The sequence below is a fragment of the Phocoena phocoena genome, chromosome 19 (assembly GCF_963924675.1).
Source record: "Phocoena phocoena chromosome 19, mPhoPho1.1, whole genome shotgun sequence".
Taxonomy (NCBI): Eukaryota; Metazoa; Chordata; class Mammalia; order Artiodactyla; family Phocoenidae; genus Phocoena; species Phocoena phocoena.
The window spans coordinates 38,534,017-38,604,503 of NC_089237.1; the positions used below are offsets into that span (position 1 = coordinate 38,534,017).

The window sequence follows — 70,487 nt, forward strand, 5'->3', positions numbered from 1 at the left end:
CTTTACTCCCCTCAACACTGGGCTCCTGGGCCCCTCTGCCACGTGGGCTGAGTGTGTCTCTTCAGCATCGTGCACCCTCATCCCAGGGCTGCTGCCCCCACCAGAAGTGAGGGGCCAGGTACACCCCCTTAACCCTCACCCTCTGACCCAGTACAGGAGAGCGAGAGCACAGACTGGTCTTGCTTTCCTCCTCTACCCTCACCCTCCTATTTTTGTTTTGTTTAAATAAGCCTCCTTCTGCCAGGCAGAAGGGCCACCTCCCGAGCTCCCTGATCCTGTGGCCAGTCTTGTCAAACCTGGTCTCCCACTGCCTCTTTCGAGAGAAGAGGCCTTCTCTGAACAGCTTGCCCAGCTCTGCGTCCCCCAGCCTGAAATGTGTCCCTCTGCTGGAGTTGGAGCTGTTCTGAGTGTTCGTGGAAAAGTGGAGGAGCTGCCTAAACTCTCTACCTCCAGGCCTTTGTGAACGCTATTTTGTCTTCGGGAAAACTACCACCCACCCTGCCCCCAAATCTTTCTTGTGCTTTAATGCACAGTACAAATGAGGATGGTTTCACCCGTCTGTGAAGCCACCCACAATCACCCCGAAGTTCATTTCCCCCCACTCAGTGCCCTCTGCAACGCACCTCCTTTTACCATCTCCATCAACCTGGCACGTAACCATGGACCCAGGAACCTGAGTTCCTTGGCAGCAGGGCAGGGTCTTACTGGCACGCACAGTGCCAGCACCTAGTAGGAGCTCAGTAAAGGTTGGGTGGCAGAGCAGTTTGCCCTTTCCCTGGGGTGGGAGCCCTCAGGAAGTGTGGTCCTCAAGCCTTTGTAGATCTAGCACAGCAACAGGGACAAGGGCAGAATCCTCCTGGAGCCAGGCAGTGCGTAGGCACTCAGAGCATCACATTCATAGACTATGAGTAAAGACAGCATTTAACTGGGCACTTACAAGGGTGCTGGGTGCTGCGCTAAGCACTTTACACCCATTATCCTATTTACTCCTCACAATAACTATGTCACATGGATACCGTTAGGCCCATTTTCAGATGGGGAAATGGAAGATCAGAGGGGTTAATTAAGCTGGCCAGGGAGACACAGCTGCTCAGTGACAGAGTTGATACTCAAATCAGGTCTGACTCTGGAGTCACCTGCTCCCCACCCCCACTGGACAGTGTTCCCCTTGTTGTTTGGGTTTGAGGCTCCATGTGAGTCCATGACTAAAAGGACCAGAGGCTTGGCTGGGAGCAACAGTGCCACCCCTGCCCCCTGAGCCGGGACTCAGACTGCCAGGGGACACCATCAAAGGTAAAACATCCTGGTCAATTGTAGAGTCAATTCTCCAGCTCTGGGAGATAAGCCTCACCTGTCAGATGAAAATCTTACCCCGGGCACCCAGCCACCTGCAAATGATAATTCAAGGGAAGCCCAGGCCTCAGAGGCAGCTGAAATCCCTAACCGGGCCCCACAGGTGCACCTCGCCCTGCCTTCCCTCAGCTCCAGCCACCCAAACCCCGGTCCCAATCCTGAACCAGGAGCCTTGAACCTGCCTGCCTGTTGCACCAAACCCACAGGCATTGATGGCCCTGGGCAACCCAGAGGAAGAGAAGCCATCCTCACTGTCCCAGGACTTGAGGCCGCGTGGCCGGGGGTCCCAGGCTGCAGGTGAGCTGGAGGGTACTCAGGGCCACATACACACTAAAAAGAGCTTAAGAGTCACTTCTAAAAGAAGGGGATGGTGTGGGATCATGAGAAAGTCACTTCATCTTCTGAGCCTCTGTGTGCTCACCTATAAAATGGGTGGGACTCCCGGCAGGCCTGTCTCAGAAGCTGCTGTGGGGAATTCAAGCAGCACATTTGGGGGAAAGTTTTGCAAGAACCTGAGGGTCATGCAGATGTATGGGAATGTAACAGTTAATAGTGAAAATGGTACACACCCTTAGAGAGGGCTGACTTGGGGCAGGCCCTATTCTAAGTGCCTTTAGGCATATTAACTCATTTTATCCTCAGAGCAACCCTCTGAAGTGGGAACGATTATCCCATTTTACAGATGAGAAAAGTGAGACCCAGGGAAGTTAAATAAGTTACCCGAGGACCCCTAGCTAGTGTGTGCCTGTGCGGGTTTGTGAAGCAGGACAGTCGGGCACTAGACTCTGCTCTAACCATGAGGCCACACTGCCTCTCTAGAGCTGTGGTTTGAGGGGTAGAAAAAAGGAGGTCAGGGAGTCGGCCTCTCTGAACAAGATGGCCAGAGGGAGCTGCCCCTGGGTGAGCACCTGCTATGTGTCAAGCACTTTACTCACCTCTCACTTAATTCAGCAGCCCGGGCGGCAGGGGATAGGAGTGGGGGCCGGCATCCTCGGTCCCATAGGCGCACCAGGAGACTGAGGGCCAGAAAGCCCAAGGTCTCTTGGTTGGTAGGGACTTGAACAGTGTCTTGAACAGTGTCTTTTCATTTCCCTTCCCTGTTACTTCCAGCCCATACCAGCCTTGTCTTCCTGAGCCCAAAGTCTCTGCCACCCCCTGCATTTCTGGGTTCCAGGGACTGAACACCCTGGGGGATGGGCAGTGAGGTGACCAGAGGCTGGACACAGGCCACGCCCTGCCTTACACGCCCTGCCACAGGGCCCCCATCTCTCCCTGCCCATGACCAGCTTGCCCGACTCCCACCTCCTCTCCCCATCGCCATATCCAAACTGCCTATCCAGGGCACCCGTTAGGGTCCTGCAGAGCGGGGTCTAGCATGGCCACAGCCTGGCCCTGGAGAGCTTTGGAATGTAGGTGAGGACCTGCCCCCTGAACCAGCCTGGCCCCCAGGATCCCCAGGTGCCCCACCCACATATCCAGCTGTACCCTGGCTACTCTCAGGCCATGATTTTCCCTCCTCTCCCGTCCACAGGAACAGGAAGAAGGAACCCAGCTCTTCTGCCTCTTCCTCCAGGAGCCCTCACCTCACCCTTAGAGCAGCCAGGCTCCACAGGGCTCTGCAGAGGGTGCGTGGGGTAAGGCTGCCCCCCACAGGCAGTCAGGGAAGGAGGTTGCTTTGCTCAGAAAACCTGAAATCTCTTTGTAAGCAAGTGGGTAGGGCGGGGAGGTGTCAGAGTCTCTCGGTGGGATTGTCTCTGGGATCTTGAAACTCACCCCCAAACCCTGAAGCTGGGAGGAATCCATTTAAAGGATATTAGGAGCAGGTTCAGAGCGGGGATGTGGGCAGGGGGTTCCAAGTCCAGCATACAACCCCTGAGTCAGAGCCCAACCCCCAGCACAGGGTCAGAGGTCATGGGTCACCGCTTACCCCCATCCCTTTCACTGTCCGTACTGCTGACTCTAGGTCTTAAAAGCTCCCATCCTACATGCACCATCCCACAACCCCTAATTGTCTGAGTGCTTCCTGGGATCTAACCAGAATCCCTCCTGCTGCAACTGAAGCCCAGGTCCAAATGCTCTGGTCCTGGTTGGTCAGGGTAGGGGAGAGGAGTGAGTGGGCACAGCATCACACCCTCAGGGCTGCCTGGAGTGGAGAAGGGGGCATAGCAAGTTTTGGAAGGGAGCCAGTGGTGTGGGGGGAGCCCCAGGGGAAATCTTCAGACCAAGGGCAGCAAAGCAGAAAGCAGAGCATCTCCTTAAGACAAACGTCTCCACTGCCTTCAGCTCAAAGCTCTATTTGCATAAAGAAATTATCCTTACTGCTCTTTTGCCTAATTGGCAGGGAGCACCTGCCCATGCCAACAGGAACCACTGCTAAGCAGCCCATAAAAGCTGGTGTGAGCAGTCGCTAGCCTGTGCCCACCCCGCTGGCCAGGACAGGGCCTTAACGCAGCTGCTTCTTCCTGGCATGGCCTGGTCCCAATCCCAGATCTGCCACTTCCTCTGAGTCACAGTTTCTTCATCTGTTAAGGAGGAGGAATAATTCTTGCCTTATTTGGTATCTGAAAGGATTTCAATGTGGTATCGCTTCGGAAGGTTTCAATGCAAAGCCAGAGACATGCTCAGTGCTCCACACACATTCAAGAGCAAGTTCTTCTAGGGATGGCCCAACTGGGTTCCAAACCATCTCTGCCAGCTAATCCAATGATTCTTGGGTAAATTACTTAACCCTCTCTGTGCCTCACACTCCTCATCTGTAAGAGCAGGGATTAACAATACCCACCACAAGGCTGCAATTACACTTAAATAAGGCAGCATGTGTAAGAGCCCCTGGCACATAGTAGGCCTGTGCTGAGTCAGGATTATTGGTTACCAGATGCCATCAACCAATCTTTCACCAGAGCAGGGAACCCTGCCTGACACTTCAGAGGGAATTCTGAAGCCAGATGAGGGGTTTCCTGATGGTCCCTCCAATTTTGAGTTTCCCTCATCCAAACAGTCACATTCATCATGTTTCAGGGCCCTGGATTCCAAGGTCAGAACCCCTGACGCCTCATCAGGGAAGAAGCAATCTATGCCTGTGGACTGGTGATGGTTACCATTGGATCCCCCAGTGTCATGTGGACAAGTCAGCTCCCTGGCTGCATCTCAGACCTCTCGCACAGTGCTGGGCTCATCCCAAGCTCCAGCTCTGAGACCCCTTGCATCAACTGTACTCTACATCTGTCTGTTTCAGCCCAGGAACCACCAGGAGGACAGGAAGGGCGAGCTTCTGTCTGGCTCTGTTCAGGGGTCTATCCTAGGAATCCCACAGAGCTGGCCTGCTCTTGGGCTAAGGGGATCCTTCAGAGCCCCCAGACCTACAGGAGTCGGGTCATGGCTGGGGACCTGACCACTTCCAAGGAGAGAACCATGGGCACCAACTCGACAGGGCTACTCACAGGTTAGGACAATGAGTCATCAGTGACAAACTTGAGAGAAGACCTCAGGCCTGCTGAGTCCTGGGCCAGGGTACTGCCCCTGCACCGGCCTTTCTCCTGAGACTAGGAATGGCTTTACTGAGCTGGGGAGCCCTGTCGCTATGGAATGTCACTCAGTGCTGGAGTGCACAGGGAGATCTGAATTCAAACCCTGGCTCTTCTACTTTCTGGTGGGAACAAACCCACTTAAGATCTCTGAGCCTCTGTTTTTTATCTATAAAATGAGGTCATAATTGCTTACTTCCCAGGATGGCTATGAGGATTCAGGGTGATGAGTTCGGTACAGGGATGTAGCAGGTGCCTAGTACATGATGAGAATACAATATGGGGAAGCAGTTGCCACAGCCACCCCTCTGTAAACTGCCTTCTTATTGTCACACATACACATGTGCATGTACACCCCAGATGCACAAATATGCCCACTCAAACATATATACACACAGCATATACTACAAATATTAATACTGGATAAAAGGGAAGAAAAGAAAAACCTCAAGCCAACTAACAGGGACTTTGTCCCATCCCTGCACACATTTGCTTTTAATGGCACGAGATAGGGAGAGACAGGGGAGAAAGAGAAGAGGAGGCAGGAGGACAGGACCTGAGAGGCGGCAGGCATTCACCCAGAAGCTAACAGTAAAAGGGACAGGGGAGAGGCAGTCCTCCTTGCCTCTCCCCCAGCCCCTGCTGGTCACCTAGCAACAAGCATCTCTTCAGAATCCTTCCTAAATCGCTGAGAGTCTTCTGCTCAGCAATGCCCTCCACAACTTCCCCTCACCCTTCCTCCAGGTATGAACTGCCCTCACCTGTAAATCCACACCTCACATGTCCTCCAGGTCCACCTCCCAGGGCCAGGAGAACTGTAGGAAGGGACATCGATGGCAAGGTGCTACGGGTGGGGCACAAATATCTAGGTGTTGCGGGGAGGGGCAACCAGTCTGAGATGGTCAGGAGGACATCCTTCTGTCAGGGCCCAGGAGGGGGCCCACAGCCCTACCCTGAGACAGGAAAAAGGACAGGACCCGGAGCCACCTGATATCTCATTTCAGAAGGCACAGCTGTGAAAACCCAGAGCTATTTAATATCTGGGATCAATGTTTGGGGAAAGCCAGAGTGGAACAGGGAAAATAAGTGAGAGGAAGCATTTGAGCTTGTACTGTGTGCCGAGCATTTTACACACACACACACACAAACACACACACACACAAACACACACACACGTGTGCGCAAAGTCTCACTCCAAAAACCCTGCAAGATTAGGACCTCGAACCTCACTTTACCAATAAAGCAGCCGAGGCCTCAAGGAGAGAGGTCCCTTGCCCTTGGTCAGAGAGCAGCAGATGTGCGGCAGCCCTGGGGTCAGAACTCACATCTGTCTGACCTCAAGGCACTGGAATTTCAGGGCTAGTGCCAGGAGTCTGTGAGATAGAACCTGATCAAAGACAGGGCTTCACAGAGTGCCCAGTATGCACAGGGCCACTGCCACATGAAAACACCTGCCTGAACCAGGACATAAGTCAGTCAGTGAGCCCTTTCCCTCCTCCCCTCTCCAGGGGCCATGCCCTCAACTTTCCAGTTGCCCTGGGCTCTGGGCTGCCATGGTGGGTCATCGGCCCCCTCCAAGGGTTTCTCCAAGTTCCAGGGTCTCTAACAGGCAATGGCCATCCACCCCGAGACCTCCAAGCCCTCCCAGCAGTCCTGAGCTGCCCCTAAGAGTCCAGGGCTCTTTATTACTGATCCAGCACCGTTCCGAGAGGTAGGCTCTGCGCACAGCTGGCAGGATGGCTGGTGGCTTCATGGAGAGGTGGTGATAAAAACAGAAGTATTAGCTGAATGTCTGCCCCTCACCAAGGCAGCCAGCACCCTCAGGACGGGTACTGGGCATGGGGTGGGCTTGCAGCAGGGAGACTCCTGCCCAGGACCTGGGGTGTGGGGTGTGTGCCCAATCTCCCCCATCTGCAGCCCTTACAGCTCTCCCTGCATTCATCCTTCTGTCCACTGCTTTGCAGCCCCCTGAACACGCCACCCTCTCTCCCACCTTCATGCCATCCCTATCTCACCCTGTTATCCCCTTCCCCAACAGCTCCTCCTTTCTTCCTGGAATTCAGCGGCCCTCACTGTTGGCTGCACATTAGAATCACCTGGGGAGATTCTGACTCAGTAGGTCTGGATAGGGTCTGGGCATCAGCATTTTTTAAAAGCTTGCCAGGGGATTCTACTGTGCCAACCTGAGGAACTGCTACTTTTTATCAGATCTCAGCTCAGCAGTCAACTCTTCTGGGAAGCTTTCCCTAACCATCCCTCCACCCCCAGCCTGGGCTGGATGCCCCTCCTCTTGAGCTCCCAGGTCCCCTGATACCTCCAACTATCAACAGCCTTATCACATAACATTATAATTGACTTTATTACAAGCCTGTCTTGCAAAGACTGCAATCAGCTCCAGGGCCAGGACTAGGTCTTGTTCATTGTTATATCCCCAGCACAGGGCCTGCTATGAAGAAGAGGCTTCAGAAATGTTTGATGGATGGATGGATGGATGGATGGATGGATGGATGGATGGATGGATGGATGGAATGGATAGATGGATGGATGGATGGATGAACAAACACAGGTGCTAATGCTCTGCTCACCAATGTCTATTCCCCTTCTTGTTCAGACAAGCCTCCTGGATTGCTAAGCTGCCTGAAGTCCCCTTTGCTTAATCATCGCATTCCAGATGCCCATCCGTTGCCTACACAGGGTCACATGTCTGGGGTGCCCACCACACCAACCTAAGTAAACCTCTCAGATCATTCTGACTGCTCCACAAATCTCTCCTGCTCCAGGAAGCCCCCATGGTTAACCAGGTGGACCCCCAACAATTCTCCTTTATTTAGAATACCCTGGTTACTTTCCCACCACTTTACACCACACCTGGTCTTGGAGGGTCCATGCTGGACTGACCTCACAGGTGACAGTCAGCAACAAGTCCAGGACTAGAGTCAAGAGACCCGAGTTCGTGCCACCAACTTCCTGTGTGACCCTGGGCCATTTAACCTCTCTGGGTCTCAGGTTTCCCATCTACACAATGAAGGAAATAATAGTACTCTCCTCATAGAGTTGCTGTGAGGATTAATGAGTTAACATATCTAAGGCCTTAGAGTAGGACCAGGCACAAAGTGCTATTATCAAGGTGTTTGTAACTATTCTTATCTACCAGTTGAGAGAACATTAACCACTAGACTTGAGGCCTTTCCAGCCTGATGCATTATTTTACTATATCATCTGCCCAAGCCCCCACCTGTAGACAAGACCACCAACGAGGGAGGGCGACAGGCCTGGATTTATGCCAGTTAGCCCCTGGCTGAGGTCTGGTGATGCTTCTGTAAACGCAGTGGAGGTGTGCCCAGGCTGCCACCCAGCCACTACCAGACTAGAGGATGGCCCTAGATCTCAGCCCCAGAGTCCAGACCCACCTCGCCAGGATCAGGGAAGAGCCTTTTCCAAAACATCATGGCCACCACAGCCCCTCGGTTGTTCTTCCTGCTCACTTTTCAGCCTCCATTTCCCACTCACTGAGGCCCAGTTAGATTCCCTCCGCACCTTCTGCCCTCCCCTTAAATAGACGGAGCATCAAAGCGTGAAAAACATTGAAATTACCAAACGCAATTTCTCTCCAGAGATGACAAATCTGCTGCAGTTTGTATTTCCAAACAGGAGCTGCAGCTCTTGAGCAGCTCCAAGGCAGGTTCCCTGCCCCCACTGACCAACTCCTCATAGGCACAGCGCCCCCTCTCCCTCCACCCCTGCAGAGGAGGAGCACCCTGCATCTTCACTCTGGGGATAAGGATGCTGCAGCGGGGAAGGGTCAGAGCAAGGGCAGAAGGCAGAGGAGGGAAGCAGGTGACAGATCCCTCGAGGTTCACTCAGCCACACCTGTCCCGCCAAGGCCAGACAGAACACCCAACAATGATCCTGAGATGAGTCTGCTTGTTAAAGCTCTGCCTCCAATAAACAATGACAGCAATAACAGAGCCCACCATGCACTGAGAGCTGGACCACCCACTTCACTTACAAAATCTCATTTACTCCTCCCCACCCCGAGAGCTGAGTGGTCTCCTTCCTTCCCATTTTACAGGCAAGGACTTTGTGGGCTGGCCCAAAGCCATGCAGTTAGTAGGATATGATGTTGGACCTCTCACCTCCCTGACTCCAAAGCTGGCATTCTTCCCAACCACCATCCCGTGACCTTGGACACCTCTTTCAACTTAGTTTTTCCCTTCTGCAAATTAGTTTGAACCAATGTTTCTTAAAATACTTTTTAAAATTATGTCCTTGTTTAAGCAACATCAAAATCTCATACCCTTTCTGTGATCTCTATTATGAAAAACATAGAGGGTTTTTTGGTTTGTTTGTTTTCCAAAACAAAATTCTGTTTTCCAAAGAAAAGATTCATTTTCGGGCTTCCCTGGTGGCGCAGTGGTTGAGAGTCCGCCTGCCGATGCAGGGGACACGGGTTCGTGCCCCGGTCCGGGAAGATCCCACATGCCGCGGAGCGGCTGGGCCCGTGAGCCATGGCCACTGAGCCTGCGCGTCCGGAGCCTGTGCTCCGCAGCGGGAGAGGCCACAGCAGTGAGAGGCCCGTGTACCGCAAAAAAAAAAAGATTCATTTTCAAAGATCATAACCCTGAATTTGCTTTTTCATGTGTTAACTCCTCCCTGCTCCCAGGAGATTCCGATGTGCACCTGTGGGAAGACCGGGGTCTCCATGGCTCACCTACTGCACTGGGTTGGGGAGCTCTGGGCTCAGTCTCTTGGGTGCTACCATTGCTCACACCCGAAGAGAGGCAGTGGAGCCTTAGGGGTGCCCCTCTTCAGGGGGACTCCAGGCAAGTCACTTCACTCCAAACCTGTCTGTAACATGGGAAGAACAATACTAGTTCCTAGTGGTGTTGTGAGGATTAAATGAGTAAATTCCTGTAACACACCCAGAAGAGGGCCTGGCCCTCAGCACTCAGTTAAGTGTTAACTATGTTACATTCTAGGGATGTTTAATCAGAGTCATCACTTGCCTGCCCCCAGGAAAATTCTTGTAGCAAGTGCCTGTGCCTTCACTAGGTCCTGGGAGGTCATTTTGCGGACATGTTACATTACTGCAGACTCTCAATTGTCAGAATGACCCAGGATTATTGTGGATCCTATGATCTGTGAGAATCCAAACAAATCACAGCCTCTGATTTGTTTGGGTTTGATTTCAAATATGAAGGACCTCTGTCTTTTTGTATTTGAGGAACTAGCCATCTGGGAAATTTTTTAAGTTAGAGGGGTCACACACCAAAATAAATTCCAGATGGATCTCAGATCCCAGATTTAAACATAAACAATGAAACCATAAATGTACTAAAAAAAAAGAAAAAAGAATCTTAAAGTGGGCAAAACACCTTTATAAGTAGGACACAAAACCCAGAAACCATAAAAGAAAAGATGAATAAATTCAACTACATAAAATTGCTTATTTTACGTGAAAAAAATTATAAACAAAATTAAAAGACAAATGATAAGGTCAAGGAAAATACACTTTAAAACATATTTCAGAAAAAGGATTAATTTCTTAAAGAACTGGAAATGAATGAGAAAATACCAAAGACCTAGTTTAAAAAATGGGTAAAGAGGGCTTCCCTGGTGGCGCAGTGGTTGAGAGTCCGCCTGCCGATGCAGGCGACAGGGGTTCGTGCCCCGGTCCAGGAGGATCCCACATGCCGCGGAGCGGCTGGGCCCGTGAGCCATGGCCGCTGAGCCTGTGCGTCCGGAGCCTGTGCTCCGCGACGGGAGAGGCCACAACAGTGAGAGGCCCGCGTACCACAAAAAAAAAAAAAAAAAAAAAAAAAAAAATGGGTAAAGAACATGATAAGACAATTCACAGAAAAAAACAAAAATAGCTCTCAGACATATGATAAGATCCTCAACTTCATTAACAAGAAAACACACAAAACCTGGAGCAGGATATCTATGGCTTTTCATCTGTCATTTTTTTTAAACTGTCAATTATACTTCAATAAAGCTGGAATTTTTTTTTAATTTTAAAGTTTGATAATAGTCTTTTGGAGAAACAGGAAGTCTCACTTTGCTGGTGTGAATTGACAAAATGTATATGGAAGGCAATTTGGCAAAATTTGACCCAGCACTTCCATTTTGAGGAATTCACCCTAAAGATTTCTTTCCACGTATGCAAAATGACTTATGTATAAGGGTATCATTGTATAATAAATCCACACCAGTGGGGATAACTAACCAAATGTGGGACCTTGGGCAAAGTTACTTAACCTCTCTGGGCCTTAGTTTCCTCATCGTAAAATGGGGATAATAACGGAAGGTGCCTCAGAGATTGTTGTCAAATATGTACATAAAGTCCCTCGAAGAATTGCCTGGGGTGTAGTAAGTGCTCAGCAAATATTACCGTTCATATCATTATTATAATGTCACCAGTGGAACCCAACGTACAGACTGGCTCTGATGGTAGGAGTGAGGAGTTTGGAAGCCACCCATCATCTTCCTTTAAGGAGGAATCTCAGGGAGGCAAAGTGAGATTGCAACTGTGGCTGAGTAAGTAGAAACCCAGTTTTTGTATTATGGCCTTTGTATTACAGCAGCCTGGTCAGCAACATAAACAGGAAAAATGGTTTTCCTAGAAGCAAACCTTGACAATGCCCATCCCTGCTATTGTCCTGGAAGAAAGCATTTTGGCTAAGCAGACTGAACCATTCCTCCTTTCTTGGAAAACCTACCCCAGTGATGGGTGAAAGACTTGCTTACTTAAGGCCAACTAATAATAACAGTAACAGCTAACATTTTGTGGTGTGTTTTCTAAATGCCACACAGAGCTAAGCATTTAACATACAATAATTCATTATTCCTCATACCACTCTATCTGGTAGGTTTTTATTATTCTTCCCATTTTATAGAAAAGGAAACTGAGGCTGCAACTTGGAGAGATTCACACAGCAGGTAAGTGGCAGAGTCCACATTTGGGCCTGGATCTCTGTTGCATCAGCCTTGCCCAGGAGGGCATTTCATTGTATTTCTCTGTATAAACCACAGGGTAGCATCTTGGCTTGTGTGCATCTGCTTCTTCTATGTATCTGTCAGTATGTATCAGCCCCAAAGGCAGGACCTCTCTGAACCCAAGAACAAAATTGGGTTTTAGAGCGTAGAAGGCATGGGCCAGGTCATGGGACCCATCCAGCCCATGTGAGACATGCATTTCTGTCCTGATCCCTATTTTCAGACAGAGAAACGGTCTCAAGGTGGCACACCCAGCAATGTCAGAACCAGGTCGCCCTCGCTCCTACTTACTGCAGCTCTCCGTGGCACCTCAATGCCTAAGAAGCCCAGGCAAGGGCTGTGCTGGCAGGCAGGGTGAAATGCAGTCCCCCACATGGTCCTACAATGACAAGTGGTCCCTGAGCAGAACCAGAATTCCATTCAAGGCCATGGAGCCCCATTCGATCACACATGTGTGGCCACCAGCTGTTCCCGCTAATTATACCTTCCCAATAAAGGAGGGGTCAACACTGGGGGAAGGTGTGCAGTAAGAACACAGCTTCCCGGAGTCCTCACAATCCCTTTAGCACAAGATAAACTGTTGCCTCTGATTCAATTTCTTCCTCCCTCACCCCCTAAAACAATAAGAAAACATATTTCTCATCACTGCATTTAATCCTTCAGGCAGGGAAAAGGAGCTATGCATCTACGCAGGTAATGAGGAGGGAGGGAGAAGGCTGGGGAGGGGCAGTGTCAGGGCAGGCGAGTCCAGGAAAAGACTCAGAGGGAAAGACGGCTCAAAATGAAATTCTTAGGGGGATAGGATGCAGCTTGCTCTACTACGCCCTTAGTGAGTTAATCATTCTTTCACTCAACTAGTATCCATTGACACAGGCCCTGTTGTATGTTGGACAGACAGAGAAGAGAAAGACACAGTCCAGGATTCACTGTGTAATGGGAGACACTGACCTATAAGCCACTAACTAGATTACAGTATTCCATGAACTTTGATAGGCTTTGAGGGAGCAAGGACAAGGGAAGGCTTCACTCTGGCTACAGGAGGTTTTGCAGTGGATGGGGTATTTGTGCTGCCTCTCAGAAATTCACCAGGCAGGTGACCTGGAGAAGGAAAATGTCATTTTAATAATGGCATTTAGTACTGCAGTGGTCCTTACAGTGAACATGTGTACAGGGCTTTACAGTTTGCAAAGTGCTATTGCACCCATCATCTCATTTAATCTCATGCCATGCCTATGAAGCAGGGATTATCCTATCACACTCATTCTGCAGAGGAGAAAACAGGAGAAATGGCTTGCCTGGGTCTCCACTGTCAGTCAGTAACAGAGCTGGAATTCAAGCTCAGGTTATCTGACTCTAAAACCTGTACTCTTTCAGGACTTCCCTGGTGGTCCAGTGGTTAAGAATCCACCTTCCAATGCAGGGGACGCAGGTTCAATCCCTGGTCGGGGAACTAAGATCCCATGTGCCACGGGACAACTAAGCCTACACGCTCTTGAGTCTGTGTGCCGCAACTACTGAGCCCGCACCTCACAACTAGAGAGACAAGTCTGTGCGCCACAACAAAGAGCCCCACACACTGCAATGAAAGTTCCCGCATGTTGCAACAAAGATCCCACATGCCGCAACTAAGACCTGACACAGCCAAATAAATATTTTTAATATTTTTAAAAAATAATAATAATAAAACCTGTGCTCTTTCTACAACCCTACTGATGCCAGTTTGCTCCCCAGGAGAAGGATGCTGCAGGGGAGGCAGCAAAAGTAGAGTGGGGTCAAGGTAGGGTTAAGGAGGGCTGTGGACAAATAGCCATGGGCTCCCTGAAACTGGTCAGCTACATCCCCAGGCCAATCCACACACACTGCTAGGTCTGAGCTGAGAGAGCCCCTGCCCTCCGAGTGACATTCTCACTCAGCCAGGCAGCCACTGTGACAGTGGGTATGGTTAGTGTTTTGTAGAAAAGGATGTCTGGTCTGTTGGCTTAGATTTGCTCTTGCCTTGTAATTATGGCTCTCTCTATATAAATACATGGAATCAGCTGCTATTTCGAAAATGGACTGAAGGGCAAGGAACAAGGACACAACTTTTTGTAGCACTTACAATGTACCAGGTGCTATGTATGCTAAACTGTCCATCTCATTGGCTCCCCTGAAAACCCCATGAAGGGAAACACTACAATCCCCATTATACAGATGAGGAAACTAAGTCTCAGAGAAGTGAAGTTACTTGTCCAAGGCCTCTGACCCAACCCCTGAGCCACTCATTCCTTTGTACCATAAATGTCCAGAAAAGGAGCAACCAGGGGTCATCAGGACCCAAGTAGCCTGAGCATCACTCTGCAGCATCCTCCTGAATGTTCCAGGGGTCTGCAGAAAGTCCCTTGTCTTCGTTTTAAGACAATCAGTGTCAATAATAATAATTTAGTGCAAACATTGATTCATCAGAGCATGACCCTGGCAGTGTGACCACAAAGTTAAACCAAACCATGGGAGAGAACCAAAATTCCAAAGGATGCCATTTTAACATCAAGGAAAGTGTGACCCTAAAAAATAGAAATAATAAAAACAGAACTACAGAATCTCCTCAAGGTCAAAGGTTTCTGGAGCCTGGAGACAGGAGATTTCAATATCTCAAGAGGCCAACAAATGCAAAGTCCGATCACATGTGGAGGTAGCCCAGGAGGGGGTTGCCCGCTTCTGCAGTGGACTGAAGAACTGAGTAATGAAGAGACTCGAAGCCTGCCTGGGTCGTGGAGTGCATGACCACCTTTAATTCATGGAGTCTCTGACACAGCATCTAGACTGGAGCTTAGTGGGTTCCATCAGTGCCACTGATAAGAATCCAGTCAGCATTGTGGCCAGTAACTATTATACAGCCTGTCGTCTGAGAAGATGACCCCCAAAACTACTTGGGAATGCATAATTATCTCCTTAGTGCGTAAAGATCTTTCAGTCTCAAAGACAGAAGTGTTTGAGAAACTCAAACCCACAGGATGAATATTTTTAGATGTTAAAGGGTCTGTACATATTGGTACCATTAAGTATTTGTAATGTTGGAGAATTTGGCCTATTTGAGTAGCAAGTCAGTCTTTAATTCCAATCTAAAATGTAATTTAATAATTGAGTTAGATATGTGATTTTTAAGTTGAAAAAAATCATTAAATTCATATACAGTGATGGAACATTTAAAATAATTTAATATTCTCTTAGATTTATAAGAATTACTTAAAATTACCTGGGAAGGTTTATCAGTCAGGTAATAAAACATAGTACTTTAAATTTATCAAATAACATTTTACATATTTGAAGGAGTTTGATTAAGTTGGTAAATGAAACAAACATCATCCAAAAGCCCCTTAAACAGACTGCTAAATTTTGATAGACTTATAAACAGAAAAAGAAAAATTATAAGCTAAATCTTAAAACTTAACTAGATTTTTATGAAATTTATAACTTTAATAGATTAAATATTCCTTTCAAAACCCAAAGTATCTTCTGGATATTTTTCCTGTGCATACATACAAACTGTCTTTGAGGACTGAAAGAAATCTCACATTGATATCAAGTACTTCCTACATGCTCAGAGCTAACGCTTTAAATGAATGATCTCATTTAGTCCTTACAACAGCTCTATAAAGTAGCTACTATTGTTATCTCCATCTCTGGGCACTGACGGTGGCAGCCAGGATTCTGAACTGGGGTAGTTGGAATTTCAGAGCCATCTATCTTAATCCCTGTGTCACAAGTTCCTGTGTAAAGAAAGAACCCCCTCTTGGGGCTGGCTTGGAAACACCACTGAACAGCCTGATGGCTGGCCTCTTCTCTCTGCGTCCATTAGTGTTTGAGCCACAGCTCCCATCCTCATCTCTGGACTGAAGCCCGCGTGCCTAGAGCCCGTGCTCCGCAACAAGAGAAGCCATTGCAACGGGAAGCCCGTGCACCGCAACGAAGAGTAGCCCCCACTCAGCACAACTAGAGAAAGCCCGCGTGCAGCTTTCCTTCTCACTGTGTATTCTAAGAACTAGCAGCCTGGGCATCACCTGGGAGCTTGTTAGAAATTCAGTGTCTCAGGCCCCACCCCAACCTTTCTGAATAACCTGCATTCACAGGATGTCCCGGTGATGTGGTTGCCCATTAGAGTTTGAGAAGCCTAGATCTACAGTATTACTTTGGATCAGCCTCGCTCTACCTGGCAAAAGAAGTTGCTGCTCCACTCTCCCTTTCCCCAGAAAACCCGTCTCCTGAGGGCAAGCACAGTGTTAATAGGAGGGATGCAAAGCCACCTGGCCCAGCCCTTAGCGACTGTGAGGGTCTTCCACCACTCAAAGAAGTTCTGCCACCATCTGCAGAGAAAGGTAAATTTTGTTGAACTGCCCAAGGCCACGCTAATCTTTAATTATGCCGTTAATGTGTGTCTCCCCCCAGGTAGCTGTTATGCCAGCAGTAACTGCAGTGCCCAGGCTTTAAACAGCTTGCAGATTTCCTGACAGTATTAATGGAAGTTTTGCAAATTGATTTGGGGAGATTAGGTGGAGAGAGGCTGGCGTGACTTGATGTGAAGCCCATTCTAAGCAGCTCATATCCTCCTGTCCTTGATCCCTGCCCAGGACAAGGGGAAAGAGTAGGCATCAGGAAACCTGGGTTCCAGGCCTGGCTCTCCCACAGTGGAACTGTGGCCTAGGTCCTGTCACTTCCTGTCTGAACCTCTTCTTTAAAATGAGCAGGTTAGTCTAGTCTAGGTTCACCGATGATTCTCCTGGCTTGAATGGCTCTCATTTCTGAGTCGCAGAAGCTTAGAGCGGATGAGCTTCCTTCCCTCCTTCTTTCCCTCGACCATCATTCATACACTCACCTCTTCACTCAGTACAAATGACTGAGGACCATATGAGGCTCTGCTGTAGACACTGGGGACACAGGTATGAACTGGCTGCTTCGGGCTCACATAGTCACCCTCAGGAAAGCCAAAAGGCAAGTGGTGCTCATCATGGACTGGGTTGGCCTCAGGTTCAGAGTACATTGGCCCTGTCACCATCATCCCCTGTGCTCCAAGGTTCAGAGGAGGGAAGTGACCAGAAGAGGCAGTAAGATGGGGTGGAAAGAGAATTGGCCTTGGTGCCAGGGACCTGGGTTCTGGAACCAGCTCTGGCTCTAAATGCTGTGTGACCTTGGGCAAGTCACTTCCTATTTCTAAAGTTCCCTTCTCAGGACTTCCCTGGTGGCACAGTGGTTAAGAATCCGCCTGCCAGTTCGGGGGACATGGGTTCGATCCCTGGTCCAGGAAGATCCCACATGCCACGGAGCAACTGAGCCTGTGCGCTACAACTACTGAGCCTGAGTTCTAGAGCCCGCGAGCCACAACTACTGAGCCCGCGTGCCACAACTACTGAAGCCCGCGCACCTAGAGCCCATGCTCCGCAACAAGAGAGCCCACTGCAATGGGAAGCCCGCGCACGGCAACAAAGAGTAGGCCCTGCTCGCTGCAACTAGAGAAAGCCTGCGCGCAGCAATGAAGACCCAATGCAGCCAATAAATAAATAATAAAATATTTAAAAATAAAGTTTCCTTCTCTGGAACATGTGGAAACACAGATGATAATTCCTGTTCTGTCTTGCTAGGGGGTGGTTGAAAAGAATGTCATTAGTGAACCCAAGTGCCTTTTGTGTGTGGATGGAGGAGAAGGATTATTCAGTTGCCAGGGAGCTGCCCCGCCCATTTCCAAGAAATCCAGCCGTGGGGCAGAGTATCCAGGGGGCCAGGCCTTGGCTGAAATCTCTACCACCCCCTGTCCCCATCTCATGAGTGACTGTGACTGCAAAGCTTTTAAAATATTCCCAGGGAGACATGCAGGGCAGGGACAATGGGTAAATGGAGCGGGGGTAGAGGGAAGCAGAGTCAGAACAAGGATGAAGACCAGGGATCTGCCCTAGTCCCCATGGGTGGTCCCTAGTGGTGGAACTGGATCCTCAAGTGTATCCCCATCTCTAAACCACCCCACTGCAGAAAGCAAGGACCCATCCCAACTCCAGTATCCCAGCGAGGGGAAGTAACTGACTTGGGGAAGTGGCCCTGGCCCACACTCAGTCGGGGCAGTTAGGAGACAACTTGGGCCTCCTGGCTCTCCCCATGCCCAAGTGGTATTCCTCTAAGCCTGGCCTCCCCTGTATCTCTGCCCTTGTCCCTCTAGCTTCCAGCTTCCTTCTTTGCCCCTCACTCCCCCTATGTACCACAGCCTCAGTGTCTTCACCCTCTCTGACAAGCTGGCTAACGCCAAGTGTCCTAAATTCTGCCCAACACCAGCGCCCCTGACTCCAGAGCCTCTGGCACCTAAGGGCTCTCCATGTCCCTAGCCCCTCCATCATCACTGCCATCAGCAGCAAGAAGGGTTTATACGCCTGGGTTTATTCTAAAAATAAGTTTCCAATTAAAGTTGACAGGTATGAGAGAATGCTGCCTTGGGCAAGCAGCCCCTCTCTGAGGCTTCCTCTCCAACAAATGGTTTGTAGCATTTCTAATTAATGAGAGATGTGCAGATGGGGACACTTAATAGCCTACAGCAAAACGTAGAGGCTGGGGAGGGGTGGAGCAGAGCTGGCCCTGAGTAGCCTCTGAGCCAGGGGATGCTGTCCAGGCTGCAGAAGGGAGACCTGCCCTTAGTCCTGCCTCTCCATGGCCAGCCCTGCACGCAGCACCCAGGCCAGTCCTGGCCAGCCCTGAGGATCAGAAAGCCTTGCACTGTGGGTTCTATGCTCCGCACCAGCAGGTGGGAAAGGAAGGCATGTGGAAGGGCAAGCTGCTCTGTACAAATCAGATGGGCCTGAAGGGCCTCTGCACACCTTGCTTTAGGATATTTTATGCCTCTCTCATCTGAATGCCCCCTCTCCCCAGATCTACACCTGAGCAAGGCTTTTAATGGCTCTGAACCTTAATATTCTCATGGGGAAGAAAAGGATTGGAGAATCATAAACCTGCAGGCTTGAAAGGATCATAAAGTCCACCACCAGGGCCTGAATACCTACAATATCTCTCCCATCAAGAGGCGGCCTGGTCTCCAAGGCTGAGGCCTCACTTCCTCCAAGAGCCACACAGAAGCCACTTTTCTCTGCAGTCAGCTCTGATAGAAAAGTCTACCTTAGAGTACGGTGGACCTGCCTCCCTGAGTTAAGTATGAGCGTTGTGGAAAATTAAGAAGGAGACAAGGCACATGAAGTTGCTGGGTAAAATGATTGTAACTGTCTTTAATTATGGGAACAGATGATCTAGGGCCAGAAGAGAAGAAAGTAGGGGTCAGCCAAGACAAGGTCCCAGAACAGCATCCCAAGCCTTGCTACAGAAGCCCACCAGGTGATAACTAGCCCCCCACCCTATCCCACCCCAGAGACCCCTGCCTCTTGGGCTCAACAAGGGAAAAACGGTCAGAGAAAGTGTGCTTAGGTCAGCATTAACTAGCCATCACTAGATCAACAAAAGCTCCTGGAGCCCCTACTATGTGCCAAGGACTGTTCTAGGCACTGAGGATTCAGCTGAGGACAGAAAGCATCTTCCATTCTGGTGCAGGGGAAGTAAAAAATTAACCAATAAGCATTTTATTTAAATCTCAGGTGGTGAGTAGTAGTCTGAAGAAAAATAAAGCAGACAATACAGAACATGGCAGGAGGCAGGGTACTTTTTAAAAAAGGAAGTGTAATAATTAAGTGAGGGAGTAAGCCAGGCAAGGGTATGGGGGAGGCATGTTCTAGGCTGAGAAAAAGCAAAGTCCCCAAGACAGAAACGAGCTTGAGAGGAGGAGCAGCAAGGAGGCCAGTGTGGCTGGAAAGAAGTGAAGGGAGCGGGGAGGGTGAGAGATGAGGCAGGAGAGGGAGGTGGGGTGGTGTGATGTAAGGCCCCTTAGGCCACGGTGATGACTGGTGGGGGCTGGGCACTCAGGTAACCCTCCCAGACAGGAGCCTTCCTCCCATTCCCAACACAGCAGTCCCCCCCGCCACCCCCCACCAGTTCCCAAGTTCACACTCTGCTGCTGCTTAGGGTTCTGAGAGGACAAGGAGGTGGCAAACTCTTTGTCATCCACTGGGGCATCGCCAGAGAGAAGCGGGATGGTGAGGGAGGGCTGATTGGACCGCTACAAGGACTGAGGAAGAGGTGCTTCATCATTCACGAGAGACAGAGGATGTGAATTTCAGCGGGGAAGGAAAATAAACATAAAATGTAGACAAAGTAGGTAGAGAGAAAGAGAATGCCAGATAATAACAGTAGCTAACGTCATGTGCCAGGAGTATGATGTAAGGTGCCAAGTGCCACTGTGTTCTTAAAACTTCAAAAAGTCTTTTCACATTCCAAACAACCCTATTAGGTACTATTTTATGATTCCCATTTTAGAGATGAGGAAACTGAGGCACAGAGCAGTTAAGTAACTTACTGAGAGTCAACCAGTCAAGTGACAGAGCTCAGACTTAACCCAGGCATGCTGGCTTCAGAGTCCACGCTCATAGCTACGTAGGATGCTCCAGACAGGAACTGGACAAAGGTGGCTTGAAGAGAAGCAGGCTGAGCAAGGGGGAGGGAACCTCAAGGGACAAATTTTGCCTCCCATACTACTTTTTCCCCATAAAATTCAATGCTATCCATTCAGTACTTGGGAAGTTTACAAAGTGCTTTCCTATTTGATCCAAAATGACTGTGAAGTAGGTTCTATCATCATCCCCAATTTCTAGATAAGGACACTAAGACTCAAGAGGTCAAGTAACCTTACTAGGAAGTGGTAAAGACAAAATTCAAATACAAGGTTTGCCTGACTCCAAATCCCATGCTCTTTCATTCATCCAAAAAGCACTTACGAGCATTATAAGGCACTGAACCAAGTATTCAGACGTGGGAAAGACGCCGCCCTTGGTAGGATCCCTTGGTTAGTGACCCTGTCTCCTATGCTCTATACTCAGCCCCATAAAGAACAATTAACCTTATTCCTGGCTAAAGCACTCGAGAGCCAGGGGGAGGGAGGGGAAGAACACTCATGAGCTCCTGCTCTGTGCCTGGTATTTTCAGGGATTACATCACTGAGCCCCTCCATCAGCTCAGCAGGGTAAGATGTGGCTGGGACCGCTTTGCCTGTCCAGTGTCATGCTTACCTACCTCTGCAACATGAGAACCCTGGTCTTATCTAGAGTGACGATGTGCCTAACTAAATACTACATTTTAAAGCCTCTATTGCAACTAGGTGTAGCCAAAAGACTAAGCCGTGGCTAACAAAATATAGAGGAAATCACTGTATGGGACTTCTGAAAAGTCTCCTTAAAACAAAGACAGACTCCTGAGATGGGCCCTTTGTACTCTTTCTCCTTTTCTCCTGTTTCCTGCCCGGAACTCGGTTATGATGGGTGAAGTTCCAACAGACATCGTGGATCATAAAGGCAACTTTAAGAATGGAAATCATGCACACACAATAATGGAACAAAAAAGATTAGGGTCCTGGATCCCAGATGATACTGAGGAACAAGCCCTGATCTCCCTGCTTCTGAGAAATAAACTTCTATATTGCTTAAGTTACTTAGTTGCTGGAAGTCAAGAGCATGTCTTTGTAACAGATACAGTAGTTACTACCATCATCCCATCTGGAAACCGAGGTTGGCAGTTTGCCCCAAATCCCACAGCTAGGCAAGGGAAAGAAGCAAGTTTCAAACTTGAATTTGCCTGGTTCCAAAAGCCATACTCCCATCCCTTTGGTGAGAGCCTCATTCACTCTGAGTAATTCATGAGAAGGCACGGGCATGGCAGTAGAGTATTAAACAGCCAACAACCTCTACGTCCCCGGCTCTGGCCTTAAGGATGCACGTCAGAGCACACTGTGTTCCTCCCTACCTATGCACTCTAGTAGATCAATTAACTATATACCAGACAGCAGGCACATCTTTTATTTCCCATCTAACATCTCCTCTGCCTCCAAGATCCAAGTTGCCAGGCCTTTTCAGGACTCCTGGAAGAAAGTCCCCTAAACTCACCCTCGTGCAAACTTGACAATGTGCTCTGCTCTAAGTACAACTTGTGTATATTAATTCCTTAGAATTTCCTAGATACCAGATAATGTTGTCTGTGAATAAACATAGTTCTACTTCTTCCTTTCCAATCTGGATGACTTTTATTTCCTTTTTTTGTCTACATGCACTAGCTAAACCTCTAGTACTATGTTGTATCAAAGAGGTGAAACTGGACATCCTTGCTTTGCTTTGTTCCTGATCTCAGGTGGAAAGCATTCAGGCTTTCAGCATTAAGTATGTCGTTTCCTGTGGGTTTTTTTATAGATGTCCTTTATCAGGTTAAGGAGGTTTCCTTCACTCTAGGTTTACTGAATTGTATTGTGAATTTTGGAAATGATTTTTTGTGTATACTGAGATGACTGTGTGGGTTTTGTCCTTACATTAACTGATTTGGGGATATTAAAACAACCTTTCATTCCTGGGATAAATCCCACTTGGTCATGGTGTATAATCTTTTTTATATGATGTTGGATTTGGCTTGCTAATATTTTATTGAGGATTTTTGCTCAGATATGGCTCTGTGGTTTTCTTGGATATCAGGAATATTGTTGTGTTGGAGGTCACCAAGAGCATCCCCAGGTTTGATGATTCACTAGGAAAACTCAAAGGACTCAGCATAGTTATACTCATGGCTATAATTTACTACAGAAAGAGGATACAAAGCAAAATCAGCAAAGTAAAAGGTGCATAGGATTATGTCCAGAAAAAGCCAAGGGCAAGTTTTCAAGGACCCTCTCAGTGGAGTCAGACCGGAAGCTCTTAATTCCCCCAGCAAGAAATTGTGACAACATGTGTGAAATGTTGCCAACCAGGGAAGCTCATTAGGGACTCAGTATCCAGGGTTTTTCTTAGAGACTGGTCACACGGGCACCCTGTGCCTGACATGTACCCAAATTCCAGACTCCCAAAGGAAAGCAAATGTTCAGAATAAGCCGTATTGTTGACAGTTTAGGCACAGTGAGCCACTCTTTGATGTTAGGGCAGTGGGAATACTCCTGAAATCCGAGTTACCAGATGCCAACCAAGGACCAACTGCAGAAGCAGGCCTTTCAAAGGACAGGAGACAGACCTGCCATGTTAACCCTTTTTTGCACACTTGCATTTAAAACAAAAACCCTGGGGCTTCCCTGGTGGCGCAGTGGTTGAGAATCTGCCTGTTAATGCAGGGGACACGGGTTCAAGCCCTAGTCTGGGAGGATCCCACATGCCGCGGAGCAACTAGGCCCGTGAGCCACAACTACTGAGCCTGCGCGTCTGGAGCCTGTGCTCCGCAACAAGAGAGGCCACGATAGTGAGAGGCCCACGCACCGCGATGAAGAGTGGCCCCCGCTTGCCACAACTAGAGAAAGCCCTTGCACAGAAACGAAGACCTAACACAGCAAAAATAAATAAATTACTAAACTCCTACCCCCAACATCTATAAACAAATAATTTTTAAAAACCCAGAAAGCAGGTATTGCTTAATACAAAGGAATTCAACGCTAATGCTGGCATTTCAGCCACAGGAGGTAGGGAGGATTGAGTGTCAGGAGGTTCTTGGTGCCTTGAAACCACCCTCTTTCAGCTTACCCACATGGATGTGGAAGGTCAAGCCTGTGTCTCTAGAAAGCTCCATCTGGACTGACAGAAAAGGCCTCTCAGTTCACGCTGTGCACTGCTCGGGCCCAGCACTGTAGGGAAAATGGCTTTACAGGCCTTCTGGCCTTTCAGCAACGTGAGCCCCCCACCCCGGCCCAAAATGCCCAAGTTTCTTTAGTCACAGTCTAGGGTAGAGACTGAGGTGAGCCAAAGGGGAAACAGGAGAGCAAACACTCGTTTGGCATCCCCCTGGCACACTCTCAAGACCCAACCTGCCTCCAGGCAGCAAAATCCTGGTCTTACAGACAAAGCAATCTTGACACTGAGTTCCACTGGCTACAGTCAGACACTTACAGGGTTATTCTGCACTAGCTGATTTTACTCTGTGTATGTCACAAACTGTACCCCTAACCCTTCTCTGATGCATACCACTGATGGTAATAAAAAAAAAATAGCTAAGCAGTTGTTAAGCACAAAGTATGAATCAAGCACTGTGTGAAGGAATTTGCACAAACTTATCCCCACAACAACCCTGTAAGATAGGTAAAATATTATCCTCCTTTTAAAAATGAGAAAACTGAGGTTAGGTAACTGGCCTCAGGTCACACAGCTGATAGATGGCAGAGATGGAATATGATCCCACGCACTCTGGCTCCCAAGCCAGCATTCTTAGCTGCCAGCACAACCCTGCTTCACCAAGACAACACCATGACCCACGGGGTTTCCAACACTGTCCTCCCCCCCAGGACAGCCCATCAGATTCTCTGACCTGGATTGGGGGTGAGGTAGAAAGAGTACTAACTGAGGCTGAAGTTTAGTGAAGACAAAGAATACAATGATACGCAAGTGGGTGGATCATGAACAGTTAAAGTTTCCTTCAGTGGTACCACCTTCCAGAGGACACCTGGAAATGCAGGGGCATTCTTGGCTGTCACAAGGAATGGGGGTGTACCAGCCATTAGTGGCCAGGTGCTAGGAATGTGAAACATTCTACAGTGGATAGAACAGTCAACACAATAATTGGTACCTCCCAGATGTCAACAGCACTCCCACTAACAAACATGGTGCAACCAACTGGCCCTCGTATACAGCTCCAGGGCGAGAGAAGAAACAGGCAATGGGGAAGATCCTTTGAAGCTCATTGCTTTTGAAGCCTTACCTTATGCATCTTGAGCTTTTGTGAAGCACCTGCCAGGCAAGCATATGGCCCAAACCTGTTCCTCAAGCTCCACATCAAGATTTATCTCCAAGGTATGGACAGGAGCCAGATTCAGGCCCACAGGCTATTTGTCCAACAAGACATTTGGCTCCATCCTGGCCCAGGCGATGAGCAGACACAGGGCTATGCCAGCTGATTCTTGGACTAAGCAATTGAGAATGTTGAGAAAGTCTCAGAAGGAAGGAGACTGCAGTCATTGCTCATTGTGACTATCATCAGCTCTGTTCTGTACTGTCAAGGACTCTGCTGGGTATGGAGAAGGTGGCAAGTCAGGTCATGGGAAAACAATTCTTACCATCTGTGGGCTCTGGGGAAATACCAGCACCCTGCTTCTTCCCTTCTCTCTCTGTCCTCAAACATAATGCCCCTCAGTAAAGTAAATGCCCCTCCAACTCAGGTCCCAAAGTCTCCTTTACAAAGAAAGGCTAATATTCATGAAATAACTAAAGAACAGCATAGTCAAGAATCCACAATCAAGTCTGTGTTGCAAGGCAACCTGTAAAGATAGCTTAGCAGCATATGTTTGTTTTTCACTAAAAGCACTAAATCAGTGATCTTCTAAATACTAAAACACTGATCTTCTAGTTTCTCATCTCTGTCCCTCTCCTATATAGCCTAAACATTTGGCCAGGCAAAGTATGACTGAAGATTAAATCTAATTCATGAGACACTTGATTTCCTAGTTGATAAGCTTAAAGACCTCAATTTAGCATAGGATAAGGAAAGCAAGGCTATTTACAGAGTCGCTGGGGATATCCTTAATGATCATACCCTTGTTCCCCTAGATCTCGTTGACAATTATATGGGCAGCTGTAAAGGAAGAGTGAATGGATTGTTACAAGGCCTTAATACTTAGTGATATTAAACTGAATTATGTTCAAGAGCAAGAACCCTGGAATGACAGTGGTATTGTGGGAGGCTGGGAAGGCAGTAACGTATGACTATCAGACAGGATCAAAACATAAGCAATACTGATGGCACCAGTAAAGTGATCTCAAAGAAACAGTTATTGTCATGGAAAGGACTGTAAAAAAATATATGGGTAGGAAACAAACTGTTAGGAGGAGAAAGGCAGATGGGGGATAACAGTGCTTGGCTCATGATTCTTTAAGTGAAACAGAGATTTATAAAACAAACTTACGATAAAGTCTTTTTTATTTTTAATGGAAGTGTCATGAATTTTTTATGTACTCAAAAGTTGGCTACTCTCCAAAAGAGAAAATTAGTTAAACAACTTGCATTAAAAATACATAGGTCTTGGGCTTCCCTGGTGGCGCAGTGGTTGAGAGTTCGCCTGCCGATGCAGGGGACACGGGTTTGTGCTCCGGTCCGGGAAGATCCCACATGCCACGGAGCGGCTGGGCCGGTGAGCCATGGCCGCTGAGTCTGCGCGTCCGGAGCCTGTGCTCCGCAACGGGAGAGGCCACAACAGTGAGAGGCCTGCGTACCGCAAAAAAACAAAAACAACAACAAAAAATGTAGGTCTGGCAGTTGTAGCAAATAGCAGATTTAGCCAATGTGAACGACCCTCCACCTCACCCTCAATTCACAAACACAGAAAATTGCCAGATAAAATGAAGCATATTTAAAACTACATACTCAATATGAGAGACCACTTCACACTCATTAGGATGGCTATTATTTAAAAAACACAAACAGAAAATGATAAGTGTTGGTGAAGATGTAGAAAAATTGAAACCATTGTACACTGCTGGTAGGTATGTAAAATTTATGGAGGTTCCTCAAAAAGTTAAACACAGATTACAATAATATCCAAAAATTTCACTTCTAGGTATACATCAAAAAAAAATGAAAGGAGGGGCACAAAGAGATACTTACATACACATGTTTATAGAAGCATAATTCACAATAATCAAAAGGTAGAAGCAACACAAGTGTCCATCAACAGATGACTAGATAAATGAAATGTGGTATACACATACAATGGAATATTATTTGGCCTTAAAAAATAAGGAAATTGTAACACTTGCCACAAAATAAAGAAACTATAACATGATGAACCTTGAAGTCATTGTGCTAAGAGAAATAAGGCAGACACAAAAGGATAAATATTATATGGTTCTACTCATATGAGGTACTTAGAGTAGTCAAACTCACAGAAATAGAAAGTAGGATGGTGGCTGCCAGAGGCTGGGGGGAGAGAAGAATGGGAAATTATTGTTTAATAGGTTAAAAGTTTCAGTTTTGAAAGAATAAAGTTCTGGAGATGAGTGGTGGTGATGGTTGCAAAACAATGTGAATGTACTTAATTCCACAGAACTGTACACTTTAAATGGTTAAAAATGATACATTTTATGTCATGAATATTTTACACAATTAAAATAAATAGAAAAAAAAAACTGTATGGCTGAACTTAAAAGAGAGAAAGGGAGATTTTCCTCAAGAGGAAACCAAAACAGAGTGATAAATTCTGAAGGTGAACTGTAGAAGCCTGGGAAAAACACAAGATCTGGTCTAGGTGTCAAGCTTTTAATGCCCACACAGAAACAGGGCCACTCCTCCTTGAAGGAGGAGTTGACACTAGGGCCCTAAATGAAACAGGAGCCTTGATGCTAGACAAACTCTACCCACCTGCCAAGTGAAGCAGTAAAGAAGCTTGCTCTGTTCAGGGCTCCTATAAGATATTAAAGCCCAAAGTCTGTACCATGCTCAGGAGCAAATGAAGAATTTATATTACCTAAGTGAAAAAAAAAAGGTAAAAACAGGTCCCGTGCTCTATAAATTGCTGACAGTAGTGCAAATTAGTATAACCCCTAGGTGGGGAATTTGCCAATACTGTTGAAATTATAAAGCATATAATGCACATACAAAGTAGAAAACAATAGCATAATATTTTCAAAATGCTGAGAGAAATAGTGGTTAACTTAGATAAACGAAATGTGGTATATACACACAATGGAATATTATTAAGTATTAAAAAATAGGAAAATTCTAACACTTCCCACAATAAGATGAATCTTGAAGTCATTATGCTAAGTGAAATAAGCCAGACACCAAAGGCTTATACTATATGTAAATTACCACTCAATAGCAGAGGGCAATGAAGACCTTTAGAGGGAAGCAAAATGGAGAGTATTACTACCAGACTTGCACTAGGACTAGGATATACAACAGAAAGAAAGAAAGTGAAGCCAGTTGGAAGAGTACAGTTGCAAGGAAGAATGGTAAACAAAGCAATGAGTTAAAAATGAATGGAGGGCTTCCCTGGTGGCGCAGTGGTTGAGAATCTGCCTGCTAATGCAGGGGACACGGGTTCGAGCCCTGGTCTGGGAGGATCTCACATGCTGCAGAGCGGCTAGGCCCGTGAGCCACAACTACTGAGCCTGTGCGTCTAGAGCCTGTGCTCCGCAACAAGAGAGGCCGTGATAGTGAGAGGTCCGCGCACCGTGATGAAGAGTGGCCCCCACTTGCCACAACTAGAGAAAACCCTCACACAGAAACGAAGACCCAACACAGCAAAAATAAATAAATTAATAAACTCCTACCCCCAACATCTAAAAACATAAAAATAAATTTAAAAAAGAGAGGAAAATAATTACATTTATTAAAAAAAAATTAATGGAGTGGGACTTCGCTGGTGGCACAGTGGTTCAGACTCCGCGCTCCTAATGCAGGGGGTTCAGGTTCAAGCCCTGGTCAGGGAACTAGATCCTACATGCATGCTGCAACTAAGAGTTCACGTGGCACGACTAAGGAGCCGGCGAGCAGCAACTAAGACCCAGTGCAACCAAAGACCCGGTGCAACCAAATAAATAAATAAATAAAAATTACATTTTTTAAAAAAAATGAATGGAGGGACTTCTCTGGTGGTCCATTGGTTAAGACTCTGCACTCCCAATGCAGGGGCCCCAGGTGCGATCCCTGGTCAGGGAACTAGATCCGGCACGCCACAACTAAGAACCTGCATGCCACAACGAAGATCCTGCATGCTGCAACTAAGACCTGGCACAGCCAAATATATAACTAAATAAATAGTTTTTAAAACAAAGGATGAAAAACATAAACAGGAACTGTTTTACTGTTGTATAAAACAATAATAATAATTATTATTATGACTAATTTAGGGGATTTAAAAAAGACAAAATGGAATTAAAATATTGAATAAGAACACATATAAAACAAGAGGCAGACTTCCCTGGTGGCACAGTGGTTAAGAATCCGCCTGCCAATGCAGGAGACATGGGTTTGAGCCCCGGTCCAGGAAGATCCCACATGCCATGGAACAACTAAGCCCATGCGCCACAACTACTGAGCCTGCACTCTAGAGCCCGCGAGCCACAACTACTGAGCCCCTGTGCCACAACTACTGAAACCTGCATGCCTAGAGCCCGTGCTCCCAACAAGAGAAGCCACCACAATGAGAAGCCTGCACACCACAATGAAGAGTAGCCCCCGCTCGCTGCAACCAGAGAAAACCCCGTGTGCAGCAACGAAGACCCAACGCAGCCAAAAATTAAAAATAAGTAAAATAAAATAAATTAAAGAAAAAAACAAGAGGGGATGACTATATTTAAAATGTTTTAAGGACTCTGTATTGTTGTGGGGGAGCAGAGTTATTAACTATATTAAGTAAGCAAGTTAAAATTTTTAAAGTAATAAATAAGATGTATCATTTCCAAACTAGCAGAGGGAAAAGAGGGGTGATAAACTAAATTTAAAAATTGCGTCAATCCAATAGAAGGTAGTAAAGGAAAAAAAGCATAAAAAAGGATAAACAGGAAGTATCAAAATTATATGGTAGAAGTAAATCTAATGTATCAGTAATCATAAAATATTAACTTGCCAGTTAAAAGAAATGTCAGACTGAATTTTTAAAAATAATAAAAATCTAGCTATAGGCTATTTTTAGAGACATACTTCTAAAAACAAAGAAAGTACTTCAATTAAAATAAATAATTTTTTTTAAAGTCAACTATACGTCAATTAATAAATATATTCTTAATAAATATATTTTTAAATAAATAAAAGCAAAGAAAATAAATGGATACTAGAAAAATATCCTCTCTCAACCCCCACCCACCCAGCCCCACCATACCAAAAAGAGACAGCATCTCTAGAATAATACACAACAAAATAAAGCTCTAAGGGTAAAAGCACCATTTTATACAAGGTTTCCATAAAAATATAAATTATGAAAACAATCTCAAAAGGAAATAGAAAACTCAAGACCTAAATCAATGAAGAAAACTTTATCAGTAATCGAAAATCCATCCCTCCCTTTTAAAAAACTACTAGGCCAAGACCAAGCTGTCAAGAAAGAGATAAGCCTCGGGCTTCCCTGGTGGCGCAGTGGTTGAGAGTCCGCCTGCCGATGCAGGGGATACGGGTTCGTGCCCTGGTCCGGGAAGATCCCACATGCTGCAGAGCGGCTGCGCCCGTAAGCCATGGCCGCTGAGGCTGCGCGTCCAGAGCCTGTGCTCCGCAATGGGAGAGGCCACAACAGTGAGGCCCGTGTACGCAAAAAAAAAAAAAAAAAAAAGAAAGAGATAACCCTCCATCTTACTGACTCAAATTGTTCCAAAGAAAAGAAAAAGAAGAATAATTCCCCAACTCATTTTATGAGCCTACTATATCATTGATACCAAAATTGGATAGTGAACAAGTAAAATTATGGACCAATCCTGCTTATGAATACTTACAAAAACCTAAATAAATATTAGCCTCAAGTCCAGCAAAGAGTTAATACAATATTTCATCAAATCAAAAATGTCACTGATTGTAAGACACACCATTACTTTTATACTAAGAAACAAAAATCCTGTCATTTCAGCCATAGCATAATGCTTTCTTATCACTCACACATTTTATTTTATATCCACTGAAGGAGTTTTCAGACTTAGTTACACTTATTTTTATCATTTATCATTCTTAGACGTTCAAAATGAGGAAAATATAAGCAAAATAAATAACGTTAAGATCTTCATATTGGAGTCCAACTCTTCTAAATCACCTTACAATTCAGAGTCTTTGATATTTATTCTTGCCATCAAGAGGTGGTAGTATGTAACATTTCAAAAAATAGTTTCTACTATTCTCTCTGGCATTTTCTTCTAAGCCACTGACACATAATCAGAAAGTTTTGCTGCTGAAATGTTCTTACTTTACCAGAAGTTAACAACAGAAAGTTTTCAGCAACAATCAAGACTCCTATTTCTTCCTCAAAGGGTCCTTAAATGGCTGTTAACTAAAACGCTAAGGAATCACAGGTAACCAAGATCAAGCAAGAGCAATTAGAAGATGCCATTGACTGTAAAACATATTCTACTTACAGAAATGTGAAAATGTAAAAAATCTGCACCTCAGAATCAACAAACATGGTATTTCACAATCAAAGAAGATTTATTTCAGGAATACGAGAATAGTTTAACATTAGAAAACGTATTAAAGTAGGTAACCACATTAACACATTAAAGAAAAAAACTCAAAGCATGCAGAAAAGCATTTGATAAAATTCAACAATCATCAATTTTTTTAAAAACCTCTTAGCAAAACAGAAATACAAAGGAACAGACTTAACCGTATACAGCTGACTACCTGCCAAGATTCCACAGTAAAAACAAACAAAAAAATGGTAAAATGCTAAAAACATCCTCTTTAAAGGCAAGAACAGGAATAAACGTGACTGCTATCATTGCTTCTATCCAATATTCTACAAAAGGTCTTAGGCAGGGGCTTCCCTGGTGGCGCAGTGGTCTGGGAAGATCCCACATGCCGCAGAGCAACTGGGCCCATGCAACACAACTACTGAGCCTGCGCTCTAGAGCCTGTGAGCCACAGTTACTGAAGCCCGCGCGCCTAGAGCCCATGCTCCACCAGCAAGAGAAGCCACCGCAATGAGAGGCTCGAGCACCGCAACGAAGAGTAGCCCCCGCTCGCCACAACTACAGAAAGCCCACGCGCAGCAACAGAGATCCAACACAGCCATAAATAAATTAATTAATTAATTAACTTAAAAGGTCTTAGGCAGCTCAATAAAACAGGAAAATACTAGAGATAGTACAAGGAGTGGAAAAGAAGAAAGAACTAACCTGTTATTATCAACCCAGATAATCCAAAATAAACTACAAACTATTGCACTAATAAGAGAGTTCAGCAAGGTTATGAAATATAAAAGCCAATATATTAAAGCCCATAGAGGGTCTATAGTACAGCAATGAACAATTAAAAATATAATTTTTATAAAAGATGGTATTTATAATAGCTTCTAAAAAAATAGGAATAAATGTAATAAATGTAAACATGTAATGCATTTTTATAGAAAACACTTAAAACTTCATTGAAAACATTTAGTAAAAAAAAAACTGAAGCACTAAGATATCAATAAAGTGATATATAAAATATTTATGAGTGGAAGGAATATATATATCTATTTCTACCAGAAATAATCTATAAAGTCATTGAAATTCTAATCAAAACATATAACTCAACAAGCTGATCCTAAAAGAGGGAAGAGAGATCTCGGAATAGCCAAAACAATTTTGAAGAAAATAAAGAAGGGGTTGGGGAACTCAACCTACCATGCATCAAGACTTTATATAAAGTTCTAAGAATTAAAACAATGTGTACTGATATAGTAACAATTATCAGTGCAACAGAACAAAATATTTAAACTAGAAACAAATCCAAGTAAAGAAAAATTCAGGGACTTCCCTGGTGGCACAGTGATTAAGAATCCACCTGCCAGTGCAGGGGACACGGGTTCAATCCCTGGTCCGGGAAGATCCCATGTGCCGCGGAGCCAACTGAGGCTGTGCACCACAACTACCGAGCCTGTGCTCTAGAGCCCGTGAGCCACAACTACTGAGCCCACATGCCACAACTACTGAAGCCCGCACACCTAGAGCCCATGCTCTCCAATAAGAGAAGCTGTTGCAATGGGAAGCCCACGCACCGCAATGAAGAGTAGCCCCCGCTCTCTGCAACTAGAGAAAGCCCACGCGCAGCAACGAAGACCCAACGCAGCCAAAAATAAATACATAAATACGTAAATAAATAAATTTATTTAAAAAAAAAATCAAAGAATATCTCTAGGTAGTCCTTTTTCTAAGGAGAAAGGGTGGGAAAAGCATCTGATAAGGAGGAGGTAAGGGACAGTGGCAATTTAACAACATCCATACTTTCTTATTTCTTTACAGAAAATCTGAAGCAAACATGACAAAACTTTACTATTTTTTAAAGCTAGGTGGAGGGTACAAAGGTGTTTATTATATTTTTTCTGTCCTTTCAGTATATTTTAAGTATTTCACAATTTAAACATTTTACATAGAAAAGGTCTGGGAATATGCATGATATACCCATTTTTAAAGCCCTATCCTATAAAATAAGCATAGAGTCTAAAAAAGATGTTTGTTTATAATGGGGAAAAACTGAAAACAGAATTAGCTAAACAAATTGCAGAACAGCCACACAATGAAATGTCACATAACCACGAAAAAATTATAGTTCAGAAGTGTAGTTATTAACTTGGAAAGATGGTGACAACACATTAAATGTGAAAAAAAAAAAAAAAACTATAAAACTATAGGCTTTTGGGCTTCCCTGGTGGCGCAGTGGTTGAGAGTTCGCCTGCCAATGCGGGGGATGCGGGTTCGTGCCCCAGTCCGGGAGGATCCCACATGCCCCGGAGCGGCTGGGCCCGTGGGCCATGGCTGCTGAGCCTGCGCGTCCGGAGCCTGTGCTCTGCGGCGGGAGAGGCCACAACAGTGAGAGGCCCGCATACCGTAAAAAAAAACAAAAAAACTATAGGCTTTCAACTAAGGCATTAAATGGCTAAATGAACTTTGCCCCACATGCACCAGCAGGCCAAGGTTCTATTAATGCACTTGCCATGTTTTAATCTCATCAACTTGCTTCCATGGACAGAAGTTAACTACAAGGAGCTTAATAATAATAAAAAGTACAATAGATTAACTCTAGTGTTTTGAATAAGAAAGATATTGCTATAATACTGATATAGAATAGCAGCATTCAAAGCCAAAAAAAATTATTTCTCAGTGTTGGTGCCAACAATCCCAGCCTTTCCAGATGAGACCTGTTCTATCTAATCATCCAGTCAGAGAACTACCAGAGTTAGCACAGTAGTGTAAATTGCTAATCATGTATAAGAAAGAGCCAGGTAAAATAAAATAAACTATATTCAAAATAAACTGTCAGGTATCAGTGAAACAAAGCTATACTAACAAAGTGATGCCATATTTATTAGAGAAAAGAGTGGCAGCAAGAAGTTACTAAAGGCATTTTGAGAGAATAAAACATTTTGCCCTGTTACATTTATACCCACTGATAAATTGGAAATTGACTTGGGTACTCTAAAACCTGTGCTCCGTATTTTGTTCATTAAAAGTTGCCCAAGGGACTTCCCGGGCGGCACAGTGGTTAAGACTCTGAGCCCAATGCAGGGGGCCTGGGTTCAATCCCTAGTCAGGGAACTAGATCCCACATGCAAGTTGCAACTAAGAGTCCGCATGCCACAACTAAGGAGACCGCAAGCCACAGCTAAGACCTGGGGCAACCAAATAAATAAGTAAATTTTTTTTTTAAAGTTGCCCCAAAACATCTAAGAATCACAACAGATTCTATTTTATGAAAACTGCAATAGCATACTAAAGGAAAATTGTTTCCTCTACTCACAATCTTTTGATATCAAATGTGTGGGGATTTTCCCACACCAACCAATTCTCCAACTCTCCAGACACAACTGGGTGTCCTACAATTCAATTCTGACACTAACTACTGGGAGTTAGCATAGACCCCACAGAACTGAGCCCCACAGGCTCAGTTCCACAAGACTGTCCTCCACTTCAGACACCAATGAGCAAGTGGTGGGTCCCCATGTTACCCACACTTCTGTCCAACTTCTGTTCCCATGACCCCCCTCCTCATGTTTGATAATTTGCTATACCAGCTCACAGAACTCAGGGAAACACTTACTTACATTTACCAGTTTATTATAAAGGATATAAAGAATATAAATAAACAGCCAGATGCAGAGGTATATAGGGCGATAAGAGTCCTGAGTATAGGAGTTTCGGTCTCCATGGAGTTGGAGTCCACCACCCTCCTGGCACATGGATATATGTTCACCAACCTGGAGGCTCTCCAAACCCCATAGTTTAGGGATTTTTTTATGGAGGCTTCATCATGTAGGTATAACTGATTAGTAACTCAGTCTCCATACCCTTTTCCTTCCCTCCCAGGGCGGGGAGGCTTAAAGTTCTAACCCTCTAATCACATGGTTGGTTCCTCTGGAGACTAGCCCCCAACCTGAAGCTATCTAGTGGCCCATCAAGAGTTACCTCATTAGCTTACAAAAAGATACTCATTAATTCCAGAGATTTCAAGGGTCTTAAAAGATCTTATGTCAGGAACCAGGACCAAGACTAAATATTATAATAAAAAATGTTCCTGTCACCCCTATTGCTCAGGAAATTACAAAGGTTTTAGCAGATCTTGTGCCAGGAACTGGGGATAAAGACCAAATATAGGACTTCCCTAGTAGCACAGAGGTTAAGAGTCCACCTGCCAGTGCAGGGGACACAGATTCGATCCCTGGTCCAGGAATATCCCCCATGCCATGGAGCAACTGAGCCCATGTGCCACAACTACTGAGCCCACGCACCATAACTACTGAAGCCCGTGCATCCTAGAGCCCATGCTCCGCAACAAGAGAAGCCACCGCAATGAGAAGCCTGTGCACCGCAATGAAGAGTAGTCCCCACTTGCCGCAACTAGAGAAAGTGCGCGAGCAGTAACAAAGACCCGACGCAGCCAAAAATAATAAAATAAAATAAAATAGGCCAAATATATATTTCTTATTATATCATAATATCACACATACAGTAAAGGGTAGGGAGTTAGAACTTCGAGGGAAAAATACGTTCATTAGTATTATTTGCTGTGAAAGTATTTGTGTTCTATACCTTGATGAAATACTTTTGAGACTTATAAGACCACCAAATACAAACTGCATTTATTGTGTAAAAATTAAGAATGGCTCAGGCTCTGTAATGGTAGTTGGATGTAAGATGTGCTAAGTCTCAGCTTCTAGAAGAGTTGATTTTGAACTCAATCACCCTTTGAGAGAAGACATACCAGCTCGCATAATTTCATCAACCAAGAGAATGTTGGTGGCAATCACTGTGCTGAGGGAAAAGATGACAGGGTGAGTAAAGCTTACCAATCCACTCTTATCTTTCCCCCCCAGAAATCTTCAGCTACTAATGACACTTTGTTCTGCAATGATGTTGGTGTGAGATAAGACATAGCTATTATAAATACAAACATCACCCCTTGCATTATAATTTCAACTCATTTGCTGATAAAGTAGAAGCCTAATTTTATATTCCAGCAAAACTGAGCTCATTTTTAGCACATCATTTGATCTTTTTCCCACTATGCATGTGGTACTATTTCAGTAAATGTCCTTCTTTCCCTTCTCCCTCAAATAAACAGTAAGATTAACATTTCCCATAACTTACACTGATAGAACTAAAATCTAAAAGGGACTGTAAAATGACAGAAGCTAGTCTTAATAACTGGATACCATGCCTTTTCATACACTTAGCCATTTTCCACTGTAGCAGGCAAAAATAATAGAAAAATCTTAATGTTATCAATTATGTCCTTAAAAGTCTTTCTCTTTTTATTAATACAAACTTACCAAGAGTGAAGAAGTTGGTTTTTCACAAAATAATTATCCCAAACTCCTGCATCTGCTGCTACCATTGGCTCACCTGCAAAGGAAAAACAAACTATTTCAATACTACAATCTTGATATATTCTGTTAATATTGGCTGTATATTCTAACAATATTTAATATACCACCAAAATTACTATTATCAAGGTCACCAATGACCTCCATGGTATCAAATCCAAAGGTCAATTCTCAGACCTCATCTATCAGCAGCACTTAACTAACACAGCTGATCACACCCTCCCAACCGCTCTTTCTTCACTTGTCTTCGAGGACATCACACTTGCCTGGTTTTTTTCTTTTGCACTAGTGGTTCCTTTTCTGTCTACTTTGCTGGTTCTTCCTCTTCCTCCTGAGCTCTTAATGTTAGAGTACCCAAAGGCTCAGTCCTGCATTCTTCTCTCTCTACGCTCACTCCCTAGATGATCTCATCCAATCTTCTAGATTTAAAGCATATACACTCTGACGACTCTCAAGTTTTTATCTCCAAGCCGGACCACTTTCCTGAGCTTCAGACTTGTACATCCAACTGTCTATTTTAAAGTCTCCAGATACTTCAAACTTAACTTTGCCAAAACTCAATGCTGACCTCCGGCCACCACAACATGCTCTACCCACAGTCTTCTCCAATGCAGTTAATGGCAATTCCAATGGCAATTCCTTCCAGTTGTTCAGTTGACTACTCTCCACAGAGTAGCAAGAGTGATCCTTTTAAACATATTTAGACCATGTCACACCTCTGTTCAAAATCGCTCCCTATTCCACCACAGAAAAAGTCAAACTCTATACACTGGCCCACATGCCCTCGTGTGATCTGACCTATTACCTCTCTCATCTCCCTCCTCCTCGAAAACACCAGACAGTGGCTTTTCTACTAGCTGTTCCCTCTGCCTAGGACATTCTTTCCCTAGTTCCCACGTGGAACTTCCTAACTTTCGTTGATTTTGTTCAACAGATATTCTCAATGAGGCCTATCCTGACCACCCTCTTCCCATTGAAACCCCCTCCCCACACTCCTGTGCTAGCATTCACAATCATCCTTACACTGTCCCTTTATTTTTTTCACAGAATTTATTACCTTTAAAAATGTTAAAGGAACTTATTTATTAAGGTTATTATTTACTGCCTATCTTTCCCTGCTACAACATAAGCTCACAAGGGAAGGGTCTTTGTTTTGTTCTGTGTGAATCCCGAGTCAAATAACAAGCACTCAATAACTATTTCTTAAGTGAATGAATACTTGCTTCTAAGAAGTTCAAAAGTAAAACAAAGGCACCCAAAATTTAAATATAAAAGTCATCCAGGGCTTCCCTGGTGGCGCAGTGGTTGAGAGTCCGCCTGCCGATGCAGGGGACGCGGGTTCGTGCCCCGGTCCGGGAAGATCCCGCGTACCGTGGAGTGGCTGGGCCCGTGAGCCATGGCCGCTGAGCCTGCGCGTCTGGAGCCTGTGCTCCGCAACGGGAGAGGCCACAACAGTGAGAGGTCCGCGTACCGGAAAAAAAAAAAAAAAAAAAAAGCCATCCAAACCTCCACCCCCTTACTTAAGTTCTGGGTCACTGTAGTATAAACTCTTTTTTTATTAAGCAGCTGATTTTTCTTTACTTTCTTACCTGTATTCAAATCTATGCCAACAGGTTGTTTTGATTCTGAATGCTCAACCTGAACTTTCACTAGTGTTTCCTGCAGGTCATATCCAGAATTCTGAGCAAGAACCTTTAGGAATAAAAAATAATAATAAATATATGTATGGAACTCCTTCATATATATTTAAATATCAGATATAAAAAATAAGGCACTGCTCTCCAGTCTTATGAAAACATATCCATAATATAGTAATCATCTCCTTTTGAAGAATTCCGTTCTTAATCTAAATCAAATTATTTCATGTACCTAGTAACTTTTATATTTAAACATTTTCCCTATTACATCACACTAAATTCTGACGAGGACTAATTAGAGTTTCCCCACCCACCCTGCTACATTAATTTCCCTCTGTTAGGGAACCGTGGACTGAAACCACCATTTGCATAAGTTGTCTCACAACAGGAGGTCCTGATAAGGAACACTGAACTGACAAGGTGCCTCCAAAACCAACCAGAAGAATTTGGGAGGGGCCAAAAAGAGGGAGGAGACACCAGCCCATAATATGTCCTGACAACCTCCCAGAAATCCTCATGCTGGAATCCATCTTGACTGAGAGATGTGCACGCCCACCAGGAAGGCTCTTGAGTCGGGCCAAATATGGCACAAGCAAGATGATTGGCCAGAGACAACCTGGAAACCAACTCCAGCACCATAAAACCTGAGACTGCAAGCCACGAGGCAGAGCAGCTCTCCTGGGTTCCCTTACCCTGCTGTTCTCTGCTCGAGCACCCAAGTCTTTTGCTTTATCAGTATGTGTGTCTCCTCGGACAATTCATTTCCGAGTGTTAGACAAGGGTCCCCAAAGGGGTCCCTCTCCGGTAACACCTCCTTGCAAAAGATTTTTTTTTAAACGGAAGGAAGTAGAATGGTATTCTTGTTTGCTTAGTCCCTCTAGCCACATGTTTTCTGGTTTTTCCTGGGCACTTGTTAAATCTGCCTATCTGCATTATATCTGTGCCCCTCATTCACATGAGAGTTATGACCTGTGGCAACAGGGACGGAGATACCTGCACTCCAAGCGAGGTTTATTTCCAAGTGGTCCTAAACCAACAGCTGATGAGTGAAAAGGTACCACCAAATGTCTACCAGATTTACCAATATTTGTCAACTATAGGATCGTTAATGACTTTGCCTCTTCAGGGGAAGAAAAAAATGGATATCTAATGCACAAAGATTCAACAAATTATTAATAATTTTAAAGCAATTATCAGAGACTTTGCTAGCATTGTTAGTAATGTTTTAATTCATGGTAATAGTATATTTGAAAGAGTTCTCTGTGTTTCCAAGTAGTTCACAATCAGATTAAGGCAAAGGAAACAAATGGTAGTTCTCTGTCCTTCTGTTGATACATGGAAAAAAAACTGGTTTCTCTCCTTTTCTAGGAATTATAATGACAATGACAAATGCAAGACTGAAGTTCTCACTTCCCATAATTTAAAGTGCTAATACTTTGGATACCACCAACATAATAAAGGTCTACTCAAAATCTAATTAAATTTTACGTTCTACACTTCTTCATTACGATTAATCATGAACCATTTTTGAAGGAAATTTTTGGAGTTACTTCAACTTTTGGAGCTCAGAGACGGAAGCAAAGTGATAATTTAGCCATTTCATGAAACTCCTACAAGAATTCAGAGCTGTTATCCTAAAAACTTCCCTGCTTTAGCTATATAATATCTTAAACAAAACTGTGTAGGGAAATACAAATACCTATCTTTCTACTCTACTGTTATACATAAAATGGGCAATTTAAAATTAATTAGACACCTTTTGTCTAAACAGTTGTTCTTTGGCCATTAGGATAGTTCTACCTTAGGGATAATGAGTAAAGCATCAGCAAAAGCTTGGACTCCAAGACGAGCTCCTTTTATACTGTGCTTGTATGTAACTAGAGCTTCAGCTATTGCCACTTCAACTGCACCCGCTCCTGGAACCACACAACCTATTGGAGGGAAAAAAATGATTGGCAAGACATACCACACAGAAGAAACAGAGAAAAAAGCAACTAGCTATTCATGTTCTATTATCTTGCCTGCCTCTAAAATGTATTTAAATATATACAGAAATAAAATAAGTTGCGTAACTCAGTGATCACTCAGATGTCTTATGAAGCATCCTGAAGTTATACACCATTAAACAATTAACATAGTAGAGACAAGAGCTGGCTACAGTTTATTTCATTGTTTACAGAGTAGACATTTCTTCCACCATCATCCTTCTCCTTTATGACTATATTTAAAAGGTAGTTATTTATAATTTATGGTGGCAGGTTAACTAATTATAACATCTGATTTGAAAAAAATGTTAGGCCAACATAATTTGGCCATAGTTTTTGGTATGGAATTCTCAGGACTCAAGGAAGTATTTGCTTTCTGTACTGAAGCAGAAACCAAACTTTCTGAGAAAAAAAAAATTTTTGGTGTTCTTATTATTCTAAGGCAAAAGCTCTGGTTAAACACGTCAATTTTCACATCAGGATATGACTCTTATACCTGCTGGTATGGCTCTATAAAGTTTTTGAATTTGCAAACTTAGAATCAGTAAACTTGGTTTGGAATCACCCATCTTTAAAACAAAACAACACAAAAAGAGTCTCTCCTTTTATTCCACATCATTTTTAAATTACTACCCCCTTTCTCGGCTTCACTGTACAATATAACTGCTCAAGAGAGTTATGTCTACCCACAAGGTAATTACATCCTCACCCCCTATTCACACTTTTTAAAAATTCCTTGTTAAATACTGAATACATACAAAAGAATATTTACATGTATAAGATATAAAGAATGTACAAATAAATGTACCCATGTACCTACCACCCAGCTTAAGAAACAGAAAATTACCAGTAGCTTTGAAAACTTCCCTGATCCCATTCTCCTGTGAAAACAGAACATACCAAAATGTGTGGGATACTACTAAAGTAGTACCTGAAGAGAAATTTAAATCACTAAACACCTATACTAGAAAAGCAAAAAGGTCTCAAACCAATGACCTCAGGCTCCACCTTAAGAAACTAGGAAATTTAACGTAAGCAGAATAAAGAAGACAGTTAAGATCGGAGTGGAAATCAATGAAATAAAAATGACCAATGTCAAACGAAAACGGTGTAGAATCTGTCACTACAGATTCTACAGCTATTAAAGGATAATAGGGGAATATTATGAACAATTTTATGCTAATAAATTTGAAAACTAAGATCAGGGATTGGCAAACTTTCTGCAAAAGGCCAGAAAATAAATATTTTAGGCTCTGTGGACCATACCATCTCTTTTGCAATTATGCTAGCATAGCACAAAGTCACAGACAATACATAACAAAGGGGAGTAACTGTGTTCCAATATAACTTTATTTACCAAAAATAGGCAGCAAACCAGATTTAGCTCGTGGGCAGTATGATCTTAACTTAGATGAAGCAGAAAAATTTCTTGAAAGACACAAAGTACTAAAGCTCACTCAAGAAAAATAAACAACCTGAATGATCCTGTATCTATGAAAGAGATTAAATTTGTAGTTTAAAATCTTCCCATGAAGAAAACTCCAGGTATAGAAAGCTTTATTGCTGAATTCCACCAAACATTTAAGGAAAAACTAACACCATTTCTATATAAGAATTCAACACTTTCAGAAAATTAAAGAGGAAAGAATACTTTCTGAGGCCAGCATTACTCTAAAAGCAAAAAAGATAAAGGCATTACAAAAATATATATATACACACCAGCACCCCATATGAATGTAGATGCAACAATTCTTAACAGAATTATAGCAAATTAAATCCAACAATATAGTAAAAATAAAAAAAGACACAGCAAGCCACATTATTCAAATAGTCAAAAGGTGAAGAAACCCAAGTTTCCATCAACAGATGAACGGATAAATAAAATGTGGTACATACATACAATGGAATATTATTCAGCCTTAAAAAAGAAGAAAATTCTGTAACATGCTACAACATGGATGAACCCTGAAGACATTATGCTAAGTGAAATAAGCCAGTCATAAAAGGACAAATATTGTATGATTCATTCCTATAAAGTACATAGAATAGTCAGATTCGTAAAGACAGAATGTAGAATGGTGGTTTCCAGGGGCTGGGGGGAGAAGAGAATGGAGAGATATTGTTTAATGGGTATAGAGTTTCAGTTTTTCAAGATGAAAAATGTTTGTGATGGATGGTGGTGAAGGTTGCACAGTGTGAATGTACTTATGGCCACTGAACTGTACACGTAATGGTTTAAATGACAAAAAAAAATCCAAAATTAAAAAAAAACATTTAATTATTTCTAAAACTTTAATCCATTTTTAAAAAGATAATACATCATAACTAAGGTTTATCCAAGAATGATTTGAAAATCAATGTAATTTAGTACATTAAGAAACTAAAAGAAAAACCATATGATCACCTCAATAGATGCAGAAAAAGCATTTGACAAAATCCAACACCTATTCTTTTTTTTTCTTAAACATCTTTATTGGAGTATAATTCCTTTACAATGGTGTGTTAGTTTCTGCTGTATAACAAAGTGAATCAGCTATACATAAACATATATCCCCATATCTCCTCCCTCTTGCATCTCCCTCCCATCTTCCCTAACCCACCCCTCTAGGTGGACACAAAGCACCGAGCTGATCTCCCTGTGCTATGCGGCTGCTTCCAACTAGCTATCTATTTTACATTTGGTAGTGTATATATGTCCATGCCACTCTCTTACTTCATTGCAGCTTACCCTTCCCCTTCCCCGTGTCCTGAAGGCCATTCTCTACTTCTGCATGTTTATTCCTGTCCTGCCCCTAGGTTCTTCAGAACCTTTTTTTTTTTTTTTTAGATTCCATATATGTATGTTAGAATATGGTATTTGGTTTTCTCTTTCTGACTTACTTCACTCTGTATGATAGTCTCTAGGTCCATCCACCTCACTACAAATAACTTAATTTCCTTTCTTTTTATGGCTGAGTAATATTCCATTGTATATATGTGCCACATCTTCTTTATCCATTCATCTGTCGATGGACACTTAGGTTGCTTCCATGTCCTGGCTATTGTAAATAGAGCTGCCATGAACATTGGGGTACATGACTCTTTTTGAATTATGGTTTTCTCAGGGTATATGCCCAGTAGTGGGATTGCTGGGTCACATGGTAGTTCTAGTTTTAGTTTTTTAACGAACCTCCATACTGTTCTCCATAGTGGCTGTATCAATTTACATTCCCACCAACAGTGCAAGCGGGTGCCTTTTCTCCACACCCTCTCCAGCATTTATGTTTCTAGATTTTTTGATGATGGCCATTCTGACCAGTGTGAGGTGATACCTCATTGTAGTTTTTTGGGGGTTTTTTTTTGCGGTATGCGGGCCTCTCACTGTTGTGGCCTCTCCCGCCATGGAGCACAGGCTCCAGACGCGCAGGCCCAGCGGCCATGGCCCACGGGCCCAGCCGCTCCACAGTATGTGGGATTCTCCTGGACCGGGGCGCGAACCTGCTTCCCCTGCATCAGCAGGCGGACTGCCAACTACTGCGCCACCAGGGAAGCCCCCTCATTGTAGTTTTGATTCGCATTTCTCTAATGATTAGTGATGTTCAGCATCCTTTCATGTGTTTGTTGGCAATCTGTGTATCTTCTTTGAAAAAATGTCTATTTAGGTCTTCTGCCCATTTTTGGATTGGCCAACACCTATTCTTGATAAAGATTCTCAGCAATAAAAGAGAACTTCCTCAATTTGATAGCAGATGTCTATGAAAAACCTACAACTAGTTTCACACATAGTGGAAAAAGACTGAATGTTTTCTCCCTAAGATCAGGAAAAAGGAAAGGATGCCTACTCTCACCATTTCTATTCAACATTGTATTGAAGGTTTTAGCCCATGAAATAAGGGGTAAAAAGAAATAAAAGATATCCATATTGGAAAGAAAGAAGTAAAACTGTCTCCATTAACAAGACAACATTATCATTTATATAGAAAATTCAATGAAATCTATAAGAAAACTACTAAAATAAGTGAGTTTAGCAAGGTTGCAGAGTTCAAGATCAATATACAAAAATCAACCGTATTTTTATATATTAACAGCTAACAATCAGAAATTGAAATCTTAAAAATACTATGTACAGTAGGATCAAAATACATGAAACACATAAGGATAAATCTGAAAAAAAAGTTGTGAAATACTTAGTATACTCACATACTAAAAAGTATAAAATATTGCTGAGATAATTCAAGAAGGCCCAAATAAACAGAAAGATGTACCATGACTCAATATTGTTAAAATATCAATTATTCCCAAACTTATCCATAGATTCAGTGAAATTCCAGCCAAAATCCCAGCAGTTTTTTGGTAGGAATTGACAAGCTGATTCTAAAATTGATATGAAATGCAAAACATTTAAAATAATCAAAACAACTTGGAAAAGAACAAAATGGGAAGATTAACACTACAGATTTCAAGACTTATTATAAAGTTACTATAAACAAGGTAGAATGACATTAACACTGAGATAAACAGATCGATGAAATACAGAACCCAGAAACAGAACCACACAAATATGGACAACTAACTGATTTTCAACAAAAATGCAAAGGCAACTAAGTGAAAGGATAGTCTTTTCATCAAATAGAGCTGAAACAATTTGATACCTATACACAAAAAAACAAACTTAGATCCATACTTTGCAGCATATACAAAAATTAACTTAAAATGAATCACAGACCTAAATATAAAACCTAAGACTATAGCACTTCTAAAAGAAAACATAAAAGAAAAATTTTGTGACCCTGGGTTAGGTAAAGATTTTTTAGATACCACCCAAAAGCATAATCCATGAAAGAAAAAACTGATAAATTATACTTCATTGAAATTAAGAATTCCTCTTTGAAAGGCACTGTTATGAGAATAACAGAACTACAGAGTAGCAGAAAATGTCTGCAAATCATACATCTGAAAAGGTATTTGTATCCAGAATATACAAAGAACTCTCAAACTCAACAATAAGAAAACAACCCAATTTTTAAAAGTGCATGGGCTTCCCTGGGGGCGCAGTGGTTGAGAGTCCGCCTGCCGATGCAGGGGACGCGGGTTCGTGCCCTGGTCTGGGAAGGTCCCACATGTCGCGGAGCGGCTGAGCCCATGAGCCATGGCCGCTGAGCCTGCGCGTCCGGAGCCTGTGCTCCGCAACAGGAGAGGCCACAACAGTGAGAGGCCCGAGTACAGCAAAAAAAAAAAAAAAGTGCAAAAGATTTGAACAGAAACTTCACCAAAGATATGTGGATAGCAAATAAGCACGTGAAAAGATGCTCAGTATCAATGATCATTAAGAAAATCCAAATTAAAGTCACAGTTTGGTTTTTTAAATTTTAGAATGGCTAAAATTAACATGAATGACCATATCCAGTGTTAGCGAGGATGCAGAACAACTGGAATGTTCATAAATGGCTGGTAGGAATGTAAAATGGTACATGGCAAAACAGTTCAGCAGCTTCTAAAAAGTTAAACATGTACCTTCCATAGTACTGCATTCCTAAGCATCTACCCAAGAGAAATGAAAGCATAGATCCATACAAAGAACTGTACACAAATGTTCATAGCAACTTTATTTGCAATAGCCAAGAACTGTAAACAACCAAATGTGCATCAACAGGTGAATCTGATGAAATAAATTGCAGTATATTCATATAATGGAATACTATCTAGCAATAAAATGAATGAACTACTGATTAATAACATCAATTAACTTTAAAATAATTATGGTGAGTAAAAGAAGCCAAACAAAAAAAAGACTACATATTGTATTATTCCATTCATATAAGATTCTAGAAAATGCAAACTAATCTATAGCAACAGAAAGCTGACTGAAGGCTGCCTGAAGGTAGGGTGACACAGTGAGAGGAGGCAGGAAGGATTACCATGGGGGAATGAGGTAACTTTTTGGGGTGATAAATATGTTCATTATCTTTAATGAGGGGATAGTTTCATGGCTTTAAATGTGTGTAGTAGTTCATTATATGTCAATTTTACCTTGATAAATTATTTCTTAAAAAACTAAGAGGTTAAAGTGATTTAAAAAATAGTCCCTTTTTCTTTGTATCCTAAATTCTAGGAATCAGGTTGAACTACCAACGGCTTCATGCTTGAATCATATACGTTTACCTTCTTGAAAAAAATGTTACTAGCTTTTATCAAAAGTGACTACAAGAAGGAGGGTCTTATATCAAGCCCCATATTTTTTCAATTTAGAAACTGCTCTGTTTTCTCCTTTTCAATAATGAAACCTATATAGCTAACTGTATCTCTTTATGTTCTGGCAGTTTAAATATTATACTATTACATTTGCTACATTCATATTCTTTTTTCCTAGGTTCTAATTTTCCATTTCAGCTTCTATTTTACCATTATTTCACATCTACATTTTTGCTTATCAGACAAATCTGATGTATTGTTTATAGAGTTTATTACTCTATTTTTTGAGATACAATTCACATACCATAAAATTCAGCCTTTTAAAGTATACTTTTCAGGGCTTCCCTGATGGCGCAGTGGTTGAGAGTCCGCCTGCCGATGCAGGGGACACGGGTTCGTGCCCCGGTCCAGGAAGATCCCACGTGCCGCAGAGCGACTGGGCCCGTGAGCCATGGCTGCTGAGCCTGCGCGTCTGGAGCCTGTGCTCTGCAACGGGAGAGGCCACAACAGTGAGAGGCCTGCGTACACCAAAAAAAAAAAAAAAACAAGGATAAATTATGTGGCTCAAACATGTGACACAGCTGATCAAGTAATGAAAGGTAGGCACACAATGAGTTTCTTAGGAACATTTGTTCAAAATAATTACATGGAACAACTAAAAATTGTTAACCTAAATGTCCAACAATAGGGCACTGTTCAGCAGATAATGACTCAACTATCTGTTAGTCATGAAAACCATGTAATAACATGGAAAAATATTTACAGGGGTAGCTAAGAAGCAGAGAATGACAAATTACATATGAAGCATGATTATAACTATTCTGTTAAAAAATAAGCACCTTGGGGGACTTCCCTGGTGGCGCAGTGGTTAAGAATATGCCTGCCAATGCAGGGAACATGGGTTTGATCCCTGGCCCAGGAAGATCCCACATGCCGTGGAGCAACTAAGCCTGTGTGCCACAACTACTGAGCCTGTGCTCTAGAGCCCACGAGCCACAACTACTGAGCCTGCATGCCACAACTACTGAAGCCTGCACACCTAGAGCCTGTGCTCCGCAACAAGAGAAGCCACCTCAATGAGAAGCCCGCCCACTGCAACAAAGAGTACTCGCCACAACTAGAGAAATCCTGCGCACAGCAATGAAGACCCAATGCAGCCAAAAATTAATTAATTAATTAATTATTTTTAAAAAGCACCTTGGCATTGAAAAGGAAAAATGGAAGGAAACTAAGAGTAGGGTTATGCTTGGGTGGTAGGAATAGAGATAATTGGGGGGGGGGGGCTTTTTTCCTATTTTCCAAGTGATCTTTCAAGAGAAAATATTTTTATAACTTTAAAAAATTCATTTACACCCAATTAGGAAATGCATTTCTACTTATGAATCTTTTATAACCAATATTTGTTACACATTCATGTAAAGAAACAATTTTTAAAATAGTTAAGCATAATTATAGGGAATTTTTCAAAATTTTCATCTAACTAGATTACTCCAACTCCTAACTGAATGTGAAGATACTTTATTTAGGAAGAAAAAAACAAACTATATGTTCAATATTCTTCACTCTTCCAGTCTTCTTCACTCTTCCCCTTCTTCTCACTCTCAGCAAATGATCTTGCTTCTTTGAGAAAATAAAAACACTACCAATCTACCTGCACTTGAACCTGAATCTCCTATGACTAGGAATGAATTGCCCATGCTCCTCGCTAAGGTTAACCCCTCTGCTTGTGTTCTGTATCCCATTTCCCCTCTGCTCTTGCAACTGTCCCCTCTTCCCTCACATCAACTGTTCCTGCCTACAGGAGCATCCTCATCAGGGAACAAACTTGTCATAGTAATGCCCATCTTTAAAACAAAAAATTCTCTTTCAACCCCATTCCCATATTCCCTTCTAGCTACTGCCCCACTTATCTGCTCCCCTCTAGAGCTAAACTCCTCTGAGTTGTCTACATTTGCATCCTCACTTCTTCCCTAACCATTCTCTCTTGAGCCCACCTTCAATCTGACTTTCACACTCACCCCTTTATTGAATCAACTTTCATTAAAGCCACCAAAAAACTAAACGTTCTCCAAATCTAATGGTCAATTCTCAGTTCACAACTTGCTCATCAAACTGTCAACTGCATATGACATAGCAGATTATTCTCTCTTTCTTGAAACACTTTCTTCTCTTACCTTCTGGGACACTATTCTCCTTTGGCTCTCCTCCTATCTCACTGACCACCCCTTTTCAGTCTTCTCTGCTCAGTCCTCCCTATCTTCCCAATTTCTAAACACTGGAGTTTTCAGGGCTCAGTCTTTAAACTTCCTCTTCTATCTATATCACTTCCCAGATGATCTTATTAACTCTCATAGGGACTTCCCTGGAAATCCAGCGGTTAAGACTCTGTGCTCCCAGTGCAGGGGGCATGGGTTCAATCCCTGGTCAGGGAACTAAGATCCCACATGCAGCACGGCGCACCTAAAAAATTAAAAAATAAATTAAAAATTCTATAGCTTTAAGTCATCCACACACTGATGACTCCCAAATAAATATTTCCAGTCCAGACCTCGATCCTGAACTCCTGACACCTCTCCAAATTCTTACGCAACATGTCCACGTGGACATCTAATCGGCATCGAAAACATAACATTGCCCAAGCTAAACTCTTGATTTATTTCCTCAAACCTGCTCTTCCCAGTCTTCTCCATCCCAAGAAATGGCATCTCTGCTTTTCCAGCTGCTCATGCAAAAACCCAAGAGACATCCTTGAATCATCTGTTTCTGTCACATTCTATGTGGAACATCAACAAATCCTACTGCTCCTTCTTTCTAAGTATACCCTGATCCAAATCTTTTTTCTTTTCTCACCTATATTACAACAGATTCCTAACCAGTCTCCTGCTTCTGCCCTTGCACCTCCCACCCTGCTCTGCAGTGTACTCCCCACACAACAACCACAGAGATCCTTCTGAAATATAAACCAAGTACTTGTTGCCCTCAGCAATGGTAAGGTAATTTGGACCAACCCTACTACCAAGAGCAACTAAAAATGCTGGATTAAAAACAAAACAGGGCTTCCCTGGTGGCGCAGTGGTTGAGAGTCCGCCTGCCAATGCAGGGGACACGGGTTCGTGCCCCGGTCCGGGAAGATCCCACGTGCCACGGAGCGGCTGGGCCCGTAAGCCATGGCCTCTGAGCCTGCGAATCCGGAGCCTGTGCTCCGCAACGGGAGAGGCCACAACAGTGAGAGGCCCACGTATCGCAAAAAAAGAAAAAAAAAAAAACCCTTAAAAACTCTGCAGAGCCATAAAACAGTAAAGAGCTACAGAAGTTTTCTTTCCAAAACTGAAAACAAAACAGGAACTCCAAGAGGTAAGTAGATAACTGTAACCACTCACCCTAAAGTCATCTGACAATTCAGACAAATCTGAATTTTGACCTCATAATGAGAGGGGGACAGAATTTAAAAAGCTCAAGCCTCATCCAAAGTAGAGAGTATAACAGTAAGACCCTCTTCACATTAAACTAGAACCCCAAAGGCACACACACAGAAAGCCCGCACACAGCAACAAAGATCCAACACAGCCAAAAATAAATTAATTAATTTTTAAAATAAATAAATAAAATAAACACCAGAAGTAGACAAGACAAAACTTTAAATATTGTAATTACCTAACTGAACTATATGTTTAAAGAAATGAAAGGTAAGTTTGAAAAGATCTGCAGGGAACAGGAAGCCATAAAAAGTGACAAGGCAGATTTAAGAATGAACCAAATAGAACTTCTAAAAATAAGTAAAGACACCTATACATACACACACACATATATTAAAAATAAAGTATTTACAGATGAAATATAACATCTGAATTGGCTTCAAAATAATCCAGATTTGGGCAGGGGGAAGGAAAGAGGAGTATATACGGGGGATATAAGACTGGCCATATACTGAAAATTGATAAAGATGAGTGGCAGATACGTGGGAGTTCATTCACTATTCTATTCTACTCTTATATATGGTTAGAGTTTTCCATAATAGAATGTTTAAAATGAGTTAAGTCCAAAGTCAACAAGGTGCTATTCACTCTGAGTACATACATACTCAGACAATGTTATAATTGTCTTACCTCTCTGACCTCACCTTCTACTACTTTTTCCTCTTCCTCTGCTCCAGGAACACTGAAACACCCCCAGCACACTTCTGCCTTGCGGCTTCTTCCACCCTTATTCCCTCTGCTTAGAACACTCTTCTTCCAGATATGCACATGGCTAGCACTAGAGACCCATTTAGCCCTCTAGTTTACTTTCTCATCACAATGATCTTCCCTTACTACCCTAAAATCATGCACATGCTCACATATACAGCTGCTCTAGCCTCTTCACAGCACTTATTAGCATTATTTGTCCACCATCTCTTTCAACTAGAAATGTAAGATTCTTAAAAAAAGAAATTCTGTTTTGTTTACTCTTCATTCCTAACACCTAGAACAGTGAATGGCTCCTGGTAAGTATCCAATTAATATATGCTGAATAAATAGACTGATGATGAATAGAAGTAACTAATGAAATCAGTGAAAGAATATCTGAAGATAACCAAGTATTCTAGAATCTATGTACTGTTAAAGTTTATATCATTTACTTTGTATCTGTTTCTGATTTATGCTTCATCTCCATGATTTCTACCATGAGAAGATCAATAGGATAACCCGGTCTTCTAATAGCCAAAACAGAATCCACCACAGCCTGGAAGAGAAATGAATGAGAACAGTAAATTATTTGGTCTACTAAAAGAAACCACTGGCCCTAGTAATCTATCACCAGACTAAGCAGATAAAGTGTTTCAGGCTCCAAAACACAAGGCAAGGTCAGAAAGTGTCACTCTGTCATGGATACGAATGATAACCAGTGCCAATGGATACTTCAGAGCCTACAGGGACTTCAGAGATTATCAGGTCCAATCCCCTTATTTTACAGAGAAGGAAACTAAGGTGAGACTTTAAGAAGTTATGGTCTTAAAACAAGATCTAACAGGTAGTAGCAGAGTCAGGACTAGAAATCAAGTCTCTTTAACTGCCAAGCCTACTATACAAACACTACTCAAACTTTTCCACCAAAGGACACCTTAATGGAAAAGAAGGAAATGAAATCTAAGGAAAGAGTTCAAATTTGCTGGTTCTAACAACATGAAATTTTTAAGTCTTATGTTTTACCATGAAACTTTTCTACGTCATGCCATAATATATGCATGTTTGTTTTTTGTTGTTTTTTAATTTTCATTGGGGTACAGTTGATTTACAGTGTTCTGTTAGTTATACATGTTTGTTTCAATGTGAAAATAATGCTTTTCCTCCATAGTAAAGTAAAATTGACACTCCAGAAAGACATGTCTCATTTATTCTGCCAAATATCCCCAGGGATATGCAATTTGAGAAGCACAGCACCACACAGCCTATTGCTTAGCTCAGAAAGTAATATGAAAATAACTGACTACAGAAATTACGTGCTATAGTATAATCATCCTCAAATAAAATAAAAGCAAAAAAATCTATATTTTAGAAAAGTTTATTAAGGTAACATGATTTTTGGTTTTGATGACTAATGGGGAATAATGACAAACCATTGGAAAATGAGAGTATTAGTGTTTCTATAACTCCAAAAGGGAATGGAGGCCCTAATCAGATAGCTTGAAGATTCTGGGCCACGTGATATATGTACTTTAACAGCAGAAAACACAGCAGAGTCTTTATTTAGACTGCTCAGCCAGAAAATGTCTTAATTTCTTAATCTTAATCTGATTTTCCAAGTAGGTTTTCCTATTGGTAAGAATTGACCAGAAACAACTCAGGTGTTTCAGTATTTATATTTCTCAAGGTAAATTAGTAAGATAGAATTTTGATTTCTATGTCAATGTCTTGTGAATTTGGTTGTTATGAACTCATCATTCCTGATAAACTAATATACTCAAGTTTCAAAAAATGCAAAGCTGAGGAACAATGATGATATCATCAAACTACAGCTACCTGATAAAAGCCTTCCCAAAATACCCAACTTTGTCCTGATATTATATATATATATATTCTACCTTTAGAAGTAAACAAGTATACACTTCCCAGATGTGAATATCATCTATCAGATCAATCATGCTCATTAAAGTGGTAACCTTGGGCTTCCCTGGTGGCGCAGTGGTTGAGAGTCCGCCTGCCGACGCAGGGTATATGGGTTCGTGCCCCGGTCTGGGAGGATCCCACATGCCACGGAGCGGCTGGGCCCGTGAGCCATGGCCGCTGAGCCTGCGCGTCCAGAGCCTGTGCTCCGCAATGCGAGAGGCCACAACAGTGAGAGGCCTGCGTACCGCAAAAAAAAAAAAAAGGTAACCTTAACTACAAGACACACTGCCAAAACAACGTTCCCAATCTCACATAATAATAAATAAATATATTTATTATTATTATTTATATTTTATATTAAATATAAATAATAAAAAATAAATATGGACCTCTAGGTTTAGGAGACCAGTGTGCATCACCCCAACAGCTTCCACAGGGGGTGATCCATAGGCAGCCAAGTCCCTCCCAACTTTCAAGTTAACTTAAAAGAAGGCTTAATGACACTTTTGAAAAATTACACATACTGTTCTGACCAATCAAATCTACTCTGTAAATAAGCCTATATATGTTTGTCTTCTATATTTTGTTGTATGTTCAAAAGAACCACATGCCATAGCTAGCTGATTATCTTATAGGAAAAAGAAAAATACCACCATGTGTTAGGCTATACTCATTCTGCAAAAGTTTAACCACATACCTCTGTTAACACATAAGCCAGCTGAGGATGAACTTTAGTTTGTAGAAATGTTCTAGCCACATCTAAGAGGATTTCTCTTTTCATCTCTTTTTTAATTTTAACTTGTTCCAAAACTTCAAGTGCCTTTATTTTTGCAACTTCAAATCCTTCAGCTATTATTCTAGGGTGCAGGCCCTAATACATCAACATAAAACTATAAATTATAAAGTAAGTTATCCAAAGTAAAAGTAACTATCCTTTCCTACTAATAGGTATGTCCAAAAAAATTAATTACCTATATCAATGCCACTAAATATAAGTGTATGTATGTAATTTGTAATCTTTCAGTGCTTCATATTTCAAACAATCTCAAACTTACAGAAAAACTGTTTACAATTTACAACAGTAGAAAAAAACTACAAAAGTTCTTTTTATGTCTGAAAACTATAACACACTGTTGTGTAGTGCTCTTCTGAATGGGCACAGAAGAGAAGACTCCCTGTAATGTAGAGGAAAAGAACCAGCATTGTTTGGAGAAAAACGACAGATAGGCAGCACCTTCACCAAATGTTCAAAAGTTAACATCATAGAATGGGACAAACACATACCATGTGCCTCCAGATATGCTGCATTAAGACCAATACAGCATTTCCATGGCACTCCTGCCGAAGGTTCATAACCTGAGTCTGATAATGAGGAAACAGACAAATCCAAACTGAGGGACTTTCTTAAAAAAAAAAAACAGCCTATTCTCTAAAAGTAGCAATGTCAGCAATGTCATGAAACACAAAAGATGGCTCGGGAACTATTCCAGCTTAAAGAAGACTAAAGGGGTATGACAACTGAATGGGACAAGTGATGAAATTTGAATAAAACCTGCAAATTAGATAAAAGTACTTATCAATGTGTTAATATTAATTTCCTGTTTCGATCACTATACTGTGGTTATATATGAGAATTCCCTGGTTTAAGAAACATACACTGAAATATTTAGATCATCACGTCTGCAACTTATTCTTATAGAATTAGAAAAAAATATGTATATTACTATATATATACACATTCCATATATATATATATATATTCATGAAAGAGAGAGAAATGTTATTCTTTGGAATATTCTTGCAACTTTTCTGTAGGTCTGACATTATAACAAAATTATTTTTTGAAAAAACGCTATTGTTTATTCTGAAAAATAATACATAAACTTATTGAAAGCTGGAACTAGTTCTAATTTATTCCCTTCCTCCATTCCTTTATGTCAGTCCTATAATAACTTTCAAAAGTTGACATTTATTGAGCATTTGTGCCAGGCACTATTCTAAGGGATTTACATGTATTATTTTCGTCCTCTCAACACTATGAAGTGGGTGTTTTTATCATTCCTGTTTCACAGATGAGGAAATTTAGGCTTAAGGGCTTAGATCACCAGGCTAATAAGAGCCAGAGCCAGGATTTAAACCCAAAAGGCCTGACGCCAGAGCCTGTGTTATTTTTTTTTTTTTTTTTTTTGCAGTACGCGGGCCTCTCACCGTTGTGGCCTCTCCCGTTGCGGAGCACAGGCTCCGGACGTGCAGGCTCAGCAGCCATGGCTCACGGGCCCAGCCGCTCCGCGGCATGTGGGATCTTCCCGGATCGGGGCACGAACCCGTGTCCCCTGCATCGGCAGGCAGACTCTCAACCACTGCGCCACCAGGGAAGCCCAAGCCTGTGTTATTAACCATCTTCAAAACATTTCCTCAGCCTAGGACCTCACAACTTCTCACCTAGACTACTAGGAAAACCTTCAGTCTTGACTCCCTTAAAACTGTCCCCCAAATATTTAAAATGCCAATCTGACCATACCACTCATTCATATGTCAGTATGAACATTCTTCTTGGTTAGTATATTACATGCCTATTCACTACTGTCCCCATCACTTTAAACTCCACCAACACCAGACTGCTTGTAGCTCTGCACACACACCAGTTTGCTTCTTTTCTCTGTGCCTTTGCTCATGTTTTTCCTTCTGCCTGGAATGCCATTCTCCGCACCCCTCACTCTTTCATCAGGTTCACTCCTCACCCCTCACTCTTTCATCAGGCTCACTCCTTCTAATCCTAAAGATTCAGCCCAGGCCTATTTCCTCCAGAAAGTGCTTCCTGACTACCTCAGGCTAGTTTAGGATACCCCACCAACCTCAGTGTTTCTATCCCATCCTGTGCCTAGCTCTGTCACTGCACTGTCACACAGTTTCATAACTATGTCAATGTCTGTTGGCATCTCCCCTCCCCTAGTTTCTTCCTTCCTAGCCCAACCCTAATTTTGTTTAGGTATCTCTCTTCCTCAGTGCTTCAGAGGAAGCTGACCCTATCCCTAGCTCAAGGGGCGGATCCTAATTAGATTAAGTCAATTTCCCAAAAAACTGTCACTGGTTTGGGATGGAATAAGACCAATGTTGGCCCAATCATATAAAGGAAGGACTTTTATTCTATGGCTGGGTGAATGGTTTTCTCTTGCCCTCTCCTGCTGAGTGTTAGTAAGGAGAAGAGGCAGCCCTGATTTCTTCTGACAGTCTTTCATCCAGGATGGGAATAAGCCTATGATGAAACAGCATTACAAGTGGAAGAGCTAAGAGACAGAAAGGATCTGGGTACTTGATGACTGAATGAATTTTTTAATCAACTAACCCTAGAAGCCTGTTTTATTGCTATATTTCCTGTTACGGGAGATAATTTTTTTATTGTTTAAGTGACTTTTAGTCAAGTTTCCACTGCTTACAGCTAAAAGCATCTTGAGATAAGTTGCAGGTACTGAATTAATAGACAGATCCCAATACTAAATGAAACACAAAGTGATCCTTTTAGCACTTTGAAAGGACAGGTTATGCTTTGCTAAAATGGTCCTTGAAAGAGCAAAAATTCAACTGCTTAATTAGAAAAGACAGATAAGTAACGCAAAGAAAACAATACAAATTGAACAAAGGCATGGAGGTAGAAATGTATGTAATGATTTCAGAGGCCAGTGAATGAAGGAGTCTGGCTAGAGGAGACTGTTTATAAAGGGAAATAAAACTAGAAAAGTAGGTAAATTCACAATGTGGAAAACCTTCATTAATTTTTCTCTAGTTATTTTTTAAAAGGTGCATAATTTGGTTTCAACTTTCTCAGTGATATTTTCTTTCTTAGGCCATTAGTCATGGGTACATGGCTAATTTTTTAACTGTTATATATATCTCAAATATTTCATTTTTTAAAAAGGTATATCATTCAATAAAAGGCATTATTTTGACTAAAAATTTCATTATTATTTCCATTTATAATTGTCCAAAAACATCTTGATGAAAATTAACTTTTTCCCTCTAAAATTAAACCATTTTACTAGCAAAAAAATAAATAACTTTTTATTCAAAATAAAGTACCACATGAATGTGCATTCTATGAAATTCTAATATCTCAGAAATGTAAAGATCAGCTTGTTTTAGTAACTCTCCGATAATTAGGACCTTTGAAGTAGTACCATCTCCTGTAATGTCATCCTGGGCTGTTGCTACTTTTGCTATCAAGGAAGCTGTTGGGTGTTGAATTTGTTGAAAAAAGCAAGCAAAAGATTAAAAAAGAGAGAGAATGAGATAAAGAAATAGTCCACCAAAAACAAGATAACCTAAGGGTCAACAGTAAAATTAAGAAATGAAATAAGCTTCATTCTATAAGTTCACAAGTTTTATATTATCATACATAATAAACGTCAAAACGAAAAGTTAAAACCTGAGAACTAATGAGGTTTGAACATTTTATAAAAGAGTCTCTGCTTCGAATGCAATGACATTTCCAAAATAAGATTAAATCCTTCAATCTTGAAGATGAATGTATGTACTAAACTTGCAAAGGATTTTTTTCCCATGATTACAAAGAACATAATGCATTGACTTTAAAAAATGTAACTAATTTGGAAGTATCCCTAAGTTATTATTTGCACTACACAAAGATTTGAAAACAGCCAACAGACTTTTTTTTTTCCTGAGGTTTAAACCAACAAGCATATCTCATGACTGCAGTATTTAGCTGATGGCCTTGGTTTAAGGATATACAAATTGTACTATGTTCTCAGCTAAGGCTAATTAAGGTTTATTAAGTCAGCAACATCAGCTCACCAACTCATGGAGCAGTACGTTGCCATCTTTGGTGAGTTTCATGTCTCCTGCACCAGAAATAAGCCTGTTCAGAAAACAGTGGTTATAAACTTCATACAGCAAGAGCCAAACAAGACACTCCCAGCGTTAGCCACTCCACTATCCTTAATATAAGTAACTGGGTGTGGAAAACTTCCATTATACCATGGCGGATACCACAGTAACTACCACAGAATCACTTCTCCCCAGATGGACTGCTATGGTGATTTCATTCCAAACAGCACATTTACAAGTTTAAGGACAAGAGCAGTCCATGAGTTATGAACAGTGGTTTGGTACCTGGAAGAGTACTTGGAAGTCTACAAACCACAAATTTGTGAACTTTCTGCAGGTTTCTTTTTTTGTGAAATGTTACCATTCATTCACTCAACTAATGTTTTCCCTCACCCCTCACGTTTATTAGATCAAGTTCTGTCAATTCTACAACCTAAATGTCTCTTGAATCTACCTACTCCTCTCCATCTCCACTGTCATCATCATCTCTAGTCTGGACTACTTAGCATCTTGATATGTCTGAATTTGAATTTACCCTCCACACTGCATTTATCTTTCTAAAAGGCAATGTGATTCAGTCAGTTCCCTCACCAAAAATCCTTCCATGATTTTCATGTTCTCCATCACCTTCAAGATAATATCCAAACTATATAGCAATGACATAAGTTACCTTTCCCAATCTGGGTAATGTCTATTTCTTCTACCTCTTCTATCAAATGAGATCTTGTGGGCAAACCTTGGGGTTCCCTTACTACATCATGTTTGCTTTCGTTTCTGTTGGATTTACACCATTGAGCTTCTCTTGTTCCTGAAGTTACCCTATCTAGAAGTCCTTTACTCCCTTCTCCAACTGGAGAACTCTGATTCGTTTTTCAAGACTGATGAAAAATCCTCTGTTATTGAGAAGCATTCCCTTCTCCCTTCTGCCATCAGTTATTAGTCCCTTTCCTCAGTATAATGGTATATGTATAATTAGCACATTCATCTCTACCAGAACTCCTTAAGAATAGAAACTGTATCTTGGTCATCTCTGTGTTCCCAGCATCCCAGTCAGTACATACTCAGTGCCCTCTTCTACTGTTAATATTTATTACTTTGCTCATTCCTCTGAGACTGTACCTCTCTCCTCTTACACCTCTTTGCCCTCACTAGTCTCTCTCCCTCTCTTCTAAAGAAAATAATAGTTCTAAGTAAATAAATGCTGAAAGAGCGTTCAACTTGCCTAGGGACGCATAGCTAAAGCGGTCCTTGAATTTGAACCCAAGGCTGCCAGATTCCAAAGCCCGTGCCATCTCCACAACACACTGCCAAGCAAAACCCAAACTCTTAAACAGCAGGGGAGCTAGATGGCTTATGTTTCATATATGACACTAAATGAACTTTCTACTTGCATGTGAACCTTAACGAGAAGTTGGGGGGCAGGAGGAGTCACAGTGAGCCCTTTTTTCGGGTAGCATTTCTCCTCCTCTCCCACCAGACTAGAAATGAGCTCAGGGCAGGAATGAGAACGAGCGAAAGCAGGCCCACAAGTGCGTCCACATCGCTCCCAACTCTTTGTGGAACGTCTGCCTCACAGCGCGCCCCGACACCCAACAAACCCCGACGCCCTAACCGCCGCTCCAACCGCCGTCTCACATTTTCATGGTTCCCTTAGGGCCCAAGTTGCTCCGCAGCACATCCTGCGGCCCTCTGGCGGCGCATATATTGACTGCCAAGACCGCCTGGGCCTGCGCCACCTCAGCCTTGGAGTTTAGGGTTTTTACCTCAGCCCTGGGCAGACGGTAGGAAGAGTCCCCGCCCCGTAAGGCGGCCTCAGCTGCTATTCTGAGGGAAATCCTGGCGCTACGGCTCACGCTCCTGAGCCTCAGCCAATCCGCGCCCGGACAGGAAGTAACGTCATCAGGCGTCGGCGGGACGGAAGCCAGAATCGCCTCGGGTCGGGTCGCAAAGATGGCGTCTTCTGCCTCCGCTCGGCCTGAGGCGGGGAAACGAGTGGTTAATCAGGACGAACTGCGGCGGTTGATGAAGGAGAAGCAGCGTCTGAGCACCAACCGCAAACGGATAGAATCTCCATTCGCGAAGTACAACCGCTTGGGGCAGCTGAGTTGTGCCCTGTGTAACACCCCGGTTAAGAGCGAGCTCCTGTGGCAGACTCACGTCCTGGGAAAGCAGCACCGAGAGAAAGTGGCCGAGCTGAAAGGCGCGAAGGAAGCCGCCCAGGGACCGTCCGCCAGCACAGTGCCTCAGTCCGCCAGCACAGTGCCTCAGTCCGCCAAGAGGAAGGCGCCGGACGCAGAGAGCCAAGACGCCAAAAGAGCGAAGGCCTCCCTGGTGTCTCAAGTACAGCCCTCCACTTCCGCTTTGCCCACCAACTTTGACAAAACCGGAAAGGAGTCCACTAGGGCGACCCTCAGTAAGGCTTCGGGTCTCGGTTTACTCCCTGATTATGAAGATGAGGAAGAGGAGGAGGAGAAAGAGGAGGGAGGAGGAGGAGAAGGGAAAAGAGGGGATGTCTGTAAGCATCCGGCCAACGCACAGGGCAAGGAACACTCACTTTCCATCGCGCGGGAGGCAACCGGTAGTAGGCTGCCAAGCGATTTCTCGGACACAAATCCTCCCAAGGCCCCTTTAATTCCTCATTCAGGGTCAATTGAGAAAGCAGAAATACATGAAAAAGTGGTGGAAAGGAAAGAAAACACCGCGGAAGCATTACCGGAAGGGTTTTTTGATGACCCTGAGATAGATGCGAGGGTACGAAAGGTTGATGCCCCAAAGGATCAGATGGACAAAGAATGGGACGAATTTCAAAAAGCCATGAGACAGGTCAACACTATTTCCGAAGCCATAGTTGCCGAAGAGGATGAGGAGGGACGCTTGGACCGGCAGATTGGGGAGATCGATGAGCAGATAGAGTGTTACCGTCGGGTGGAAAAGCTGCGGAATCGCCAGGATGAGATAAAAAATAAGCTTAAAGAGGTTCTGACCATAAAAGAACTGCAGAAAAAGGAAGAGGAGAATGTTGACAGCGATGATGAGGTAGAACTACAGGATTTGTTGTCTCAGGATTGGAGGGTGAAAGGGACTTTGTTATAGGGTTTCAAAGACCCAAGAGTTCTACATCCTCTCCGACTGTATAAAAAGTTCCACCTCTCAATACGATATCGTTTACTCCATGCCTAGAGATTTGGTAACTTGACTGGGTTGTCGAGATACAATGAGCCCGTGAAGATACCGCTTTGGAAAATTGGTGTAAAATATTTTTGAGGTAAAGTTGTTTTTGAAGTTTTCGAAGTATTACACTCAAATGCCCACTTTTTCACACACTTATAGATCCAAAGTTTGGGTTGTAAAAGCTGTAAGCTGTAAATACTGTACATATTAAATATATATTTACTTAAAAATTATGTTTTGAAAGTTATAAGTTAATAGAAGTCAGACCAACAGACAAGCTTTTAGATGAAAACCAAGTGTGGCACTTAGAATGTATATGGCTTTTTCTTTTCTGACTCCTAAATCAAACTCAAGAGGGTTGTCGCCGGGAGGGGGGTTGTTTTGTTGTTGGTTTTTTTTTTTTTTTTTTTTTTTTTGGTGGTACGTGGGCCTCTCACTGTTGTGGCCTCTCCCGTTGCGGAGCACAGGCTCTGGACGCGCAGGCTCAGCGGCCATGGCCTACAGGCCCAGCCGCTCCGCGGCATGTGGGATCCTCCCGGACCGGGGCACGAACCCGTGTCCCCTGCATCGGCAGGCGGACTTTCAACCACTGCGCCACCAGGGAAGCCCTGTTGTTGTTTTTAAGAACACTACTCATATAAGTTATTCAGGGCTAATCAGATCTCTGTTTCAAAACCGTGTTCCAGGAGAGTATGGTGAAAAATATATGCCAAGTATGACCAACCTCCTTAATCCAAAGTTTCTCTTGATCAAACCAGTGATTCTCGGAGGTAGGTGCACAGGAAGATCTCATACAAAGATTTTTCAAAAGTGTATGTGGATCATCTAGGAAGCTTTTAAAAAAATTCATGTGCTTGTGCCCTACCATTGGAGAGATTCAGTAAATCTGGAGTGAGGCTCAGACACCTGTATTAGTTTTGATGGCTTCCCAGGTTATTCTTTGGGAATGCCCTGGTGGTCCAGTGGTTGGGACTCCGCGCTTCCACTGCAGGTGGCGCGGGTTCTACACCTGGTCGAACTAAGATTCCCGCAAGCCGCGAGGCACGGCCAAAAAAAGAAAGCTTCCCAGGTTATTCTAGCAAGGCCAAAATTGGAGCACCACTGCCCTAAATCCAGAACCTATTTATAATTTTCCAGGCTTTGTTTTTTCTTTAAATGACACATTCCGTAAGTTTACTGTCTACTGCATAAAAGAAATGCTACCTTTTATTTATATCCCATCTAATCTTAAATTTTATTGTTACATATTATAAATTAGGGGTCAGAGTTAACAGGGTCTATCAGTTGTAGGAAGGAGGTATAAGTTGTTTCTCTAGCGGTAACAGTTAGCCTGTGCTGATCATCAATAGTTTAAATCAGTCCTTCTCCCTCTGGAGATAGAGGTATTCAAATAGGAAAAAGGAATTAGCAGTGTTCCGGGGATAGAAATGCATACAGCACATTCAAATAAAAGTGAGTAGTAATAATAATACCTAAGACTTTCTTATAAGCCAGGCAGAGTTCTAAGTGTTTTACATAAGCTCAACCTAGTTTCCCTAAAGCCCAGGTTTTAAGCCCGGGGATAAGGTATAAAAAAGCCTTGAGTGTTAAACAAAAGAATTCTTCCTGTAGGCAATGTGGGCAAAATGGAAGTTTTTGAGCAGAGAGTCATATCTGCAAGAAATATTATGGAAGATTATTTCAGTTGCAGTATATAGAACGGAATGAACATGGGTAGGGGGTAGGAAGCTGGGAGAATACTTGGAAACTAGATTTTAAAAGCAAGGCAACTAAGACTGTAATTAGGTATGTATTGAGAGAAAAGTAATAGTATTGAAAGAATTTCACAGGAAGGGCTAACATTGACTAGAAGTGAAGAAAAACAGGAGATATATAGATGGAATTCAGGGGTGTTGGGTTTTTCTAGTGTGGGTGCCTAAAAGAAGTTACCTAACACTTATGGAGCATATTAATTGTCCTGTGGCCTTTGGCAGAAAGGCTTTGCTTTTCTGAGCTGTCCAGTGGATCTGTGATAGCAAATTCAGTTTGATAATAATAAGTTTATCATCTTATTATTTCAGGATGTGAGAAAGTACAAGGGGGGTCTTGAATGGTGTGCCAACTTCTACATGGGCCTAAGAGGCTAGGCTAATGATCTAGAGGAGCACTGAATATTAAAAATATAATTCAAGCCACATGCGTATATTAAATTTTCTAGTAGCCACATGAAAAAGTAAAAAGAATGAAATTAGTTTTATTTAATCCAATATATCCAAAATATTCCATTAAATTTCAATATGTAATCAATATTTAAGTATTATTAATGAAATATTTTACATTTTGGGGGTTCCTGTAGAAATGTATTTTGAAATCTGGTTGTATCTAATACATCTCAATTTGGACTAGCCGTATTTCAAGTACTCACTAGCCATATGTGACTAACGGCTACCATAAAGGACATCTCAGGTTTAAAGAGAGAGGTATTGGAACTTCCCTCGTGGTCCAGTGGTTAAGACTCAACGCTCCCAATGCAGGGGGCATGGGTTCGATCCCTGGTCGAGGAACTAAAATCCCACATGCTGCACAACACAGTCAAAAAAATAAAGAGAAAGGTATCCAAGTGGAAAAATACATGATCAGGAGGTAGTGAGCAGCCCAGTTTAACTGGAGCAGAGTGTTTATTCCTGACAACAGTGGGAGTTATCACTGAAAAGGTAGGTTACGAACCGTTGTGGAGGGCCTTGAATGCCATGCTCTAAGGAGTCAGAACTTTCACTAAGAGTTGAGTATCCTTGAGGTTGTTGAGTCCTTTACTGTAACACAGTTAAAGGATGAGCTTAAGGAATGCCAGGCATATAAACCCCCAGTGGGTTTTTAGGAGGACCCAAAAGCTCTCAAAATCTCCCAATGCTCTGTATCCCAGAGCATGAGTGATGGGTCCCTGATCAAAATCAAGTGAATCCTTGTTGTATCTGAGATTGAAGTAGATAGCTACACAGGCTGTTGAATCCTTCTTGTTCCTCCATGCCTTAGAGAGCTCCTTTGTACCTCTTAGAGCTGTGGGAAATAGGTTTCAGCATTAGACTGCGAGTACCACCAGTGTTTCCAAATTGTAAGAATTGGTCCCAGGGATTTCTTCCTGTCACTTGTTCTGTTTTTAGAGAAACCCCCCACACACACACACAATTCAGCCAACATTTACAGGCATACCTCAAAGATATTGCAGGTTCCATTCCAGACCACCACAATAAAGTGAATATTGCAATAAAGCAAGCCACACAAATTCTTTGGTTTCCCAGTGCATAGAAAACTTACGTTTACACTATATTTTAGTCTATTAAGTGTGTAATAGCATTATGTCTTGAAAAAAGTACATACTTAATTTAAAAATTCTTGTATAGAAAATGCTTACCATCATCTGAGCCTTCAGTGATCATAGTAGTAACATCAAAGATCACTGATCATAGATGACCATAACAAATATGATAATAGGGGGAAAAGTTTGAAATATTGTGAGAATTATCAAAATGTGACAGAGACACGAAGTGAGCAAATGCTGTTGGAAAAATGGCACCAATAGAGTAGCTCAACGCAGAGTTGCCACAAACCTTCAGTTTGTAAAAACAAATGTAGCACTATGAAGTGCAATAAAATGAGGTATGCCTATGTGTTAGAATTATTGTAAATACTACAAAGGCATGAGGTATGCCTATGTGTTCGAATTATTGTAAATACTACAAAAAGTAATTATGTAAATACTACCTCTCACCCAAATACAGTTCCCCTAACTTGGAGGAAAAAAAAAAAATGCTGATCTCATAACTAGCCTTCAGATGTTCATTTGTCCAGTGCCTTACAGTTTACAAAATGCTTTCACATAGATCTCATTTAATGATGGAAGTAATGACTACTTTTTACACACCAGGGAACAAAATAAGATGCTATGGAATTAAAATTGCAGGGAAAAGAGTATAACTTAGACCTAACACTTTTAATATAACACTCACTAGATTAGTATGGAGTAATGGAAAGAACAAGGGAATTGGCACGAGAAAAGACAGGTTCAAGTTCCCACTCTACTTTTTTTTTTTAACGAAGTATAGTTGATTTACAATATTGTGTTAATTTCTGCTGTACAGCAAAGTGATTCAGTTATATACTTTTTCATATTATTTTCCATTATGGTTTATCACAGGATATTTAATATAGTTCCCCCTACTCTACTTTTTAATGTCTAGTGATCTTGGGCAAGCCGCCTCTCTGAAACTTAAGTTTACTCTACTATAAAATGATGATGATACCCCACAGGGTGTAGTGAGAGTCTAATAATACATGCATGTGAAAGGGGTTTATAAACTGAAGTTTATAAATAAAGCAATAAAAGTTTCTGCTAGTGGAATCTGGTCTAACTCTGCTCCATGCTACTACTAACTTGCTAGCGTGATCTTAGGCTAATAATTTAATGCTCCTTAATTCCATCTTTAGAATGAGGGAATTAGAGCAGATGATTTTTCTTTTTTTTTTTTGAGATTTCTTTTAACTCCAAATAATTTTGCCATGAGACAAGTAGCGTCTCACTTTTTAAAGATTTTAAAAGTCATTCAGTTGACTATCTGGAGACAGAGATGGCCAAAGTATTGTTACTTTTACTTGCACGATTTGCCCAGGATAGTCCCAGTTGTCTTGGTTTAATTATGAATGGTGTCCCGTTTCACTCTCAACACTGTTCCTTTTTGGAGATACAGATATATACTCACCTACCTAAAAGTTTGATATGAGGAAAAACCACTTTTAATGAATGGAAGGTCTTAATGGAAATAGTATGTTTTCTATTAATGATGCACCCATTGGCTAGCTACTTGGCTGGATGTTGTGTTAGGGGATTTGAGTCAATACATATGTGGGTAAGAATTATGGCTAGATAGATGACCTTAGGTTGGTTTGTTGTCTTTTTTTTTTTTTTTTTGCTGTGTTGGGTCTTCGTTGCTGCACACGGGCTTCTCACTGCTGTGGCTTCTCTTGTTGCGGAGCACGGGCTCTCGGTGAGCGGGTTTAGTAGTTGTGGCTCGCAGGCTCTAGAGCACAGGCTCAGTAGTTGTGGAGTATGGGCTTGGTTGCTCCGCAGCATGTGGGATCTTCCCAGACCAGGGCTCGAACCCGTGTCCCCTGCATTGGCAGGCAGATTCTTAACCTCTGCACCACCAGGGAAGTCCCCGCTTAGGTTGCTTTTTAATACTGAGAGTCTAGTAGCCTGTACGATACCAGGAATTTAGATGCTTTAAATTTGAACAGGAAAAAAAATTCCTGTAACCCTGTGTTCTATTTTCTATCTGCATTTCCTCCCTCAGCGACCTCATTCATTCCCATGGGTTTAAATATCACCCATACTGCAGCAAATGAATGGACCTAGAGATTATCATACTAAGTGAAGTAAGTCAGATAGAAAGACAAATATCATGATATCGCTTATATGTGGAATCTTAAAAAATAATACAAATGAACTTATTTACAAAACAAATAGAGCCACAGATGTAGAAAACAAACATGTTTATGGGGGGGAGCAGGGGGGGGAAGGGATAAATTGGGAGATTGGGATTGACAAAGACACACTACTATCTATAAATTAGATAACTAATAAGTTATCTAACTGTATAGCACAGGGAACTCTACTCAATACTCTGCAATGACCTATATGGGAAAAGAATCTAAAAAAGAGTGGATAGATGTATATGTATAACTGATTCACTTTGCTGTACAGCAGAAACTAACACAACATTGTGAATCAACTGTACTCCAATAAGGGACTTCCCTGGTGATCTAGCGGATAAGACTTCACACTCCCCATGCAGGGGGCCTGGGTTCGATCCCTGGTCAACGAACTAGATCCTGCATGCAGGCCGCAACTAGGAGTCTGCATGCCTCAACGAAGATCCCATGTGCTGCAACTAAGACCCAGTGCAGCATAAATAAATAAATAATAAATAAATATTTTAAAAACTATACTCCAATAAAATTTTTTTAATAAAATTAATATCACCCATATACTGATAACTCCTGATTTATATCCCCAGCCTTAACCTTTCTCCCGGGAGGCATCCTTCATTCCCTTTTCTTATCCAAATCCAATGCATTAGTTAAGTCCTGGCAACTCTACCTCTAAAATATGCCCAGAATCTGTCTACTTCTTTCTGTCTCTACTGGTCCTAACCACCAACATCTCCTGCATTAATTGTTGCCTGTCCCCATCCCAGCCACGAAGTAATCACAGTAATCTTTTAAAAATGTATATCAGGTCACTCTGTCACTTAAAACCCTTCATTATATGCTTCCATCACACTTAGGGAAAAAAAGAATCCAGGCCCTATCAAGCCTACATGATGCTCTGTGGTTACTTATTCAAATATCTACTATTTATGAACTGCTGACCATGAGCCCCATTAAAGGAGGATGGGAGGGGACAGGTGAGCATAACTGCTGTATGTTGAAATCAAATGTTATCATTCAGGAATAGTGGCCTGGCCTGGCCAAGTTTTTTTAATTTTCAAGAGAAATTGCAAGTCAGGGTCATTTATGTTTTTAGGGAAATCTCAGAAACACCATGTGAGCTAAATGTGATCCAGGGGACCCCACTTTGTGAACTACTTTCTAACGTCATGTGCTACACTCTCCCCTTTTATTCTCTATGTCCCAGGTCTCACCGGCTAGCCTCCTATTCCTCAAGCATGCCATTTCAGGACCTGTGCCTTGCAGTTCCCTCTGCTTGGGACCTGACCTCAAATAGCATGCTAGTCGTCTCATCATTCAGTTCTCAGCCCTAATGTCCCTTTCTCAGATGACATAAACAGCCATCCCCCCACCTCCTGTCATTATATCACATTTTTCCTATGAATTCAGTAAACTTAACCACTATCTTAAGTTAGCTTGTTTATTGGTACATAAATTTTGTGTCTCCACATCAGAATGTAAACTCCACAAGGGCAGGGAGCTCGTCTGTCTTGTTCACAACCTAAAATAATGCCAGGGGGGACTTCCCTGGTGGTGCAGTGGATAAGACTCCACGCTCCCAATGCAGGGGGCCTGGGTTCAATCCCTGGTCAGGGAACTAGATCCCGCGTGGATGCCACAACTAAGAGTTTGCATGCCACAACTAAGGAGCCTGTGAGCCGCAACTAAGACCCGGCGCAACCAAATAAATACTTAAAAAAAAAAAAAAGCATAATCCTGGACTGGATCCTGGATCAAAAAAAATAATGCCAGACACATAATAGGGCTCGATAAATATCTACTGAATGAATAATACCCACAAGGCAGCAAGTTCCTTGGCAAAGTTATCAAAAGACCAAACTGACTCATGGAAATTGGAACCAAAACAGAAGTCGGTTCAGCAGCTTAAAGGAAGGGATAAGAAATCTGCCTTGTGTCTCTCTTCTCTGGCACATGAAGCCCTTATCTCTACTGAGAGTAGCAGCGCAAGGAGGTATACACAATAGCCTCTATAGTGTAATGGGCCACCTCCGCATTTAGCAGCTAATACGAATTCTTCCTGGCACCAAGCAAGCAAGAGGGATGTCCATATGTCAGTGGGAGCTGATGGGGAGCCCTGATTGCCTAGAGGCCTCTCAAGTGGAGAAAAGGAGGAATAAAGTGATTCAATAGCAGAGTAAGATCAAAGAGTCAGCAAGTACACATTGCTTCCCAGCTGCTCTCAGCTCTCAGCCCCCTTTCTCTGCCATCACCGTCTCATTTGGCTCACTCCTGTCCCTTGGCAGTCAAAGCTATTTCTGAGTGAGTCTTTGCACTCAGCCATCATCCTTCGTTGAAAGCACTCCCAGTCTCAGAGGAGGAATGGAGTTCCACCTGGCTCCACCTCCATTTTGCTACAGCATTTGGGGGGCTTCAAACACACTGGGGAGCCAGCAGTCACCTTTAGGGGAGTTCAGAGGACCATGCTGGTTGGGTGGTTAATGGTGGTGGTTATTGTTTTCATTGTGTGTAAGTATTGTTTGCTTGTTGTCCTGCCAAATGTGGTTATAAGAGAGTATCAAACCAGGTTGTCAGGTTATTAATAGTAGTTACCATTCACTGGATTCCTACCATGTGTCTGGCATTTTGCTAGGGCTTGACATACCCATCTCTAATCCTTCCAACAACCCTGTACGGTATATACTATCTTCATTTTACAGATGTGAAACTGATGCTCAGAAGTGAAGGAACTTTCCCACAAAGTCCCTACTATTACCCTGCATCATTATTATTTAACATTGCCTTATATTTGCATAGTGAGAGTATTATTTACTCACCAACCTTCAGATCAGTTTTCTTCAAGTCTCAACACCGTCCAACTATTGTCACCTCCATTTTAGATGTAAAATGATTTGTCCAAGGTCACTCAGCAAGTTAATTGCTGAAGTAAGAGTAGGTGTAACTTGATTCCCAGTCCAATGTTCTCTATTTAATAATGAAATATGGGAAATGGGAGAGGATCCCCGAAAATAGCAAGAATTGAGATTAGGGAAGTTTACCGTCGAGGTTAAGGGAACTTGGTGCTGTTCAAAGACCTTGGCTGGGCTGGGAAACCAAATATTTTGAAGTTTGTTATCACATTCTCTCCACACCGCCCTGCCTTAACCCCATTTCACCAGCAATAAATTTTACTCCTTAGTGGTCTCTGGTCAGAGCAAGAAGGATGACTTCAGTTCCCAGATATTCCAACTGGGAAACAACAGATACACCATTCCCAGTGGTCCACCACTTTTTAACCAAGTGACCTTGGATTAAGTTACTTCACCCTTACTTTCCCCAACTACAAAACAGGGGGAATAACAGTTTCTATTTTCTGGGACTACTGAAAGGATTAGTTGAATAAATGAATGAAGACATGGCCCTTACCTTCAAGAAAACTGCAATCTGGTTTTATTGTAAACAGTATAAGAAATCCGGCAGTTATTGTGGAATCTAAAATAAAATGTACATGGGACTTCCCTGGTGGCGCAGTGGTTAAGAATCTGCCTGCCAATGCAGGGGACACGGGTTCAAGCCCTGGTCCAGGAAGATCCCACATGCTGCAGACAACTAAGCCCGTGCACCACAACTACTGAGCCCACGTGCCACAACTACTGAAGCCCGCACGCCTAGAGCCCGTGCTCCGCAACAAGAGAAGCCACTGCAATGAGAAGCCCGCGCACTGCAACGAAGAGTAGCCCCCACTCGCCACAACTAGAGAAAGCCCGCACACAGCAGCGAAGACACAACGCAGCCAAAAATAAATGAATTAATAAATTTTAAAAATAAATAAATGGGGGGCTTCCCTGGTGGCACAATGGTTGAGAATCTGCCTGCTAATGCAGGGGACACGGGTTCGAGCCCGTGGGGTCCGGGAAGATCATGCCACGGAGCAACTAGGCCCGTGAGCCACAACTACTAAGCCTGCGCGTTTGGAGCCTGTGCTCCGCAACAAGAAAGGCTGCAATAGTGAAAGGCCCGTGCACCGCGATGAAGAGTGGCCCCCACTTGCCACAACTAGAGAAAGCCCTCGCACAGAAACGAAGACCCAAGCCAAAAATAAATAAATAAATGTGGATTTTAAAAAAATAAATAAAAATAAATAAATGGTACAAATGACAGATGTAAAAAACAAACATGCATTTGTAATGATGTGAATGAACCTAGAGTCTGTCATACAGAGTGAAGTAAGTCCGAAAGAAAAATAAATATATATTAATGCATATATATGGCATCTAGAAAAATGGTACAGATGAACCTATTTGCAGGGCAGGAAAAGAGATGTAGACATAGAGAACAGACCTGTGGACACGGGGGGAAGGGGAGGGCGGGACAAATTGAGAGAGTAGCATTGACATATATACATTACCATGTGTAAAATAGGTAGCTAGTGGGAAGATGCTGTATGTGGCACAGGGAGATCGGCTCAGTGCTCTGTGATGACCTAGAGGGGTGGGATGGGGAGAGGGGAGGGAGGATCAACAGGGAGGGGATATATGTATACATATAGCTGATTCTCTGTTCTACAGCAGAAACTAACACAACATTTTAAAAAAATTATACTCCAATTAAAAAACATAATTTATGGTTACCAGTGGGGGTGAGGGGAGGGATAAATTGGGAGATTGGGATTGACATATACACACTACTATATATATAAAATAGATAACTAATAAGGACCTACT

The 70,487-nt window shown here is 42.8% G+C and overlaps 2 protein-coding genes across 2 annotated transcripts; one reads left to right on the forward strand and one right to left on the reverse strand.

The window, feature by feature from the left end:
- Window positions 1-35,784: 35,784 nt before the first annotated feature.
- CCT6B (chaperonin containing TCP1 subunit 6B) lies at window positions 35,785-59,050 on the reverse strand. The gene is made up of 11 exons (XM_065898018.1): window positions 59,046-59,050; window positions 58,786-58,920; window positions 57,119-57,181; window positions 56,421-56,554; window positions 53,006-53,181; window positions 50,841-50,944; window positions 50,343-50,380; window positions 39,867-39,997; window positions 38,019-38,121; window positions 36,376-36,448; window positions 35,785-35,857 (listed from the first exon to the last, which is right to left on the reverse strand). The coding sequence occupies exons 1-11, from the start codon at window positions 59,048-59,050 to the stop codon at window positions 35,785-35,787; spliced, it is 1,035 nt and encodes a 344-aa protein (XP_065754090.1).
- Window positions 59,051-59,100: 50 nt separating this feature from the next.
- ZNF830 (zinc finger protein 830) lies at window positions 59,101-60,243 on the forward strand. Its single transcript, XM_065897877.1, has one exon. The coding sequence runs from the start codon at window positions 59,101-59,103 to the stop codon at window positions 60,241-60,243; it is 1,143 nt and encodes a 380-aa protein (XP_065753949.1).
- The last annotated feature ends 10,244 nt before the right edge of the window (window positions 60,244-70,487 follow it).

Bases quoted from the DNA above. Each gene is read 5' to 3' on its own strand.
- CCT6B (XM_065898018.1), bottom strand. The intron at 50,945-53,005 runs GTATGTGGTTAA...TTTCTCTTCCAG, and splicing joins TGGCTTATGTGTTAACAGAG to GCTGTGGTGGATTCTGTTTT. The intron at 35,858-36,375 runs GTAAGTTTGTAT...CTTTTCCCTCAG, and splicing joins AACCAACTTCTTCACTCTTG to CACAGTGATTGCCACCAACA.
- ZNF830 (XM_065897877.1), top strand. From the start codon at position 59,101: ATGGCGTCTTCTGCCTCCGCTCGGCCTGAGGCGGGGAAACGAGTGGTT.